Source organism: Cyclopterus lumpus, chromosome 8 (assembly GCF_009769545.1).
Source record: "Cyclopterus lumpus isolate fCycLum1 chromosome 8, fCycLum1.pri, whole genome shotgun sequence".
Taxonomy (NCBI): domain Eukaryota; kingdom Metazoa; phylum Chordata; class Actinopteri; order Perciformes; family Cyclopteridae; genus Cyclopterus; species Cyclopterus lumpus.
Window position 1 is genome coordinate 13,132,895 of NC_046973.1, and position 71,664 is coordinate 13,204,558.

Genomic DNA, 71,664 nt, shown 5'->3' on the forward strand with positions numbered 1-71,664 from the left:
TGGATAAAAGTGTAAGTCGCTTTGGATAAAGGTGTCAGCTAAATGATATGTCATTCAATTTGCCTTTGGAGATGTCCAACTTCCTGTTGGGGACCCCGAACAGAACATGAAGTGAGTTGACCTTCAGAAAGCCACATATCCACTCTCAAGGACGGCACGTGGTTCAGGAGCCGAGAGCTCGCCTGGCGTCTTGTATTTTTTTCCCCATGACACCTTGCTGTAAACATGAGCCTCCTCCTTTCAATCCGCCTCGGGTCGTGTACTGCACAAGGCCCACCGCCACGCCTCCCGTGTGTGACCTACAGACTGACTTTGAAGGCTCCACTGAGTTCATCACCTGCAAGCAGTCACCTCCAGTAACAGACATTTCTATGTTCAAATCCCCAATTGCTGCAAGCCAAAATGCACTTGATGATGGGAGAGCAGATTTATGTTGCTGGTGTCTCTTTCAAAGCAACAAATAAGGGTGTGTGTGTGTGTGTGTGTGTGTGTGTGTGTGTGTGTGTGTGTGTGTGTGTGCGCATGCGTTTTACGATGAAGACCCTCCATATTTCAATCGTCTTTATGGGCTGGCATGTCGACCTTGCCACAGCCATGCAGCCATGTTGGACTGAACATGTTACATGTGCGGGGCCCCTCCCCCACACACCTTCTACATGCCTTTAGCTCCGTCCAACCTTTATGGATCTTCCTTTTTAGTGTGTTGCTCTCCGCCCAGGCTTCCTTGCAATTCTTTTTTCTTCTTCTTTTTTGTTATCTTCTTTCCCTCTACCTCCCCTCCCCCACTGTCTTTCTGCCTTCATGTTTACGATGCCCTGAACCCATACATGTACACTCGACTGTTAAATAAGAGTTACGGCGCACACACACATCCACACACACCCCTTTTTCCTCCAGTGAGATCACAGGCTACAGAGCAGTTGCAGCACACTGAAGCCCCCCCTTTTATTCTCCTGCACACGCTCAAGACACTTTTTGAGCTGTCCATCTCAGGACCAAGACGTCCCATCTGCAGATAGGTAGGTAGGCAACTAATGGGTTTGTTTCATGAATTCAGTCAATCTCATGTGCCGTGTTTCTCAAACAGGAAGCCACTCATGTTGCTCAAAGTACATGATGTTCCCTCTTGCCTCTGTCTCCCATGGACTCTCATGGAGGTGTTGAATGAGCTTCCCATTGAAGTACTTCCTTTATGCTTCAAAGAGACTTACTTCAGAGAAACTTCTTTCCAGAATCATTTGGAGTTCATGTTATTTGATAAATAGTCTGGCGCCGGCCAATATTTCATATTTACACTTTTGTTCCAACTTTATTGAGTGCTAATATGTGCCTGCGTTAAATGTGTATGCATTAAAGAGCAGTATTCTGCATGGGGAATAGTTTGTTTTTGTTCCAAGCAGAAAGCTAATTGGTTGACATTGTATGCTGATGTAATTAGGGCGCTGCGCACTTTTTTTTGTTCTTCTCTTTGTGGAATATGAATGAGTAGCTGGGTCTATTTTAGGAAAGTTGTGTGAGCGGGGGTTGACAAAAACGTATAAATAAAAGAAGAAGTGTCTGTTCTTCTTCTGTTTTTCAAAGAAGCCTGAGGCTCATCCGAGTGCATCCGCTCAGGACTACGTATCCCAGAAGGCATTGGTGCCTTTAAATTAGCATAGGTTTCAGGGCAGGTGTGTGTAGCGGGCGCGAACCTCGAACAGCCGTCGGAAAAATAGTGAAGTAAACTGAATTAAAGTCACTTTTCTGTGTTTTAAAAGAGGCGAGGGTGAATGTGGGCGCCGTCTGGAGGGTTGTAGAGTTAGAAATAAAGCTTTGGGACGGAGGTAATGTGCGTTCTCGTGCACGCTATGAGCTTCAGACCGCCCGTGCGGGTCGTTGCGTAACGTGATGTGACGTTACGCAAGCCCTCCGTCATAATGATGTCTTCGTCCCGTTAAAGGGGCAGTGCACACACACAACGCTTCAATCAGGCTTTGTTCACAACATAAGCCACAGAAACTGAAGCCAGGAACCGATTGAGGCCAATTCACTTGTACTGTAATAAAGCATTTAATTTAATTTTTGAAAATTAAATTTGCACGTGTCTTTTCATACAGTGTTGGTTATTGTTGTCAATTCTGCAATTAATATAGGACACATTTCAAAGTAAGTTTCTTAAAAACTGCTATTAGGCATTTGAAGACGATTTCTAATTAATAAATCATTAATGATTCTTATTGTTCTGCAACTATATCGGATCTCAAGTATAGTTGGAAGATTTGAAATGGAAAAGTAGAGTAAAAGGCCTGGTCCAAAACTTTGGAAGTCCTATGAAGTTCTGACTGGCCTTGGACAACCTTGAGTTTGTCCCCTACAAAGAACATGCGGCTCAATGTGGCCACACAGTGTCCTAAAAAACGCATCATGGCCCCTGTAAAAGACGCTTGTGAAAGAAAAATGCCCTTAAATGCTTTTATTCAGCACCCGAAACATTGCTTTGCTGCGTGACATTCCATGACCTTTTTAAAAGAAGCATGGCCGCCATATGTGCAGCTGCAGCAAGAAGATGCTGACAGCTCTTGCGCAAAACCTCCACTAGGTGGCACAACTCAATGGACCGATGTAATCATGTTGGGAGGACACACACTGTGCACATGTGGGCTGTGAATTTCTCTGCACTACTGCTGGTGAGAGTTGCAGCTCCGAGCGTTGAGCTCCTCCGTGCAGGCGCCTCAACCTTCCCTTTCTTTTTGTCCCTGATGTCCAATATTCTCCCTCATGCCCCCACCCCCACCACCCTGACCGCTGCATGTACACACGTGTGCTGGCCACTCACATGTTTATCTCCTCCCACCTCCTGCTGTGTGCCCTCCCCCTTCACAAACTCACTCTCAACTGTCTCTCTCTCTCTCTCTCTCTCTCTCTCTCTGTCTCTCGGTGGCTCTGGGTCCATAGGACAGGAACAGGACAGGACAAGCACCCTAGACACCAAGCAGCAGCAGCACCACCGCAGACATGTCGGACTCCGAGACCGCCGCCGCCCCCACCGAGGCCCCCGTCCCTGCTGCTTGTGCCCTTATCAAGGCTGACCTGGACAAATGGTAGGTGATGTTTGGGTTTTTTTGTGCACGTTGTGAGTGAATGTGTCTTTTTTAAATATTTTATTTTGTTTGAAATTTCGTGCATTCCTTCAGTCCTTCCATCACAACATCAAACCCTCGCTCAGGAAGCTTGTGCGCCTTCTGAGCGCTCCACAAGTTCTTCCGCTGCCTTCAAGGGTTCTTGAGGTGTCGGAGAAGCCCTGAGCAAAAAAAAAACACCGTCCAACTCGTCCAATGGCGATTTAAAAAAAAAATTTAATCGGAAGATCCCAGCACCCTACAAATGCGCCAAGCTAAAATGGAGTCTCTTCGGAGGACGTTGGGGGTTGGCACCAAAAGAGACCGAAGTCTTTCATGTAAATGTAACTGGTTCCGACATCCGACGTCGCTGCAGGGGGGCCAGCGTGTATGAGAACTCGGGGTACCCTACACAAGGGGAGAGTGATGAGGGGAATAATGATGTGTGCCAGCGGGATGCTCGATGCGTACGCATGGATGAAGGCCGGGAATCTGCTTGCGTCACCAGCCTCCCTCCCTCCAGAATGCCTTGCGTTGGTGCGTTGGTGCGTTGGTGCGTTGGTGCGTTGGTGCGTTGGTGCGTTGGTGCGTTGGTGCGTTGGTGCGTTGGTGCGTTGGTGCGTTGGTGCGTTGGTGCGTTGGTGCGTTGGTGCGTTGGTGCGTTGGTGCGTTGGTGCGTTGGTGTGTTGGTGCGGGGTCACGTAGTCAGGTCTTCAAGCTCTCACCAGCTGGATTATCATGAGGAGATAACTGCATTTGTTGACCACTTGAAGGCCAATTTGATATTGTAATTTTGGTTTTCTATTAATTGTCTTTGTGCAGAGTAAGCACATTTTGTGGCCCGCCTGTCAGGCCATGATAAGGTGACGGTGTGTGTGTGTGTGTGTGTGTGTGAGAAGCCTTTAGATAAAATGGCAGGTTTGGGTGGAGGAGGGAGGGCTGGTGGGGTAAGGCATATGGGTGGTTGGTAAATCATGTGTAACCCCCATTATTTTTTCTTCATAAAGTGTCAGAGGACACGTCAAGAACAATTGGGATTTACAGATAGTTTAATTTAATTTCTTTGACAGCTCTATGTTTAGGAGTTGTGAATATAAATGATCCATCATTGTTAAATTGTTTGGTCGGGGTAAAGGGGTGAGGGGGTGCTTTTACTGCAGCTTGTTAAAGGCCTATACTGGGAACTAGAGGCCAAGGTGTACAGTGTTTTTAAAGCACAGTAGAATTGATTCTTGCGCTGTGTGTCGTGGTTTCAGTTGATTAAGTGCACGTGGATCACTGCATGCCATTATCAGCGGAGCATGAACACATGACCTTTAAAGGCGGGAAGTCAGGTGGCTCCAGCACGATGTCAGTGGGGCGCTAAACTGTCAGTGTTGACCTGAGGGCCACATTGGCCCCTTACAGTTTACAACTGGATACTCGATGTTACTTGCTCTTGGATGTTTGTCCCTAGACATCTGCAGCAAATGCGTTTTTGTACGACCTTTGTGTCACACGCGCACAACCCTAGTCCGATATGTGAGGTAGACACGCTCTGTGGCATACACAGATTATGATGCTTACGCGTTCTGTTCAGCAAGATCACTTAAAAAAAACACTTCTGATTGTTTAATGCGAAGAAGCCAACGTTTGGCTATAAAACTAACGACTATTTCTTTAATATATTGGGACTAAATGAAGTGGGAAGTGTGCCTTCCCAGAAATCATCTAATGTCGTAGAACCAAACGTTCTCTTCAGCTTGTGTCCACCACAGAACATTCTTTTAGCCATCGACTGTCAAAACAAACAAAAACATTTACTTTGAGACACAATGTGACATTGATTAAAAATGGTGGACATGGCGGTCACTGTGAAAGTAACCCGTCGAGAACAGTTTTTATTGGGTTTAAGAATCATTTATTTTGGGAAGGTGAATTTGAAATGCTAAGCTCCCCTTGGCTTCTGTGTAATAAAAACCAGAACCCCTCCGTATTTATAGACTCCACGGATGGACCTGTGTACGAATGAGACCGTACATGTGGGCCGCCATGACATGTTGCCTTCCATAGCTCATGTGACCCCTTTGACCCGACACCTGCTTCTTTTAACCAGCTCAGCCCAAGAAGCCCCACATTCACACTCGGCCAGAGACAACGTGGAGGCGGCCATCTTGGCTTCGGGCCCCATGTTTTTGCCATGAGCATCTCTTTATGCTCACTCTATAAGTCTGATTTGATCACTTTTTCACAGTTTCAGGACAAGGTGGTTTAATGTGGTTTGCGTGGGAGGATTTTTTATGACCCTTGTGGTTCTGACCTTGTCAAGGTCACACTAGCAAAGTCGCAAAGAGCCACAGCACATGTGAGACAAGAACGCATGGCATGCCTTTTAAAATGTGTGTTGAACAGTACCTATTTTAATTTCACATCAGTCATTTGTTGAACAATTTGAATGCCTTTAATTGAAGTTTGAGTTCAATTCTTTATTTTGTGCACAAGAGTTGAAACATTTCCGCCGATCAGTACATTACTTCTTATTCAGTTATTGGAGCAGGAAGTAAGGATACAAGATGTTATTTATTTTACTAATATTTACCAAGAACAGTACTTTGCAAACTCCTTCAGCTAACATGTGGGTTAATGGTAAGTCTGTGTACTTTGAGGCCCCAGGCTCTTTCATAAGAGTGGAATGTATAGCCCCTCCCCCTCCTCCTGTGACCTCCACACACACACAAACTACACTCCCGTCCCTGTCATTGACTGCCTGCAGACATCTGTGCAGAAATGCACGTGCATTCTTGCCAGTGGAAACCGTGCTGGAAGTTCTCGTTTTGGAATTCAGTGACTCGGCTGAAATACGAGTATTGCTCTGAAGTTGTGCGCTCTTGTCATCAAGAGAGGGTCTCCTTACAGATTACACATGTTCCTAGTTGTATTAATAACTGTGAGAGTCTCCCGTCTAACTTGACATGGGGTGGTGCAATCCTGGGCCATATACCGCCATAAAGTACAAGGACACTGCAAGAAGATAAGAGATTCCAGAGCAGAAAACGTGTTAATTTTATTAAAAGTGCAAAAAAAGCCTTTGTGCTCTTACATCTTATTCAAAGCCACTTGAACTCTAATACTCTAATGCATGGCCTAAGTCCCCACTTAAGATACGGGGACGTTACATGTAGATATGTCAAGTTAAAACAGGCAGAAAATGCCAAATACTGGTTTCTGTTGGTGGCCTCAGGGCCCCTTCAAAGCTCTCGATGTAAGTGTAAGATGTAAGTCTGATATAAGGATGTTACAAACAGAACACGCATAAAAGATCAAATATTGGTCTCTATGTCAGGAGGTTACATCTAGTGTTTAGCATAAAGTGACCCCCGCCGCCGGCTGTAGTCTACTTTACATACTCCAGGAGATTGTTTCCTGCCCCTGTATTAGCAGACACCGTTTGGGTAAACAGTGGTTTGTATCATGGACCCGAGCTTCTGGATTTATTAGGCTCTGGGCCTTGAATGTAATGGGGAACCCACGAGAGGCTCAAACCGGAGCCGGTTGTCATCTCTACTGCTGCCTGAGGCGTTGAATCTCATTTCAATCGGAGGGGTCATGAGATTGTTAACCGAACAGAAGAAAAAAATCTATGTCTGCTACACAGTATTATGTCACGCAACCGGTGACGGCGGGTCACGAGTAGAAATTGCTTTGTTTTTAGGGGTCACGACCCCACAAAGGTTTAGGAAACGCTGTCCCGAGATGGGGGTGGTTTTTTTTTTATTGATCCTTGTGGGCTACCCCACTACATTTAGCATTAATCGCACAATCCCGTGACTAATATTTGGCCTCTGCATCCTCTTTGACTGCTTGCACCTGCTCGCCGATCTATTATGCGTGTGCGTCCCGGAGGACGGGCTGCAGACAGATCAGTCTAAATAATTTAGCCCCCGTTTCCTGATCATGTCCAAGGCGGGAAGATGGCGTGGCTCCTCCTGAGCCGGGCTCAGGATGTGGCGAGATGCTCGTTAGAGTGACGTTCGGTTTTGGATTACAAATCATGCCGGTGATCCGCCAGGGATGTAGATGAGTACTTCTGACGGGACGTTAGCTTTGTTCGCTATAATGTGCGGTATTCAGGCCACCGGTCGCCATGACAACCCTGCGCCCTATGACATCGTGACGGGACCTCGCTCAGAGTCGTGTTTCCTCTAGGGAGATTGCGTGATTGCAGCGGCGGTGGTGGTGATGTCATCGGCTGTATCTACCACCCCCCCACATTTTCCGTGTTGCGTGATGAAGTCATGCAGACTTTCTTGAGGCGTCTTTGGCGTGGCCACCACTCTGTGGAAATTATTCCCTGCGTCCACCTCAGTGCAGTCGGCTCCTATCAGGACGGAGGTGGAGAAGCACACACGTGTATGTGGTGGTGGAGCGACGCTGCTGAGGCAGGATTATCGACAACACTCCCTCTGGGTTGGACTCTCTGCCAATCAGAAGCACTCATTGACTCCGGCCTAGCGCACGCGCGACGACACACCACCAGAAATGCACACTTGCATCGACACAAACTCGATGGCTCTCATCTTCACATACACACACACACACACACACACACACATTGCTCCATCCCTCCTGGCAAAGTAAAAAGTGCTGAGTGATAATCTGCGGCCGCCAGCTGTGTGTTACATCACCAACAGGCACCCGGCCGCCATACAAAGAGATAAAGCAGCAGAGATGACTCTAAGCTGCTGTATTAAAATGGCTTTGGCTCTTTAATGTGATGGTGTTTCCACAGTTTTTACCGTAGATTTGCAGTGATTCTGAATTTGGAAATCAGCACCTTATTAATACAGTTATCAGTGAGGCTGATGATGAAATAGACTTATATGCGCGCACGGTTTGAATCCCCTCAGCACGTGTGTGTAACTATGTGAGTCCTGCACGGACTCCGTCACTAACAATGAAAATGACTACATGGTATTTACTGAATATGTATACACTGAATGGCTGTTGCTCACCATGTAAAAAGACCAACCTTGTCCTTTAAATGAGTAGACAAAAACGTTTTTAAAGTTTTTATGGTAAGCAGTGGCTGCTTTAATTAGAATTTGGACGGATGGACGGTGTTTAGGAGATGAGGATTGCTGCCCCAGGTTGAGAAGGGATTGGAGGAAAAGCAGAACAGAGAGATATTCAGACGTCATGAAGGGATGGGAGGAGCCAAAGGATGGCTTTATTCATGTATCGTGAAACATGGCCCCCCTCCCTCCGCTTGCCTCCTGCTGGCCCACCCTCTTACATCCGTGTCTTGTCATCTCTGCATGATCACCCAACCTCCCTCCCTCCCTCCCTCTCTTCCACCCTTTCTGGTGTCCCATCAAACAGATGGGCTCACCCTCATGTCTCTCTGTACCCCTCCCTCACTTTCCCTCCCTCCCTTCTGCTTCATCACCCTAATGCACTGTGGCACTGTCTGCTGCTGTGTTTGCTCCAGTGGGAGCCTGAAATATCCTGTTTGCCCGCATTCTGTGTCTCTCTCTCTCTTTCTCTCTCTCTCTCTCTCACTTTCATCCCCTTTTTTGTCTTCTTTCTTTTTTTTCTCTTTGTCAACCATAAGCATTTCAAATTCATAGAACAGGGTTAAGGTCGTCATTGTGGGAACATTTCACGGATGTCCTTCATTTTGGTACTTAAAGTGGTATCTTTAAAACATTTTATTTATTGTTGTTAAAACCATCAAAACCTGTTCGCACATGAGCCGCCCAGCTTCTCTGACAACAGAATTAGTTGGACCGGGACTTAGTTGAGTCCACTACCGCAGACTAAAGCCTGCTGCCATTCCTAATTCTGTTTCCCAGTTCACTTGCCATCTGTGCGAGAAGGTGACATTGAAATGCAACCATGTATTGTGCAATGTATTTAAATGTGGGTCATCTTGACTCATCTAACGACGGTTAATCTGTCTTGCAGTGTGGCAGAGAAGGGAGCAGAGGGCTGCAAAGATCTGATGGAGGCCTTTGCTGCTTGTGTGAAGAGTGCAGCTGAGGGGACGTCATGAGGAGTCGCCATCCAACCTCGAATGTAAGGATGAGACGCGATCTGCTTATTCATTCGACAACGAGCAATTCAGGTTGGGGGTTAATATCCAAATGGGCTCGCTGGCAGCAGGGAATTGTCAACAAAGTGCATATTTTGCAGAGTAACAGACCTTTTTCATGGCACACACTTTGACATGTCACGGTAGGAAGAAGCCCAGGTGGGAATGATACAATGAATGACGGCTGGATTCAATGTAGCGGCTTCAGTTTCACGCCGACTCAATATTTAGGGACACGTTAAAGTGTCTACAGGGGAGGATGCCCATTCTTAAAGGGTTAGAAAAGTAGCAGTAGCAGCAAAATGATCCAGGAAGAAAATGTGTTGAAATTCTTTTCCACTACTTTTGCTTAACATTTCCAAAAAATATTATTCTGCTATTCAAATTATAACAGATACTTTTTCTGTCAATCTACCAATCGGTTAATGTAATTTCTCAACCCAGATAATGTTTTTCAGGCCTAAAAGTGCAATTTCCCTCATTCCCTTCTTACTCTATGCCATCTCTCTTCCAGGTCCACTGCACTGAGTCCTCCAGGTTCCCAGCATTCCCTTCTGCACAACAGCACTGGATTGAATGATGACGATGATGAAGATGAATAAAATGATCATGGGATGATAAAAGTGTTGATTTGGGCTGAATTTGGGATGTTTTGGCAGTAACCCTCTGTCCCCTCCCCCCCTCCTGTTATAGGCGTATCTGGTGTCCCTCAGTCTTACCGACATTCCCCTTCTCCCTATGCGGCTGACATGCAGTACATTGACTTGTAGACAATTCCAGAGAGCTGAGCTGTAATGTTTATTGTCGACTTGAGATGAATACTTATAAATGGAAATAAAAATATCTGGTATAAAAAACAGATTGTGATTGTTGGCCTCTTTTGTTTCACCATTTACCGGTTGGATGTATCTTTGTGGATGTATCCTTGGAATATGAACTTTGCCTTGCATGTGTGAAGTATTTTAATATTTAAGAGTATGGATATATTTTATTCCTACAGAAAATAGAGTGAATGAAAACGTACACTACTAAGTTACACTACATCACTGGGGCTGGGAATCAGAAGATTGGTGAAATCAAACTTAAAGAAGCTGTTACAAAACATTCTACCTACCGCGATGACATTTATGCTTCAAACATCCAAAATGTGTTCAGTTGAGAAGATGATCTAGCTGAATGTATCACAAACTATGCCACAGAGCTATTTGCATCATGTTGCACTGTTAATTTCCGGGTTTTGCCAACAAAAATACCTACTCTCTGTAGTTCTTTTTCCACATTCATTATCATATGTTTAAAGTCATAATGATCATTTTAGAGGGAGTGGCTTTAAAAGGTGACGTTTCATTTGTGTGTCCACCAACCAAAAAAGATTCTAATTGACTTCCCATTGGCATTGTTTTCGTGATGCCGACACACTATTAAAACATTTCGCGCAGACGCTTTAGTGCTAGCTAACTTACTTTTGTCATAAAACCACACTACCTAGTCACGTTATGTCAATCGTCCATAAACCGTACAGCTAACTGCTGTAGCGTCACTGTAAACTCTTAAAAACAATAGCGAGACTCCAGCTATTGGTTTTAAGAGTTTTAACCTTATTGGAGGTACTGAACCCTGCCAGCTTCATCAGTGCATTCACTGAACCCTTCGTAACTGCACAAAATAAAATAGGATTTCTTCAAAACATATATATATATTTTATTAGTGCACAAAATGAACCATGCATCAGTTGCACACAAAATCACTGTGTTCAAAGAACAAAACCAACAAAACATGAATTTCACACAAAAACATAACTGCAAATCATTGTGACTTTTGCTGTTGCCTTTCAGATACAAGTTCCTTGGCAAGTGCCACTCATTTTTGCAACAAAGTCTTTTCCTTTTCTTATTTTTCATGTCGATCATCCTCGAAAAGGATTGCTCGCAAAGATACGTTGTAACAGCAATAAGAGGGTATGGTACGATTTGGTGACACCAAAACGTTGAGAGTGTTGTTGTTCTGAAGAGTTGCTGTTGAAGCTCTGCTGAAGTTCAATGATCTCGTCGAGGTATTCATTGTTGACATCTGCTGTCGCAATACTAAACGTGAACGGCTGTCTCACCCATGCTGGATATGACTCTCTGGTGGGGAAGTATCCGTCGAGAGACTTTGCAAGCTCATCTAAGTGCATGGCAATTGCTTGCTTCAGCTCCTCAGGTACATAAATGTCTCCAATTCCAGACACGTCTTTGATCTTACTTACACAGTCATCCAGCAGGGGAAAGTTTGTGAAGTTATCATTCTCTGTTCGTCGTTTCCATAAAGGTAGCTTTTTTTTAAACGCCTTCAGGTTTTTTTCCGGTCCGATGATGTTGACTCCACCGCCCTGCATCTGTCGATTGAGATGATTGAGAGCATCGAATATATCGGCCTTGTACGCCAAAATAAGAATGAACTCGCAATCTGCTTGACAATGTTGGTACTCTGGCAAAAACAGGGTTAATTCCACACGCATGGCAAAAACCCGATTCAGCACCTTTCCCCCGGGATAACCACCGAAGGTTAGAATGGTACAGAAGTACCTCGGATTCCGAGCCCATTTCCTTACACAGCTCTTTGAAGATGCGATGCTTCATAGCACTATTTTGCACTTAGTTCACACATTCAACTACAATTTTTCATACTTCTGCCAGTTTTGGAGGCAAGGTTTTTGTTGCCAACACATGCCTATGACAGTGCGTAACAATGATGTGTGGTGCATCGGATTTCACCAGCGCTCCAAAAACCAGAGTGTCGTCCCAGCATGGCTGGAGCTCCGTCCGAACAAACTGCAGAAACCATATTCCACGAATGATAGTTGTCTCTGAAGAAATCATCCACGAGTTTCTTCACATCGACTGCCTTGGTTGTTGTTGTAAGAGGCTTACAAAATACAAATTCTTCCTTTATCATGTCGTCTTTCATATAGCGCACAAATACAACAAGCTGGCTCTCTTCACCTTGAATTCAGCGAGCGTTGTGTTCTTGTATTTCCCATTTCCATGCAGCTTTAGGAAGTGTTCCTTTAGTTTTGCCGGTGCTAGACTAGTATTGCTAAACTTGGCATTGCTAATCATGCATTGAGGATGCTGACTCCCATCACGTTCCTTTATACACGTGAATCCATATTGTACGTATTCATCCAACCACTTTTATTTTTTGCTCAACATAGTTAGTATGAAGGGATTGAAAGATTAAAAGAAAATCACAAATGACGTAAAATCACAACAACCAGTGAGAAACGGGCTATATTGTGTGTGTCTTGACCCCTGTTTGTGTCTTGACCCCTGTGTGTGTCTTGATCCCTGTGTGTGTCTTGACCCCTGTGTGTGTCTTGACCCCTGTGTGTGTCTTGACCCCTGCCAAACCCTTGAGAGTGGCTCAATGAACCCAGATTAAGAACCACTGAGCTAGAGCATTTTAGCCTCAAAGCTAACGCTAAAAGGTCAACTAGCTAGCTAACACTAAGAAGTCTAAATCTCTGTTGTGCTGAACTTGATTTAATGTCTCCTTTCTCATAATGTCAAACCAAACTAAAAGCTCTAGGAAGCTAACCTTGCGAGCAAAGTAGCCCAACTCTGTCTTGCAGAGTTTTAATAGAGTGCAGTTCAGCAGATTTATTTGGATCCCCTATAGTTTAGAACTTACTGTTGTATATCTACACATGTTTTGTTACTCCAGTGCCGTTTAATTTTAGCCATGACTATTTTTTAAGGGTCAGTAAATATATGTTTGAGTAAACTTTTATTTTTTATATTTCGGGCATTGATGAGTCTTCCTCCCACGTTTAAATGTAAATGATGCAGCTAAGTTTTGTGTAGTAATCAGTATAGGTTACCATCATTCATCATACTTTAGCACTTTTACAAATAATAATAATAAAATAGTTCATGCACATTGCACATCAGTCAGTTGTAATTTGGGGAATAAAAGGAAACTTTAAATTCGATTCTCAGGCCAGCCCCACACACACACACACGCACGCACGCGCAAACACACACACACACACACACACACACACACACAAAGATAGACTCATAAACAGACATCAATACTTATCAGCTGTCTGTTTGGCTGTCCTGTTCCAGCCCCAAAGGGTAAATTCGAACTCCTTTTGCATTTTACACCCACACATTCCCAGATTAGCCTGCCCTCTGCTTTCAGTCAGAGGTGTGTGTGTGGATTTAAAAGCTACTATATGTGCATGTTTGTAAAATCATGCATCTTGTAGTGTGAAAAAGCCTTGTGACTGTCACTAAAAAAAAGTTTATCCGAGGAGTGTTTATTACATGATAACTGTCCAATTTCAATAACTCCCATCAGTGTCCATCCATATCTCATATAAAAATCTATAGTTTCAGTTCTGATTTCTCTCAGTTTTTTAAAACAACCGATTGAGCCCCACCTACACCACTCGTTGGGTATTTTCGTATTGTCACACGATAAATTTGTAATGACAATGTAACAACATATGCACAGTATGAAAGCTCATAAGGCAGTCCAGGTGTGCACATCGGTTGCAACTCTTTGAATGTAGCGTACACAGCATTATATATGACCTGTGTAAACAGGCTCGCTACGGTTCCAGGAATGTTCCCCATGTATCATCATGTGAAAGAGCAAACCATATCCTACATCCCAAAACACACACACACGCACCCGCACACACTACTTGTGGGCATACTTTGACTCAGAACAATTACATTTAAATCAAACAGAAACGGTAACATCAATCATTAATTTGCACACGGAGGGACACTTTGCCCAACACTCTACTCGGCAGCACATGTTGCAGTTACATGAACACGGTGACACTGTGCACTGCCTGCCCTGAACATCAGATATGCCTGGGGGGAGATTCCACTGAAGGGGGAGGAGAGACGGTATTTGCTGATTCTGCAGTGAAGAGGGTGAAGGGCTAAGGGGATAAAACCCTGATGATTATAAATGGAAAGGGAAAGAAATTGTGATCAAACTGTGATCAAACATGTTTGTTTTTTCATCATTATATGTGGGATAATAGAATATTTAAAAAGTCCCATTTTTTCATGTCAAAACAAAGATTACTATTACCAGTAGTACTGGAGAGTAATACTGATTAAGTTAAAGTAGTAATAACACAATTTGATACTTGATACTGTTTGAGGTGGAGCTAGTTTTAACTACTTTATCATATTTGTACTTTCCACGATTATTGGTAAATAGGTGTGCCACCATCTACCCAACAAAAATGGTTGCCAATGGCAGCAAACAAAGAAGGACTGAATCCATACCAAGACAGATGAAAGGGAGACTCTTGTGACTACAATGTTGTGTGTTGGCCATTCATAACTAGAATGAACCCATTTAATCCCACGTTTCACACCTTCTGGTGCTTATGTCATAGTGAAAAAATGATAGCTAATAAAATAGCACAACACCACCATCGTGTGGTCAACAAATGCACTTACATGGGCGGCCACCACTTTACTGGTTTCTTTTTTTGGCATGATATTGTTACCTGCATGCTTATGAGTTCATTCTGTAAGAATATAAATCCTTCCCAGTGATATTTCATTAATACTTAAAGAAGCATTTGTGGTGGTAGTTTTGTATGTTCATCAAATACTGAAGAAAAACTATATTTACCGTGACACGAAACAATGTTTATGTCTCATAACTTGTTCACGTGCAAAACCATCTACTACACAGAAATAAACTTGCAGGCGCATATTTAAACATGGCACCGTTAGATAATCTGAGCCACATCATCCTGACCGCATCAAGAGATTAAGATTAAAAGGGATAAAGATTTGGGAGCCAGCGTCATACAGATATCACAATGAGGAAACCTTAATCACAGCACGCAGTGACCCAGAACCTTGTGGTTTTGTAAGTGCACGTCATGAACCGTCCCGGGGGTTGTAGTGGCTGTTCATCACCTAATTGTTTTCTAATATGTATTTTCATTAAATGTTATTGAAACAGAAGGACGCACATATAAAAGCAACGCATGCCACATTAAATCACGAGTAAGCCAGGGGTTGGAACCTTATTTCATTATGGCTACGAGGGCCACTAGCTCAGGCGTTGCTATGTTGAGAGCCATTATGAGGCAATAGAAATGCTTTCAATCTTATATTAAGGACCTTTAAACTTGTTTTCTAACCAAAATATCATGCAAAATACCTATTGACTTCTCAAGTCCTGGTTTTGCCAGCCCAAAAGTTGTTTAATTTTGCAATAGAATATAAAGCGAAAGCTGCATTTTTTTTTATAGCTATGCATTACTGATTAATCACACAAAACCGTGGCCATACGAAATAATTGTGTTCATATTATCTTATTTTAATGCATCGCAACATATTGTCATTGTTTGTTTGTGTTTTTCCTAACACGTTCTGGAAAGGTGTACCATCTGCTTGAGTCCATCACAGTTTTAGCGATGCTCCGTTAGCTGCTAGCTGTCTCATCTGTACCCATGTTGAGAGCCGTTAAGAGTCAACCGATATGCTTCTGAATTTCGCATTTCGCTCCTTGAAGTGATGTTGCGACACTGATACAAATATAATACTCATTGTTTGCACCTGAAGTAGCTGAGACTTCCTACTCATTAAATTGAGTTAAATAAAACAAATCTAATAAAAGTGTGAATTTCCTATGTTTTGTCGTGGTTGATATTATTTCTTATATTCCTCCATGTATCTGTGTTGCTGCCTTGGACCATGTGCTCCTTGGTTGGTGTAGCCCGGTATTCTTCTGCACTTGCAGCCAATCACATATGTGGGACTTTAGCCGTAAAGGGTGGGGGCGAGAGAGGGAGGGGGAAGCGGAACCCGGATGTGATGCCGACCGATGAGGAGAAGGGCGCTAGAGAGAGGGAGGAGGAGTGTGAGAGGTGGGGTGGGGGGAATTAAAAAAAAAAGAGAAAGAGAAGCGGGGGTATTACCGGCAGCAGCGGAGTGGAAGAAGAAGAGGCCATCCCGTGGATGAGGGACACTCCTGTTGGGTGCGGGCAACTTTTCATCAATTGAAAGATTATTTTTTTTTCTGCAAGGCGAATTTCTTTTTCTGTCCTGTTTTTTTTTTCTTCTTGTTATTATTTTTTCTTTTACCATTCCAAATTACTCTCATTTGTGCGGGAGGCAACAGCCAAGGCGCCGGCTGCGGGGAGGAGATGCGGTGATATCATGAGCACAGCCGGCCAGCGGGGAGAGACAAGAGAGACGGAGGGAAAGAGAGAAGGAGGGAGGGAGGATGAGGGAGGGAGGGGAGTCGGCTACCAGCACCAGGCCAGCTGAGGATGCTTGTTGTTTCTAGAAGCAGGATTAATCACAGGGCCGAGCGCTGATCCTCCGTCGGCACACCGAGCGCACCTCTCCTCTCCGCCGCGGCCGTCCCGACCGAGGTCGCTTTTCTTTTCTCCGCCCCGTCTCGCCCGGTCTGGCCCCGCGGCTGTTTGCCTTTCCTTTTTTTGTTTTGTTAATGCTCTCCCCCCCTCTCTCTTTCTCTCCCCCCCTCTCTCTTTCTCTCCCTCCCTCTCTCTTTCTCTCCCTCTCTTCCTCTATTTCCTGATGCAGGGCCGGGGAGGGGTGAGCCAAAGTGTGCACCGGATATTGGAAAACCCATTCTTCTTGCTGATGCTGTTGTGATAATAGATTATTATCTGGACGACGCGCGGGCACCTGCACGAGGAAAGGCTCCAGTCTCCTGACCGAGCGAGGCCCGGCGTGAGAAGGGGAAAAAGATAGAGGAGAGAGAAGAGAGAAGAGGAGGAGGGGGATGTACGAGCCTGGGAAGGATGATGAAAACATTTTTCGGACGGTAGCAGCAGCGAGGAGGAGGAGGGGGGTAGGTGTGTGGGGGGGGGGGGGGGTCCCTGATATCGATCAGAGAATGGATTCAATCAGGGGCATTCTGACTCGGGATATTTGAGACCCTGCTCTTACAGGAATCAATCCGTGGATGATGCACAGCCTGAATGAGATCTCTCTTTTCGGCTCCACTTTTAGCCAGCTGCACAAGCTACACACCAATTAGCTTTAAACTACTGTTATTTATAGCAAAGAAGAGGTGGGAGGGGGGGTTCTGTGGGACTATACCTCCAACCCATCATCACCGGTCAAACCTCACGCGTCCTTCTGGTCGTTTTTTTTCTTCTTCTTCTTTCCACTCTGAATAATGTTGCTTTAAGAAGAAGAAAAAGAGCCCGGGAAATACTTTATTCTAGGCCTGCACTGAGGTGGTGGAAACCGGGCCGGCTCTCTCTTCCAGCAGCTGGCCGCATGACAAACAAGTGCATGGGAGTAGCCTGCAGGGCCCGGCGTTAGAATCACGACCGGTCCTCCGCGCCTCTCTGCCGCCGCCTGGGATGTGCGTGACGGCGTTACGCACAGGAGCAGGAGCGACCGCCGTCTTCATCCGCCTCACCGCAGGCGTGTAGAGTTTCACCTCGGGGAAAAGGATGAGCAGCAAGGAGCTGACGGTGGGCCCGTCCAACCAGTACGTGGGGCCCTACCGGCTGGAGAAGACCCTCGGGAAGGGACAGACAGGTATGGGGCCCCCTCAGGTGGCGACATGGGCGAACAGCTGATTCCAGCATTCTCAATCACTGCTTTAATCCTCAGCCTCTTTTATTCTGCTACAATCTCCTAAAGGATCTAAAATGAAAATGTATCACATGATGTATTCTTTTTTTTAAGTACATGACAAAATTCTAATCTGTCTTTTTTGTGAGCCGAGTTTGGCCTATATGTTTGTGACAATGTCAGTACAGCTATTTTGAATTATTTATGACATGCCTCCCTTCCTGTTTTCACACTGCATGATGATTTGAGATATCAAAGAGACCTCTCTCTCTCTCTCTCTCTCTCCCCCTGTGTCTCTTTGTGTCCCTTAGGGCTGGTGAAGTTGGGCGTCCACTGCATTACCGGACAGAAGGTGGCCATCAAGATTGTCAACAGGGAGAAACTCTCTGAATCGGTTCTAATGAAGGTACGCCGTGCCCGTGTTTGACCTCGTATCCGTCCCCACCACGACTGTCTCGTATGTGGCCACAAGGTTCCAAATCGTGGCAGCTATAGCTCTCTCCGGCCTGCGGAAATAGCAACATCTTTTATATTTTAGTCAAGAAAAGCCCTGTCTGCGTTTTGCAATGTGGAGCCGCCTAGTGTGTGGGCACGCTTCTGTGCACCGAACAATAGAGATGATTCCATTCGGCTAATTAAGCCCTCTGATGAAAGCTATATACTGAAAGAAAGTAAAACAAATAAATGAAAAGGATGTTCCACATCGGAACATTGCTATATTGGCCGACGACTAGTTTCTCATTTTTAAAGGTTGCACCTGGGAAAACTTGGGGCCAGAGAAAGCTGCGTCGTCGTATTGTTTTAGTATTTTTTTTTTTACCTTTATCTAGCCAGGATGATCCTGTTTACAAGGCGGCCACTTCAAAACACAAATGACAGCTACAAAACAGCAAAAAGCAACATGACATCATGGAAAGAGTTTCAAATGGAAGAGGCGACAGACTTAAAATGAACCCGCACATCGCAGCGACGAAAGAATTGCCTTTCGGTGTCGGGACAAGTACATTTGGTGCTCAAATGATCCTTAATCCTGTTTTTATAATCCTGAACGCTTTTAAAATAATCTAGTTGAAAATGTTTCATGTAGCTCACACCAAGATGCGGTTGGGGGGGGGGGGGGGGGGAGCAATTTCACCAGAAACGGTGGGGCCTCAAGGAATGGAGGTTGCATGTTTGTGTTTTTGTTTCTTTCGTTAGAAACTTTTTTATACCACCTTTGTCCCCTGGAAATGCCACCGATCACCAGTCGTCTGGTTTATAGCATCTCGCTCGTCTTGTATTGCTCTGGAAAGCTGCCCATTGACTACTCGGGGGTGCTAACTGCCAGTAACCGCATTACTGGGTCAGCTAAAGCATGTTTAACTACAAGTAGCGTTTTTCCTGTCGGCACTCTGCAGATGTGTCTTCTAGCCTTCTGCTCTCAGGGTACAACGCGACACAGAGCCAAACGCAACGAGTTTTTCTGTCAGCTGTTCCCCACTTCTCATCCTCTATTTCATAACTCAGTGTCCACTTTATTAGGCATGGTCTCACAGGGATATAAAAACAAATATAGATACGCTTGAGTATCGCGATGTTTCGTTATACTGCATTGATTCTCAAAAACACTGTCAATTCCATCCTTTATCATTTATAATGTAAATCGACTTATTTTTCTTACTCAGTTTTGAACGCGTATGGCATATGGTGTGTTATTTTTTTCCTAGAATGTTATGTTCAATTTTCCTAGAATTAGTCGGAACCACAATATATCGCAATATATTGAATCGTAAACCCTGTATCGTATCACTAATGCAATCCAATGCAACTGTGCACTCACACAGTCGACTTTTATAAAGTGTCTATATTTTCCTGTCATAGAGGTTAATTCAATTATTTCATTCATAGTTAAACCACCTCCCAGAGTTGAACATATCATGAGCTTTGTTCATGGATGGGCTGTTGTATTATTAATATTAATAATAATAATACTTCAAATTTATATAGCGCTTTTCTAGACACTCTCGCTTTACGCTTTACATAGGGCATACACAAACAGAACAAAACTAAATAGAAAGACAAGGAGCAAGGGTACCTAATAAAGTGGCCGCTAAATATATTTATCTATTACAGCAGAACAATCTATTTCTTTTTAATCAAATACATATCTGCGATTGCCACCCAAATGCAACAAATAAAAAACGATTAATTTTAAAGGATAGTTTTGGATATAAGTCCATTTCGATGCAACGCTCACATGACCTTGTGTAGGTTTATGGGTTATTTTGGTCACTGCGGCCACGGTAACACTTGTCCTCTAAATGCGACTTTTGTCATCTGATCGCGACAGGACACCTTAACCGTCAAGTCTGTACACTCGTTGCTTCAAAATAAAGCTCTTGACTAACAAAGTAGCGGGGAACTTTAATCATGAAGAATTCGTTGGAAACGAAACGTCTTTATCACTGAATTAGCGGAGCTTTAGATACACACACATCTGCTGATACTGCAAGGAGAAAGAAAGCTGCACAACATAACAGGGGACTTTTATTGCGTAAATAACTAAGTCACAAAATGTCATCTGTTAAAGTTGATATGGCTGAGTATCGTTAGCAAATGCCTATTTAGAGGATTTTGCTCTTTAGCCGCTAAATGCTGCACCGTGTTCACTAGCTCGTCGCTAACTGTGTCTGCTGTCTGGTGCAGAGCAGGTAGTTTACAGCAGGTTTTACGGTTTCTTTTTGCCGAAAACAGCCGGCTGGTGCCGTATATGTGAGCTATTTGGTTAATTTTTCATGTTGAGATATTAATTAATGCAGATTTGACTATTGCAGGTCTGAGCTAGCTTAAAGTACAGGCCTGAAAAAATCTTTGTTCCTCCTTTTTTTTCTTTCATTTATCCTTCAAACTTATAAAAAACACACTTCATCATTGTAAATTATTTGCTTTTTCTGCTCGCTGTCTACAACTTAAACAAACTCGTTTATGCCTTTAAATGAGCACTAAACAGTTGGGCAATAACATTTAATACTGCCTCCCTCTGCTCCACATTTGACCTAACTCTGCCTTTATACTTGCTTCTTCCCTCTCTCTCTGTCTTCCATCCTATATACCTTCCTGACATTTCAATCTCTATTCTTTTTTAACCTCCCTCCTCTTCTCTCCTTCCCTCCCTCTTAACCTTTCTTCACACGTCTCCCTTCTCCGCGTCCATCCAGGTGGAGAGAGAAATAGCTATTCTTAAACTAATAGAGCACCCTCACGTTCTGAAGCTGCATGACGTCTATGAGAATAACAAATACCTGTGAGTATCTCTTTATCTTTCTCCTTTCCGCTGACTCTCTTTGTTTTCTTTTTTCAAATTCTTTTTGTTTGATTTCCCCTCTGGACCTGCGCCAGAGAAGTACACAACCTTGAGTCTGAAAGGGAAAATAGATTATGTAAGATTAAACTAAGATGAATAAACGCATGACATGGGAGATCTAGAGGGTTCTGGGTGTGTGTTTGAGGTTTGTATGTGTAAAGGTAGCATCCATGGCTTGTGAGCATGAATTCTTAGACGTTCCCCTGCCCTCACCTGTTTTCAATGTCTTTGCCTCTCCGACCTCTTGCCCCCTCAGGTACCTGGTTTTGGAGCACGTGTCCGGCGGAGAGTTATTCGACTACCTGGTGAAGAAGGGCAGGCTGACCCCCAAAGAGGCCAGGAAGTTCTTCAGACAAATCATCTCTGCCCTCGACTTCTGCCACAGTCACTCCATATGGTCTGTGAGAGGCTGCTGACCTCAAGGCCTGCCCTTTTTGTCATTGTTGTGTCATTTACAGTTTTGTCTCTCGACCTTTTTCGCCACCAATTTGTCGGTGTTGAGTTAAAGTCTGTTCCCCCATCGATTTGTGTTTCCCCTCACCCTAGCAGTCGTTTTCCACGATGCTTAACTCAAACCTTATCCTAACCCCAACCAGTTATCTTTGCGAGTACCATAACCAAACATAAGACCTAACTCCCACTGGGCAAAGGGGCACTATGGGTTGTTAATTTGAATGGGAAACACTATTCGAAGGCACAACACACTTGGACACAAGATGGGCTGTGGTAGTATGAAGTACCACGGGGTGCCGAACAGCTGTCATTGCATGTCATACCCCTCCCTCTTCCCTTGTTTCCTGTCTGCCTCTTCACTGTCAACTGTCCAATAAATGTCAAACAATATACATGTACATATGTTTTAATGGTGGAAGACCGTAAACGTCTTGATCAGGTCACAAAGCATACTATGGATTATATATCAAAGTTGGGATCACACCTCTGTGTTCGTGAGGTGGTCATGTGACCTTACGACACTAGTGGGGTTGTTTGAGGTACTCATCCATAGTCAGTATGTAACCTTCGGTAGATATTGGTCGGCACGCCCCACCAGTTTCGAGAAGTGAAGCGATTTGCTGCTGTGGAATGGGATGCAGCAGCAAAATGTATTTGAACAAGAATCAATATCAGTTTAAGTGTACGCTATGTTTAGAATATTATCACCAGTTTACCTTCCTGTGAGACAGCAACTCAGTCTATGTTTCCGACATGGAACTTAAGCCCTTATCTTTGCTCTCGTGCAAAGCCGCCAGACACCAGTGAAGAAAACTATAATTTTACCCTGCAGAATACAGGAGTTGCTGGTCTCGGATCAGTTAGTTTGTCAGTGTTATTGTGTTATTGTGTGAATCCGAACTAAGCCTTTAAAACACCAAAGTCACACAATGACACAAACTAGCTAGCTAACCGCCCAAGGTAGCTTTAGACCAGCAACCTCTAGTGTTCTGCCAGTTAAAGTGAATGTTTTTGCAGTGGAGTCTGGTAGTTGTACAAGAGAGCATAAACGTATATGATTGCTTCAGTTACCCATGGAAAAGAGCTGCCTCACTGTAAGGTAAACCTATAAAAATATTCTAAATCCAACCCGTTTTGCTGCTACATTGCTTTGCTTCCCTGCCGGTACTCCTGTCTGTTTCTCCAAACCACCTGCTTTATGTATATACTGTATATATATATATATAATACACTGACTATGGAGAAGTCAAAACCTCCTGTTGTTTGTTGAACTGTTGAACTGTGCATTGCATCATCCACATGAGCATTCATGTGTGTGTTTGCCTTGTGAAGTGAACTTCAGATTTTGGTATAGATATTTACATATCATGTGAAAGTCTACCAAGTGTACACACATGGTTAGCTGTAGCTTCTGTTTATGGTCTGGAAAAATACTTTCATTGAAGGTGTGTGTGTGTGTGTGTCCAGTCACAGAGACCTGAAGCCAGAGAATCTTCTCCTGGATGAGAAGAATAACATCAGGATAGCAGACTTCGGCATGGCCTCGCTACAAGTTGGGGACAGTCTATTGGAAACCAGTTGTGGGTGAGTACTTGGTTAGATCGATGGGCTAAAATTAGCTTGAATTTAAATGTGTGCACAAGACTGTATATAGGAAGTATCATTTCAAGCCTTGAGTTAGCCCTTTTTGACCGTCGCCATCTTGTTATTTTGGAACCAGAAGTGACACCAGAGGGTGGAGCTAAGTACAACCAAACGCAGAATTTATTCATCAACCAAAATGCCACAATTAGCTTTCATGAACTGAAAACACACAGTGAAAGAGTTCAACTCCCAGAGCAAACAACGCTGTGGTTGCGACCTGTCAATCCAAAAGTAGCCCCGCCCTAAAGCATCCCCTGCTTTATGGTCTATTTGACTCTAAATGGGACCATAATTTACTAAATGAACATCATGCTGTATTGAAGAAGACATGAAACTAGTGATTGAGACCAAACATTCATGTTTATGAAATGTACTGAGGTAATAAATCAAGTGGGAATTAGGCCCCCTGATGGCCATCAGAAAGAATGCAATTCTAAGGCTCTTCCACATTGGCTCCACTTTTCAGTTGTTCGTCTGCCTATTTAATAACATATAACTTCTGGTATTGTAAATTAACCACAAATATGATCATGTAAACTTGGTGTGCAGACAATTAGGAGAATCCACTAATTGCTCTGCTGTGTGTCTTTTTACATAATTGATGGCTTTGTTTATTAAAAGTGTAAGCGTTTTTAAAAACTGCGTGCCCATCAGGAGCAACGTGGATTAAACACATAAAATTAGTAAGGGATCGTAGCTTACGCCTGAATTCACCTATTCAGACTATTCATTGAATAAAAAAGAAAAGGGGCTCTCAGTTTCAAATCAGCACCTGCGTTCTTTGTCTGGGTGCATGGTTGCGTCTGGTTAAATCATTTAATAATAGCCTCTTCTTTCTTTACAGATCCCCACATTATGCTTGCCCAGAGGTCATAAGGGTTAGTTACTTCCCTCTCAGTGTGTTAATGTGTGCGTGTGTGTGCGCGTGTTCGCGCATGTGTGTGCGTGCGTGTGTGTGCGCGTGTGTGTGTGCATGCATGTCTAACGCTTTCCTGTCCTTGCATTTGTGGTTTAGGGAGAGAAGTATGACGGTCGCAGAGCCGATGTCTGGAGCTGTGGAGTCATCCTCTTTGCTCTTCTTGTCGTAAGAAGATCCTTTTATTCTTTTCTTTCTTTCAAGTATTCAGTTGCTCTTTCTCTCTGCCTTTTGATTCCTTAAGTCATAGAGAACAATAATACCTCATACACAGTCTTCTCTGAAGCCAGACTGTCATGTCAGCGTATCAGCCTTAAATCTTAAAGGTACCCTGTGGAGATTTTTAACAACTATGAATGAGCTGGTCACCATTTTGTTTATATCTTGCAGCATCCTACTAGCAAGGTAGTGGGATGAACGAGTGTGTGGGTGACGCGACTTTTCCACTGAATGACAGTTGGTTGCAGTAACCTGCCAAGGAATACAGCAATGCGCCAGCAAATAGCAGGAAGAAATAGACAAGGATGGATAAAAGAAAAACGTTACATATGCATACAATATATATATTTTATTGTGAGAAACATAACACAAAGAGGTTTTGTCTGCAAGAACACTCCGCAGGGTGTCTTACAAAGAATGGTTCGACAAAGGTGACAAAATCCGCCTACGATCACCTCTGAAGCTCATAAATTCACACGTTATATCTTGTTTGTTTAATCCATAAATGTAATACATAACGATAAACAAACGAGATAAAACTAATTATTGAGCTTTAGATGTGCTGGTATGCAGATTTTTTTTTTAGGACAAGGCAGGCTTTTAGACTTTATGCTAAGCTAAGCTTAACGGCTGCTTGTGGTAGCAAAACTATTAGTATTTTTTAACTATTTCTTTAACTATGCTAAAGGTGTCACATGTTATGGTGCCACTTCCAAAAATGAGTGCTTCAACACCTAAACTATTGCCTCTCTTTGTATCTCTTTCATCCAATGTCCTCGTCTTTTTTGTCTCTCTCCATCTTCTCCCATCCCCTTCCCAGGGTGCCTTGCCCTTCGACCATGATAACCTGCGGCAGCTTCTAGAAAAAGTGAAGAGCGGGGTATTCCACATGCCCCACTTTATACCTCCTGACTGTCAAGCTTTGCTTAAAGGAATGATAGAAGTCAACCCTGACAAGAGACTCACGGTGAGCAGGGAGGGACCATGGGGCTTATACAGGGAGAGGACAAAGTATATATATATATATATATATATATATATATATATATATATATATATATATATATATATATACAGTTTATACTAATTAAGTGGCATTTAAAACTTAAAGAACCTGGCTTTCTTTCTATGGGGCTTGGTGCAAATGTGGGCTATTATCTATTGTGTTGTTTTATGTAATGCATTTATTGTCATGTATTTTTTTATTTTGTCTATCTGCCCAGGGACAACCGATGCAAATTAGCTTTGAGTTAACTTTTGTGCAATTAGTTGTTTACTGTGTGCTGTCCCTCCAAAAATAAACAATAAAAGAAAGAAAGAAAGGTACCGGATCACAGGTCAAACTGAGGATCGCGTACAAATTTAAGCCCTGTCCGGAAGAGTAAAATGTCAGCCATAGACAGTGTTTTCAACCAGGTCATGAAACTAACGTTAGCTTAATCAGCCCGCTAGCTACAGCTGATAAAATCTGCCGGGGGGGAGCTGGCTCTACAGATGGCAAAATAGTTATTCCTAGAATGGAGTAGTCCTTTTGTTGAACAAATTAATAAGCATTTACAGTGCTAAATCAGCCACTGCTCTAATTCTGAACTGCATATGAATGGTGAAGCGTCCGCAAAGATGGAAGGCAGCGGGCGAAAGCAAGCGGTCACATTGCAACACAGCAGCTTCCACAGCACATGAAGCATGAACCGGACATTTAGGAGCGAGGAAGGAAAGAAAAAGACCCGGCCCCAGGCTTTGCTTCGAGATGTGACAGGAATCGGTGCTGACGTCGGACCTTAGAGCGGGATGAGGAAGGAGATGAGGAAGGTGGAAAGAAAAGAGCAGAGGAATGGGCCTTGGGTATTGCTTAAAGGCACGAGTGGGGTCAGCCATCACAGGGAGGGCATTTTTATTTATTTCTGTCTTCAAAGGCAAGTCGGCAGTTCCTTTGGAGACGAGACTCATGGAAACTGGGATGCAGGAAGGAAGAGAGGCATAAATATATGCATGTATGTACAAAATGCGAATGAATGGATGGATCAAGAGGTTGTAGAGGAGGATGGAGGCACTGAGGGTGAAAGGAGGGCAAGGACCTCTCCTCATTTCCACCTAAATGCCAGCTTTGCCTCCTGAAAGCAAAGCTTGAAAGGAGACTGGCAGATAGAGGGGAGAGGCTGAGTGAATAAGTGAATGAGCGAGTGAATGGACAGCTGGAAGAAAATTCCACTGCGCTCAGGTTTAAAAATGGAAGTTGGGATAAAGCCGGCGTGTGGAGTGGAGAGGAATCTATGCTCCAGAGGGCGAGAGGTGGAGACAACTGTGATAATGTGGTTTGCAGGGACTGCTGACAGAGCGAAAGCCTGGTCATTTAGTCATTCAGCTACAAAAGAGCAGATTTAACCAAAGCTGTGGCTTCGTCTGACGAGCTGTTGATTAATGAAGCCTGAAACCAGGTCAGACTGTCTCTCTCTCTCTCTCTCTCTCTTTCTCTCTCTCTCTGTGTCTGTCTGCTAGTTGCCTCCATGGAAACCACCCAACACAGAAGGAGACATATTTCAATCCTGCTCAAAAGTATATCTGCAGCTAGCAACCTGAACGTTAGGAGCCCACACTTCCTGCTGCCTTTTTCAACGTATTCATATCAGTTAGGAAACGGGAAGTGTCTCCTCTGTACTGCACACAGTTCTTTATGAGCTTGTTAAGGAATGCAAAGCTCTCACTGCATACAGCTGCTTGCTGGTTTCCTCTCGGCATACAGTGTTCACAGCAGGCCGACTTTGTACACACTTGCAGAACTGCAGCTGCTCCATTACTCCAACCGAAGAGGTACTGTGAAGTATTGATGCGATGGCTCTCACTGTATGCAGGCATGACGTATTTTTGTAGGCCAACCACGGAAGTTAGCATCGCCCTGGTTCCCTTCGAAAAAGAACTTGGGTTATTGGATGGGTTTTTGCATTATTATTTAATGTCTTAGGACAAAATGATGAAATCTCTAAAGCTTGTGTTAACCACAGACATTATTTCAGGCATCTCACCAAAAGCCCATTGACTTTGAGACGAGGAAACCAGAGTTGTGCAAAAATGCGTATTTATTTTCGGGTTTTATGACTCCTTCCTGTTTTACCTTCAGCAGGACTGGACTGAAGGGCCATAAACGCAGAAACAAGAGCCTCCAGCCATGCTAGCGGCCCAGGGCTGTACCTGAACTTAATGCTAACATGTTATGTTTATCATTTTCATCATGAGGTTGATAGGAGTGTCTTTAGTTTTGCACATATTTGTTCATAAACCGAAGTTTTAGACAAAATTAACTTACAAAATTAAATACTTAAAGTTTAAAAAAATGATGAAGAATTAAGGTATTAAATTGGTATGACTATCTGCACCAAATTCCATCGATGCATTCAATATTTGTTGAGCTATTTCAGTCTAGCCCAGCAATCCATAAAAGCCATGGCTAAAGATTGTGTCGAACTAAATCAGGGTGCATGGTTCATGAGGCTCATTCCTGAAAAACATGGACTACTTTCTGACCATCACTGCACAACAAAGCAGCTAAATTAACTTTTTTACACGCATCCCAGTGTTCAGTTGGACAGCAGATGCATCACCTTTGTTGATGTATGATTGTAGTGTTAAATTAGATGTAAAAGCGAGAAACTATGTTATGATCAATGTTATGATAATGCTGTGTTTTGTTTTTTCTGTTTTTTTATTACAGCTAGAAGCAATACAAAAACACCCCTGGTACCAGTAAGTACCACATTAACTTTCTTACCTGTTTCTCTTCTACATTCCCTTCTTCACCAAAGTCACTATCGTTGGTACTAAAGTAATATAGCGGCACTTGGCTAACACACAGCATACCTCAAACCATACTGTCCATAGAGTGAAGCTTCTAAGACGTCTGTTTGTTTGTGGCATACTAGCATTATATTTTTCACTATAATCAGTTATATATACTGACTTTTTTCCCATCAGGGGTGGCCGTAATGAGCCTTGCCCAGAGCAGCCGCCGCCTCGCCGCGTGTGTGTGAAGAGGATCCTGTCCTTAACAGACCTGGACCCTGATGTCCTGGATAGCATGTCCTCCTTGGGGTGCTTCAGAGACCGGGTCAAACTCACACAGGACCTTACAAGTGAGGAGTGAGTAAATATAACCCATCAAACATTTCCACTTTGAATGGATGACAATACATCATTGTGCACCAGTGTTGAGATGTATATATGTTGGAATTTCAGACAGGAAGAAAATTAATAAAATAGTTTTATAAATCTGCTTTTATTATCCGCTGGTATATTAATGTTTTATATGAATACATGAAAGAATGAAAGAATGTAAAACATAAACCTGTTTTCACTGCACCTGATCCCAATGCAATCATTAGACAAGTAGAACAAATACGTCAAATCTCAAAGTGGCCAACATTTGCTGGTAAGCTTCCAACTCTAGAAATAACACAACTTGGTCACTGGCCCCATATGGCCGTAGTTATGGCGGGAGTAAAGGAGGAAGTGAGGTTACGAAGTGTAAAGAGCAACATTGTCTGCAAAAGGAGAAGGCCTGGGTGGATGGTTCACGTGACTTTCATCCAGGAAACTGCGGTTTGTGTCGAGTGAGAAACCAAAAGTCAACCTTGGCTTGTTACAAGTGATGTAACATCACTCCTTTGCATACGTAAGGTAGCCTTGGCTCCGTCGCAAGCGTAGGGCCACTGACCAAGCTGCGTCATTGACGAGTTCGGAGTGAGAATGTGTCGTATGCATGCTGAAAACAACATGCATAATTGTGTGTATTTACTTTAATTTCTATCAAACAATGTATCTCTCTCTCTCTCTCTTTCTTTTATTGTCTTTTTTCTCCTATTGTGGCCAGTCAATTACTTACATCATTAATCTGCCTGGCTTGGCAGGAACAAGAGCAACAATGCCAACAAGGGCTCTTTTAGCTCTCTGTCCACCCGTCTGTTGTGTCCCTCTTCTCTGATGAGGTCTCTCACTACAACAGCAGACGCAGAAGAGCTTTAGCATCTTTAAGCTCATTGTTTTGTTTCGTTCCAGCCGGTAACTTTACTGTTTTGACTGAGTCTCCCAGCTCTCAACATAACCTTTAGCAACCACATCAGGGGTGTTTAGGGTTAGCAACTGATATTTTGCTTTATGAGCTCGTGGGTGAATAGCCAGCTAAACAAGACAACTATGTTTGAGCTAATGAAAAGCTGAATCATCGTCCGACGACAGCCGATGGGTTACAAGACAAATGCATTCCACCTCTTTTTCTCTCCACATGGACTCTTTATCAACCAAAGCCTGCTCAAATGTGACTAGTCAATACAACTCGGACTGCAGACAGAAACCAGAACGCTTAGTGATTCTGCATTCATAGGCAGATATCTGTTTATAGAGATTACTTATGATATGACCTGACCATCCCATTTACAACCTTTTTCGTTGCCATTATTCACCTGACACTGACAAGACTTTGAAAAGACTGTCTTTGTTGTATTCTCCGATTTCGTCAGCAAAAAGCTTTCTGTGTGTCCTTTCTGACCTTCCGTTTCTCTGTCTTGTTCTGCAGGGAGAACCAGGAGAAGATGATCTACTACCTCCTGTTGGACAGGAAGGAGCGATACCCCAGCTGTGAAGATGAGGATCTGCCCACCAGAAATGACCTTGGTGAGAACCCTTGCTCCTTCACCTTTTTAACGGCTGCTGCAAAAACAACAAGACAAACACCTGATTGTGAAAGCTACTTTTCCCCTGGAAGTGTGCTTTTACCATTGAACATTTTACCAAAATGTCCTTTTTTTAACTCATATTTTTGTCCTACAAGACCCACCCAGAAAGCGGGTGGACTCGCCCATGCTGACGCGTCATGGTCGCTGTCGTCCAGAAAGGAAGAGTCTGGAGGTCCTCAGTGTCACAGACCAGGGGTCTCCCACCCCACCTCGCAGGGCCCTGGATACTAATGCACACAGCCAGAGGTCAGAACCAGCACTGACGTATCATGACATTATTTTCTAACCGATGGTAATAGTTGACAGCCAAGTTAATATTGTTATTAGAAGTGGGACTGATGCTTAATAACAAGCTCAACCTCAGAGCAGATTAGAATCATGCACTACAGAATTTATTGTCATTGCTGCACCTGAAAGCCCCATTCGCCTCAATGACTTTTGTTGTTTGTTGCTGTCTTCAAAGGTCTCGCTCAGTCAGTGGAGCGTCCACAGGTCTGTCCTCCAGTCCTCTCAGCAGCCCCAGGGTAAGAACTTCACTCTACTCTATTCGACTCTTCAACTGTGTTGTGTTCACTGCCACTGACCGAGCGGCCTTCAAACAGAAGTTGTCCAGAGACAACAGAGTTCAGCATTCTTTGAATTTTTTAGACTCAAAAAGCAAATTAAGTTTACGCTTTAATCAAGTGTGCTTATGTCACACCCATTATGTCCATGGGTGAGACTCCCTAATAGACCATTTGTAATCTCCTATAAGCCTACAATGATCCTGGCTTGCTCTGTGAAATGTTCCGTTGTGCTATACATCACATAATCTGACTAAATGATTACACTCATGAGAGTTGGGGATTGGCACTGAAAGCTGCATTAATGTGCACAGTTTTTCTCATTTTCTAATGTCTGGCAAATATCTTTACGCAAAGGGAACCCAGTATGTTTTAATGATTATTTGCACATCATATATATTATTGCTTTTGTTTACATGCAGTTAAAGGAACAGATTAACATTTTGGCAATTTAGCTTTTTTTGGCCAAGATTTAGATGATGTATGTTCAGTGGAAATGAAGTTACCATCAGCAGTTGGTTAGCTTAGCTCAGCACAGGCTATTCCCAGCTTCACTCCGTCCAAAGGTTTAAAAACCAGCACCTCTCATATACTGACATAGTGCATGTCACTATAATAATTAACAACAGTTTCTCGTAATATGACCACGGAAAACAGTTCAATGTCCGTTCTACTCCTATTTTTATGGACTGCGCATATAGTAAAGACCACACTGAGCCACACTGTCACACTGGGTGACATGTTCCTTTATTGCGAAGAACATGTGCGCTGTGGTTTATTTTAAATCTATCCCACATTCATCGTTCTGTTGCTGGCAAAAAAATAAATAGGTCAAATCATAATCAATGTGTATTCATCCGCAGCTGAAAATAATCCCCAATAAATCCAATATTTCTTATTGTTTGAGTAATATTTGATGAAAACTAAGGTGCCTTGAAACTCAACATATGGGACCAGTAGGCTTGGAGTTAAGTTTGGTCTTTTCTTTGTAATGTGCTGTGTCTTTCTAGACTTTTTCCTTTTGAACATGCAGTACATGGTGAAAATATATGTATTATGAGCAGCTCCAATGTAGAAATATCAGTCAGGACCATCAACAACACAAAAACAAATTTCCTGTGATGCTGTTTTTTGTTCTCTGCTAACTTTTGCTCAGACTGTCGCTGCTATCTATGCCAGCCTTTTCCATCACACTGTCATATGCTCAGTCATTCACATTCCCATTTCATAGAAACACCATGCAGCCTCATACAAATGTCCGTGTGCACATGCTGACACGGACAGAAAAAAAACTCTGATCGAAGCTTGTTGAAGAATCGTTCCCATGAACCATAATTCATGATCATTGCTTTCTCTCATCTGTCCGTCCCTCTTTCCCTCCTTCTCCCCATCTCTTTCTCTGTCTGCCCATCAGAGCCCGGTCTTCACTTTCAGCCAATCAGAAGTTGCCTCCGCTTCCTCCTCCAAAGAACCCAAACCAGGAAGTGCCACCACGTCTCGGCCCGCCCGTCCACCACCCGACCCAAAAACACAGACCCTGCCCACAAAGGGCCAAGCTGACCGGCCCCACCTCCACTCCATGAAGTCCCTCCCCCTCCAGACCCCACGCTCCCCTTCCCCGTCCCCCTCACCACTCCTCTCCCCCATCCCACGCTTCTTCAACTTCCCCTCTCCATCCGTCTTCAAGTCCAAGAACGTCCATTCGTCCTCTAACTCCTCTGCCACCCCTCCCCCTGTGTCGCAGGTCACACCGCAGGGCTCGCCGCTGCCCACCCCGCTGGGCACGCCCGTGCACCAAATCCACCACCCTTCCTCCACCACCCCTCCCTCCTCCTCCTCCTCTTCCTCTTCTTCCAGGGCGGACGGAGCTGGCGGGGCCTCGCTGTCGCTGACGCCGCCCTCCAGCCCGGGCGGCAGCGGCAGTCTGGCCGCCTCGAGCTCTGCCCACTGGAGAACGAGGCTCAACTCGTTCAAGAACAACCTCCTGGGCTCGCCGCGCTTCCATCGGCGCAAACTGCAAGGTGAGTGGAGAGTGCACAACTCTCTCCCCAAACTCATCCGGGACTGCACTGATCTTTCCATATTCAAACCCACCTGTTCAGAACTGCTTTTAATGTGTGATTGTTTGCTCCATGTTCTTATTATTTTTATTTATTAGGGTCCGAGCAACTGAGAAAGTCCCTATTTGTTTTACCTGTAATTTTATCTTCTTATTTTTGTAGCTTTTAGGATGTTATAATTATGTTATGTAAAGTGTCTTTGAGTATCACGAAAAGCACTATATAAATGAAATGCATTATTATTATTATTAGTGGATGACGATGGTGGGAATCCTCGCCACTGATTGGTTGAGCTAAAACGTCCCCAAAAAAACGAAGCAGTTTTGCATCTGAATGAACAGTTTAAACAATCAGAGTTAGTTAATCTACTCACATCCAAGATAGAATCTATTATTACTAAGAAACGGCAACGTGCCCCAGCTTGTAGCCTGCAGCTGTGTTGATTAATGTCTCTGTGATAATCTCTAATTAGGGCAATTAGATCAGGGCCTGTCATCAAGATTCACTGCCCTTTTGCTTTTTTCTTCCTCTCTCTCTCTCTCTCTTACTCTCTCTGTCTGTTTTCCTTTTTTTAGTCCCCACATCAGAGGACATGTCCAGTTTGACGCCAGAGTCCAGTCCAGAGTAAGTCCCCACAAGCCTCGGTGTGTTTTTCCGCAGCCCAGTGCAATACAACATCACATCGGTTTGTTGGTTGACAAACCACAAGGTCCATTTAGTAGCGTTTAGAGCATCAATGCACAGCAGAGATTTATTTTTCAATTACCGTTTTCCAAAGTGGAGGAAGAACTTGTTTAATTTTCAGACTAATAGCAGTATATCCCATCTCTGCACATATTGTGTATCTACCTCACAATATATGCAATCTTTTCTTCCCGTAAAACTAAATATGAAGTATGTTTACATAAGCTATTACCAACCAGATTGAACCAATAGCATCATGAGTGTGTTTAAAGGCACAGTATCTGAATTTGGTCTGTTTGCATTTCTACGCGGACTGAGCATCTTGATACGTTCACAGCGCATGCACTCGCTTTACAATCAATAAAAAAAGATGTCTCACTCTCGTCAATATGGGACCTTTCTAATCATCTCGGGCGTTATACAAACTTAATTTATCGGCCCTGTATGTGTCGTTGATCTAAACACAAACGTGGCTGCAGCAGACGGTTCATGTTGTATTTCTTCCTGTTACTATTGTTTGTATTTTGTCTCTATAACATTGATGGAGAATAGCATTCGATCACTGGGAAGAAAAGAAATCAGCGTTAACCTATTGGAATTATTTAGTCACAATTCTATGCTCCCCTTTGAGTTGAGGGGGCATTCTCGCCGCTGCTCTGCTTTTTATCCTGTCAAATTTAAAATGTAGTAAATTCCTTGACTGAACACAGTGTCAGTCTTTTATGGGCCAGTTAAAAATAACACACCCAACCCAAATAAACCGTGTCATTGGAACGAATCGGTCACACGTCAAACACTTGTTCACTTGCAGGCTGGCGAAGAAGTCCTGGTTCGGTAACTTCATCAGCCTGGAGAAAGAGGAGCAGATCTTCGTCATGATTCAGGACAAGCCGCTCAGCTCCATCAAGGCGGACATCGTCCACGCCTTTCTCTCGGTGAGCACGGGCTGGAGCTCAAATAAGCCTTGGCGACAACATTTAAGGGCAGAGACTGTATAGTGACTCGTTTCCACTGAGCATTCACCCTTTTCTTGTGCCTCCCCCAGATCCCGTCCCTCAGCCACAGTGTGGTGTCTCAGAACAGTTTCCGAGCAGAGTACAAGTCCTCCGGCGGCCCCTCTGTCTTCCAGAAGCCTGTCAAGTTCAATGTATTGTTACATATTTAATTTTTTTACCACTGAGGTTTGTGTGTCAGATTCTAGTCAACGCCTCAGTGGAGAGTTTCAATGTAAGCGTCATACAATGGTTTACTATTTATATTACAATACAATCTGAAGCTATCAAGCATCAACCAAAAAAAGATATATAATAATAATAATAATAATAACAATAATAATATATATATGATAGCGATATATATATGATAGCGATATATATATATATATATATATATATATATATATATATATATATATATCGCTATATATATATATATATAAGTATATTATTGTTATTATTATTATATATCTTTGTTTGGCTGAAGCTGCTTGATAGCTTCAGATTGTATTGTAATATAAATAGTAAACCATTGTATGACGCTTACATCATACATATATATATATATATATATATATATATATATATATATATATCGCTATCATACATATATATCACTATCATATATATATATCATATATATCACTAGCGGATGAAACTATCAAAAGCGCCTTTTGCGCTCTGCTCATAAAATAATTAGCATATATCAGAAACTAGAAGATATAACTTCTGGGGTGTTAAGAGAATACTTTGTATGCTTTGGTCTGTGTGTGGGTGCGCGTCATGAGCTCATGGACGCATGCTCCTTCTCCCCTGCAGGTGGACATCGCTTTCTCCGAGGGAGAGAGAGAGCGAGAGAGGGAGCGAGTGGAGAGGGAGGGAAGACGAGAGATGGGCATCTACAGCGTCACCTTCACCCTAATAACAGGTAGGAGGGATTGTCTGCGTGGAGCACAGGCAAGAAGAGAGCGACACAATAGCTGGAGGTGTAATTGTGACCGTAGTCCCATGATACCTTGCAGACTTTTGGTTATTCTGGTGAGAAACCGGTTATTCCCCCGAGAAGCAAGAGACAACATGTCTTTGTTGAGTTGGCAGCTTGTTTCCGCTGCCCACAAAGTGGCCAAAGAAATATAGTTATTGGAGGTTTGAAAAGACCAATTTGCGGCAGTTGCAGCACCTTTTTCGATAAAAGGTTTGATAGACCATTTGTGCACGACCAACTACCTAGATCCTATTGCCCCGGAACAGCTTCTGTCTGAAGTAAAACATTTGTATGGCCCAGGGGTCAGCAACCTTTCCTATTCAAAGATCCATTTGGCCATATTTTCCACCAAATAAAATGTGTCCGGAGCCGCAAAAGCTATTTGATATCACAGCTTATAAAGTGTTATATATATTTTAGTGAAAGCAAATGAATACGTCCACGCAGAATTAAACTCTCTATTTTTCTCTGTGACTTTTATTTATTTTATTTATCCATTGACAGTTTAACGAAGGCGGGGCTCTGCATATCATGATGAGCCACCTGCAGGGAAAGACGCTTGACAGCGACGTAATAGGATGTGACATTTTAGTTAAACAAATATTACATTTTTTAATTTTCAGTGACACAGTAATAGCTCAAACTCAAAGATAAGAGGTGTTCCCTTTGAATGAGTGTCCACTGGGTAAAACATACATATATATATATATATATATATATATATATATATATATATATATATATATATATATATTCTTTTTTTGTCAAAGCCTCAGGGAGCCGCAACAGAGGGGCTAAAGAGCCGCATGTGGCTGCGGAGCCGCGGGTTGCCGACCCCTGGTATAGCCCAAAGACACTGTGAGCTACTCTACTGGGTTTGAATTTGAGTTCCCTCTGGTAAACAGTTACTCAGTGTACTACAAATCTCTCAGGGCTTTTATTGTGAAAGGTAAAGGTTGGAAGGAATAATAAAGTGTGTCGCCTCAGTTCAGACTACGGCGCCTCTATGTTGTTGTTCAATGTAGTATACGTTTTTTTAAATGTAAATACGTCTGTTCCGCACAGTGCAAAAGCTACGAAAAATTTACTTTGCTCCAAAAAACTAAATGGCATCGCCTTTTTGCCGCCTAATACTCATGTTCTGTCTGAAACAACAACAAACATCCCCTATTGTGCTGAGGCCTTTGAATTATAGACTCTGATCTGCAAAATTCCCTCTCATCTCAGTTTGAGTGTTTATTTTCAAATTGGCCTTTTGACGATTGTCACCGTTTTAGACCTTCAAAATAAATGAATAAAGAATGCTCTCCCAAACAGGTCCCAGTCGCAGATTCAAGAGAGTGGTGGAAACAATTCAGGCTCAGCTCCTGAGTACTCATGATCAGCCTTCTGTGCAGGCACTGGCTGGTAAGAAGTACACAAACACACACACGCACAAACACAAACGACATGTACCCGCAGTTTAGTTGTTTGTTTCACGTCCTCTCTCCCTGGCTTTTCTTTACCCCTGGCCCCTCAGACGAGAAGAACGGGCAGCTCTCCCGCCAGCCCAGCACGCCTTCGCGTCAGAACTCTCGGCGCTCCGAGAGCGGTTCCGAGCGGGAGCGGGGAGAGAAGGAGCGTGCGGCGGACGCCGGGGGCGGGAGCGTCGGCGGGAACGGGGGCACCTTGCAGAGGCGGGGCTCGGGGAAGGACAAGACCAGACTCCTCTCGTCGTCCAACGGGACGCAGTCCCATCCCTGATAAGGAATGTCGTGTGGAAGAGAGGCGAGGGTCATCTGCCTGGCCTTTTTCCTCTTCCCTCCCTCAATCCTTCCCACATTCTTTCCTTCCCTATTTCCTTACCTCCTGCCTTGCTTCCTACCATTATTCCAAAGCTAAGGGACGGAGGATGGGGAAAGTTCTTCCTTGAAGCTGATCCGCGGGGGATACGATGGAGAATTCCCCACAAACGACAGATATTTTGCAGAAATGCGTACTTATGGGGGTGGCGGAGGCCGGTTGAGCTGATCTCAAATCAGCCTTCAAAGGGCAGCTCCACCTCGGAAGGGGGGAGGGCAGGCCCGAAGACAGGGTGCCCCACCTGACCAGAGAAATGCAGGAAAAAGTGCTCACAGGCAGGGGAACACGTCGTCCACTCGTTTCAACAAATCAAGAAAGCACAACACCTTCCCATCAACCAACACAGGACTCAAAAAACAACAGGAAACCTCCACTAGGTAGTAATGGCACAGGGAGACACTGGCCAATGACAGGGCCCCTTGAGCCATTCTCTTCTATCATTTTCTGACCAGGCAACAATCACGTGGATCGTCACCTCAACACTTGTCGAGTCACATGACCAGGAAATCCCCACTCCCATCTTCTCCCCACTCTCAAGCTGAAGGCAAGTGTGTGCTCTCAAAGCAAAGCAACGAAATGAGGACAACCTTTCGAGAACGCGTCACAGGAGGGGTCTTGATTTAGACTTGATTGTTGAAATGGCTTTTTTTCTTCCTGTTTGCTAATTAGCAAACATAATGCTGTAACACCTCAACAATCAAGGCGCCTTGAGAGCAGCGAAGGGAACGACCTGACGCGAGACAGACAGTGCAGCTTTTCCCCCCCCGAGTGTTCGAGAGGCATAAACCCCCACAAGTTATTTCCGAATTACACAGATAAAGCTATGATACCGTGTTGCCTTTAATGGAGGAGAGAAAGTGGATAGCTAGTTAGATTTAGCCCCATTTTGAGGACACTAGTCACACCACAGGTAGAATGTCTCTTGAGGGAAACGTCCCACCGGAGGAGGGGGAGCTGAACAGATAGATTGAGACTAGCAACAGGTATCCATTTGGTAGCAGAGGAAGGACAAAAGAAAATAAGAAGAAAAAAATGTATTGCATCTTAAGCTAACATAGAGATGGCAATGAAAAAAAAAACAAAAAAACTCTTCAAGTCCATGAAATGACAGTAATTGAAGGTGGAATTAGAGTAAAGCTGGTCAAACAGGACATACAAGCTTTTTAGACCCACATTTAGGGAACTAAAGACCCTCTGATGCTCCTTTAGGTTTGACAATGGACGCAGGAGGACGCAGGAGGACGCAGGGCGACGCCTAAGCCCCACCCTGAAGTTACTGTCTCCCTCTCTGAAGGGAGAGAGGCGGGTGGAGTTGAACAAATGATGTCCTTTTTCACAAGTGGGAAAAGTCGATCGCAAAGAAAGACAAAAGGACTCTGGCGTGTCTGTTGTCAAAAACAGTGCACAAATACTGCCTGGAGGGTTGGGAGGGGGGATGGGTGGGGGTGGGGGGGTTGGAGGAAAAAAGAAGCCACACTTAAAGAATGAAATCTGTCTTGTTTTATTTATTTTTTATTTCCATACCTTCCTTTTTTTCTATTCTGCTCCTGTCTTTCTCTGTCTCTTGTGTGTGTTTGCCACCAGCAAAGTAGAGGGCGGCGCCAACCATGTGAATGTTAAAAAAACAACTCTTTTTTGAAATTATTCCAAAAGTGTAAACATATTTTTTTTATATATTTATTGAAAATTTATTTATTTATTTATTTGCCATGTATTTGTTGAAAGTGTGATTTATTTATTTTCATGAATGGACAAAAAAGCAGGAGATGGGTTAGGGAAGGGACATGTCACTTTCAAGATGTCTGAACCAGTTTCCCCTGAGAAAAAAACTGAAAAGTAACTGCTCTCTTTTTTCTTTAACTTTCTGAAAAATGTGATGCTGCAAAAGTACCTTCCAGCTTAACATTGTGTCTTTACCTGCTTTTGTTTTCTTCATTTAGTAGCCTATTGTTGGCTGTGATAGCTGTTCACATTTCTATGACACTAAACAAATATTACACACACACACACACACAGAGTTAGAGATAAGCTCCATGTGGAGGATTTTTTAGTGTTTAGAAAATAGGCTCCAACCACCGGATATGTCTCAGTATTGAGTTATTCACTCCTTCAGGCTTTTGTCAAGTTAATTATTTCGTTCCGCCACACCTAATGCTGCGTTCACACCAAAACGCTTGAGTTTACTCGCCCGGCTATTTGTGGTTTATTCGCTTCATTCGCACCGGTGAGGGGGCTTGGCTTATCTCTGTGGAAACAGTTGTCATTTCCGCCATCCACCATGGAAGGAATAACCACTATTTCTGCTTTATACTTGTTGGGGAAATCCCGAATATCTAACGCCCTCGTGTTTGCGTTCATAACATCACCCGTAGGCACACACAGCTCGGTGAATTTCCCCGACTACATCTGGATAACTGCCCCTTACTGACGTTGTGCCGTTGGTGAATCAAACTGACGTCAGTGATGACAGGCTGAGCGTCTCAATGCTGATTGGCTTTCGCAACTCAGCGTCGGGAAAATCTTTCGCTTCGCGCCGCCCGCTGAAAATTTGCTTTATTCGCATCCATTTGCGTCTGTGTATTGACTTTGCATGGAATCTACTCGCGAATAAAATTCGCAACGCTTTTTGGCGTGAACGCAGCATAAGGAGCTCTATGCTACGGAATTTGTCACAAAAATGTTATCAAAGACGCCTGTGTTTGCGCATACTTTGGATGGCGATGCCGGAGCAGAGCGGACATTCCCATTCAAATCAATGTGGCAGGAGGATCAGAACAAAAACAAGCAGCAATACTAGCTTAACTTAATGTATCATCCTTGCGCTCTTGCACTCAGCGTTTGAAAGCGCATTTCTATCGCCTGTTGAGGGACAACTTTGTTTGCCGTATTTTTCCTGTAATGAGTGTAGCGTCAAAGCATGGTGAAATTAACAACTTAGTTGCAGGAGCTAACTAGCGGACAGCTGGCTTGGTAGCTAGTTTGCTAACTGCACTGCGCTTTAATGCTATACTGGTTGCAGAAAATGAGCCAAACTGTGGGCTGGTGGCTCTAACAAAGCTGTGTCCGCTCTCTTCCCAGTGAGCTGCAACCACATTTTACGGTCACACCAAGCCCACTAACTTCAATCGCCATTTTCTTTTGAACCAGTCAAGTGACCACAGAAAACAACTCAATGTCCATTCTTCTCCTGTTCAATTTCTGTGGAAATATCGCTATTCGTGATCCACCAACTTTTCCATCTCAACACAATCATCAGGTCAAAATACAGACATGTCCAATACTTTGTTTTTTTAACGAAATACCTGCGAAACTGACATTCCCCTCCAGCCTCAGCTGTACTTTGGGTTCACTGGTAACTAGCTAACGTTAGCATACTGGCAAGTAAAACTAAGGCAAACATGATACCTGCTAAGCATCCGTTAGCATTTAGCTCAGTACAGCCTCACATCATGGCTGTTGATTTAGGCTTGTTCTGAATGATAGATAACTCTGCAAGCAGTAATGGTGACTCCAAACACAAAAGTATTTTATTGTCATATTTATTACCTGTGAAACACTGTGTTTATTCATGCTAACTAACACTTCACTGAAACCATTCCACATCCCTTATTGACTCTCAATAGTCTCCCCACACTGAACCAAAACTGCGGGAAAACTGGAAAATGTGGCCATAATCCCCTTCCGTAGACAAGTGCATATAGTAGCCTTGGTTTTTGGAATACTTTTAGAAATCTTTCGGGAAAACTATTGGCTTTTGCGGTTACGCTGGTTTAACAGTATATTTTAATGTGACCCACCCCCACCTACTCTCATGTCATCAGAGGCTTTCTTTTACCATCCTGGTGGTCAAAGTGAGCCCCTTCCATCGGCGAGGTCACGCGCATGTGAAAGGTCAAAGGGACAGGGAGGGTATAGTTACACACATACATGAAAGAGAGTGTTATGTCATAGTCTTTCTCTTCTTCTTTTTTATACATAAGGGGCAGAGTCAAGTTCACTATTACACCCACTTTTATGAAGAGAGAAGCTCGTTAAAGAATAAGAATGGGAAGAGGAAAGAAAGAAAGCTTGCGGCAGGTTTTGCTCCTCTTCGAGCAAACTTTGCATCAAAAGCCATAAAAAAAAACAACGGGATCCTTGGCACATTTGCTTGTGAAACTCTCCTATTAACAGAAATGTCCCCCCCCCCTCCCTCATTCCTCCTCACTATACATTTTGTACACCACCCCATTCCTCCTCTTTGTATTTTTTGACTTCTGCTCCACGCCCATTCCTGTCCCAACTGCACATATCTCACCCCCTTATATAATCGTCCCCTCCCCTTGTATACATTTTATACGCAGCGTATACTTCAACGCAGATGCTGTATACATTTGTATACACTCTATGCCTGTCTCTGTCTCCATTGTATGCCATCCATATCTATGTATACTATATTTTATCGACACTGTAGTCACCATACGACTCTTCCTCTCATCATTATTGCCCATTCTTCTTCTGCAGATAGAATTGTACTACTATAATCTCTTGTCTCCCGCCCATATTCCCCTCCACCCCTGCCTCTCCCTCCCCCCCCATCTTGTGTATCTCCACTCCACGCGGCGGAAGGAAGAATTTGTGACGTCAGGAAAGAAATTGAGGGCGGTGCGTGGGGGAGGGCTGGTCGAGAAAACAGCTAACATGACAAATGATGATGACGACAACGACGAAGAGAAATGTTTGTAGTATAATTACAAAAAAGGAAAAGTGCACTATTATGACAATGATTATTATTGCCTGTGAGAAATACTGACCAATAAACAACAATGGAAATATGTGCGGGTGTTTGAGTTCTGCTGTGCACTCATGAAGTGACTTTTATATTCCTGAGAAGGCTACACGAGGGTCTTTGTGAAGTAACTTTCTTCATCAGAGGTTGTATGCACAGGGCGTAAATGTAGGAAGTTGCACCAACAATGTGTTCAGTAAAAAAACAGGGTCAAAAACTGTATATGATATGTTCTTATATTAGTTTTGTGATAAACAAATGGATAATCATAAATAAAGACATTAAATATTATATACTTGAAAAAGCAAACCTATCTCCATAATAGGTTTGTAATTTCTTTAGGGGGGGGGGGGGAACCGTCAATGGCAATAACAAATGAATATGCTTATCAACATATACCATAAACTATAAATAGACTATAAAATATGGTACATGTTTTATATTCGTTGGTATTGTATATACAGATATGCAATGATGCTTGCGGGGTAATATGTATGTTGACACTGTGTGTGTCAAGTCTCTATTGGATCTTGTGAGGAGACGACACCTTCACGACTGGTAACCATGCGCCATGGGCCCGTCATAGCAGTGTGCGCCCTTCCTGGGCTGGACCAGTCCAGACTATGGACTGGGCCACTATTCATGGTCATCGGGCAGTAATATATGAACAAGAAATGCATGCATAAAGTTCTGAGTTAATGTGCATCATGACATCATAATGATATGATGATGTGTGGTTTATTTTAATTTCACGATTGTATTAAGGTGTCTCTCTAGTGTGTCCAACAAGTAGGTCAGTGAGGGAAACGGGGATGGGGTGTGGTCCCGCTGTGCTTTGTGTCAGTTACATCTTTACATTTATTCTATACATCATTGTGTGGGTGCTGAAAAGACCCCTGTTTGGAACAGCGACAGGAATACATTAAAAATGCAAAAGACGCGTTTCAACCCTGATATCCGTAAACAGAGGACAGGAGCGGCACGACGAAAACCTGACGACGGGGGTTGAACAGTTGTAACGCGGCCAAATCGGCGTGTTCCTCTTTTTTCTTTTTTAAAACAGTGCGTGTCACAAATGGGCGGGTCTCCATTGCTGTCGCCTCCTGAAGACAGTTTTGTAAAAAATGAAGAGCTCTCACTCTGACAGTAACTGAGAGTGTCCAATAGGTGTTTTCGTATATCGAAAGGTGGGAAAGCAAAGCTCGTTGGAAGAAACTGTATTTTGTATTACATACATCATGGCGCTAATACATTCATCCCAAAAAAACATTTAGATTGTTGTGCGTCAAAAGTTAACGCCTATGTTTAAACTACGACAGATCATACGCGTGATTCATCTCACTTGCTCAAACTATCTTTGTTTCCCCTTGTTGCTGAGAGAGGAGCTAGCTTTCACTGGTACGCTCGGCTCGAGAAGAAGGGAGCGGTACTGATTCAACCTCCTCGGCGACTAAACTCTTCGAAAGGACACTTCAGGTACATTTCAATCGTATTTAATCGTCTTTTCCGATCCGGCACGCCCATTTCTTCTCATTTTTTATGTATTCCTGTTGCTCCCTTCGAGTTTTTTGTGCCTCGCGCGGTGTGGGAGATGTTGCCGTGCCTGAATGGACCATTGTGCGCTTTAAAAAAAACAAAAAAACCAGTGTACACCACTACTCTGTGCGTTTACAGAAGTATTTGCACGTGTGTAGAGTTTCTGTCTGTTATTTAAACAAAGAAATACATTTAAAGTATCTGTTGGAGTTTCTTTCCGCCCATACACGGGCAGCATGCCGATGTGGTGATGGAGAGCTGCGTGGCCGCGTCGTACAGAATGTTTCCATAAAGGAAACTGGTTCAGACTGCGCCACCATCATACCAGTCCGAGCTACTGGCGTACACATGGTGCTAGCCAGAGGTTAGGGCTCTTGTATCGTTATCTAGGGTTAATAAGGGTCAAACAAATTACTCAAAAACAGACCTACTTAAACAAACAAGAATCTTTAAAGGGGCCGAAGTTGTCGTCAAGCTGTCGTTGATAGTGAATATTTCACTGTAGCGTTGCGTGCGCGCGTTACCACCCTCGTGCCTGTGTTAATTGATTGATGCATGCTTAAATATACAGGCTTTTCCGCTCCCGCAGGTAAGACCTGTTGGTCTTCTCTGTCTTCCTCCACTTTACCTGCGCTGCAGAACAGCCGAGGGACTCTTTTCTTTAACATCCAGTAGAACTGAATTATTTTCGCTTTTGTTTTGACACATGCAGTTATTCTTTTCTCGTGACCTTTTTGTGACACTCAATGTGTGCAGCATGCACCAACATGTATTATAATGTTAAAAACGTCTCTAAAGATTTTGGAAATACCTTGAAAGTATAGTTGTTAAATGGCATTCTGGGTTTTTCGGGAATTTCTGGAAAAGTAATGCCATTGGGTTTATTTCTTCGCTTCCTTAATGTACAAGTTGAGGTTAGAAGTATAGTTTAGGGGTTTCAAAAATCTTTTTGTGTGGTCCACATAAAGGTAACGTTTTGGCCTTTAGGGTCCGGACTGGAATCATCTAGGATGGTTTCCTGCGCCCAACTGTTGGTTAGGTTTCTAACCACAGTAACTAACATTAGCAGTCCACTTGACAGGGCTCTCTCTCTCTCAATTAACAATGTTCAACTTCAATTTGGTTAATTGGCATGATAAATAAATACATATGTGTTGCCAAAGCTTAGGGCACAAAAAACCCACAAAGGAAATAAAGAATAGTCTTTCTCTCTTTCATTCATTAACACACAGTCACACAACTGTTGTGAGAAATAGCTGTGGGAAGTGCGAAATATGCAGCAATCATGTTGCCCTGCTCTAAAGAGAGCGAGAAGGCGGGGGAAGAGATGACAGAGGTCTGCTGAATACGCACACACACACACACACACACACACAAACACACACACCCTTAAGAGAGAATATATGTTAACCTTATTTGTATGAGAATGCTTAAATGTAACTGCATAATTGCTGTCATCACCCACCGTATGCTCTGCAACAGCGGTGCACAGCATTACACAAGACCAACAAATAAGGCAATATACATATATATATATATATATATATATATATATATATATATATATATATATATACACACAGTTATATTTATTTATATATATATATATATATATATATATATATTTAATACAATTCTAATTTGTATATTCATGTTCTGTGTGTAGTGTAAAGGGGCATTACATTTCATTGACTTTGGTGAATCCAAACTAACCCTGAAAACACCAAAGTCAAACATTGGCACAATACACACTAACAGGAGTCTGGCCGCTCTGAATAGAGAATAGATACCGACTTCAGATCCTATTCGACGAATGAAAAATTTCTAAATATAGCATACACATAAACTGATACTGTTTTTTTTCTCTAAACTGGGGGCGTGCCGACTGACATCTACTGTAGGTAATACATTTACTCTGAATAAGTACCTCATTCAAGTTACCCAACAGACGCCTGATCTTTTCTTTTTTTGACGATGAATTTGATGTCATTCTCTTATATTGCACCCGGGTCTATGAGAGCCATTAACAATCAGCTGGAATTTCAAATATCCACAGCAGCATCTCGGCATTGCCACACCTTTTAAAGGTTGATTTAAAAGTAAATGTAGTTGTCTGTGTATAGATAGATTCCCTTTTCCGTGTCCTTGTATCGTGCAAGCTGGCTCAGTAGAACACTTAAACAAAGCTAGCAAAGGCTTCAATGGCCTTTGAAATGTTTTTAATGTTTCCCTTTTGTAGCGAAATGTTTGCTCATGTAATCACAATCTGATGAGCTGGACGTATATTACACTGACATAGTGCGGCGCTTATACGTTGCTCTATTCTGACTGCATGTAGCCCTGCGTTTCCTTAGTAGAACAGTTTAAATATGCTTTATTTGATATGCTAAATTAGCCCACAAAGCCACAAAGAGGAATGACTTCCCATTAGCTTGACTAAGCACAGTGTCGTCACTTCCCTAATCCTAATGTCAGAGTCTGCTTCACTTGCACAGTAAAAGTGCAGGAACTGAAGCAGCGATATCTGGACACACCTGATATTTCACGGCTACACCCTAAATATTTTTGTGTATGTGTGTCTTATCAGTAGGTTTCAAATTACCCCCCAAAAAACATATGGTTGAAGTTGTACATCATTTACATTTAAACCTGCTGTACAACACACCAAAATGTGAGCAGCTTCGACTGTGTGTTCTCGGTGCTGCAGCCGGATTGAGTGGCACAACAACATTCCACTGATGCGTTAAATTACTCACGTGTGTCGTACAGGAGAGACCAGCTCTTATGGACCGGTTATAAAGCGCTTATTAAATCCTGTTTATAGTCAAGTCAATGCCACAGTCCCAGAAAAAAATTGACCGTCTGCAAATGATTCATCACTACTTAAAGTTACTACAAGGAACTTTCATTTTGTGTCTCCGAACACCAAAGTCCCTTTTTTAGAAAACCTCAAATTTTTACTGTACATATGAGGGTCATATAGAGGTGTTGGCATTAAATTGAGACCGTTTCATAACCGGAAACAAAAGGTCCTCACAGTAACCTTTTTAATACAAGAAGTGATATTAGCGTTTACGGTTTTGTTACATCTCGTGTTTCCATAGCGATGGCGGAGGCCCACCAGGCGGTGGCGTTCCAGTTCACCATAACGCCAGAGGGGATCGACCTGCAGCTGTCCTATCAGGCCCTGAACCAGATCTACCTGTCCGGAGTGCGATCCTGGAAGAAACGATTCAGCCGTCTGAGGGTGAGGAGGAGGAGGATGGCGTGTGCGTGTGTGTGTGTGTGTGTCTAGTCGGGGAAATTCATAGAGCTGTGTGTGCCTATGGGTGATGTTATGAACCCAAACACGAGGGTTTGATGTTCTGACGTTTGTGGGATGTCCACAACAAGTATAAAGGAGAAATAGTGGTCAAATTATAACTGTTTCCACGGAGTAAAGCCACGGAGATAAGCCACACCCACTCTCCGAGCTTATCTGTGTGTGTGTGTGTGCTTGTATTTGATAAATTTATCTTCATTTTGTCAAACCTTGCATCTACGGTTGCACGGTGTACCGATACTAAAAAGGTACCCGTACGTTCAAACCGATACCGTTTTGCATATTTTTAGTATCGATACTTTATTAAAATAGCGCACTCACTGCTCCGCTCCCTATCATGCTGCCCAGCGCGTTGACTGCAAGGGGGCGGGGCTGCCCAGCGCTCACTCACAGGGAGACAACATGGCGTCAAGTGCCGGAGCATTTGCCGACCGTCCTTGGCTTTTTGTAAAAAAAGATGCCAGAAGTGAAATCTAGAAGTACTTTGGCTACATTGCAGACAGTGTTTCAAAGCCACTCAGAACAAGGAGCAACACGTCAAACATGGCAAAGCACCTTTCAGACAGACACCCCAAACTTTTCATCTAGGATGGTTTCCTGCGCCCAACTGTTGGTTAGGTTTCTAACCACAGTAACTAACATTAGCAGTCCACTTGACAGGGCTCTCTCTCTCTCTCAATTAAAAATGTTCAACTTCAATTTGCTTAATTAGGCTGGTGGAGCCTAAGGGTGGATCTTGAGCTAATTCTTTAAGAATATCTAATATTTTTTTAAATTTTTAGTCAAGGAAAAATAATTATTCCATGAATAAAGATAAAATATGAACTCTACAATTGCTCATACTTATGGAAGGAACTATGTAGTCATCTGGTCAGATACAAACAAAAGGCCTACATAGCCGTGTATAATCAATGCTATGATGGCACCATGTAGTTTTCATTAATATCTTGCTGTAGGCTAATACTAATATAAATGCCATTTGTTAAGTGTTCAAAAAGCTGGGCAGGAACAAGCTGGTAAAAAGGGAACCATACAGATGTTTTATTTATTACTATTATAGATAAATATACCAGTATCGTATCATATTTGTGGTATCGTATCGAATTCTGGTATCGTATCGTAAGTATCGGGTATCGTGATATTTATGGCAGGTATCGTATCGAAGTTATAATTTTGGTATTGTGACAACCCTAGTCCAATTTTAGTTATTTTATTTTTTTAATATCGTTAATTTGATTTGATGTTTGAGCTGAGCCAGTCAGTACAGCGAGGGGAGGTGTGGGTTATAGACGTAGTCATGGTGCCCAGACATGATGGGACAAGCCGTCTTTTTTGTCGTCATGGGATGCTGGATACAAAAACACATTGTTCTATTTTTAGGTATTTAGGCTCAGACACAATAGTGTTTGTAAACAGAAGATTTAAGCTATCATAAATGTATTTATTTAAACATTTGGAGAGTACTTTAAGACCCTTACCATTTGAAATCTTTTGAAAGCCTCAATTCAGTTTTATTTACGTTGTCAAAAATCCTCAAATTGTCACAGAGGATGTTACAGTCTGTACAACATAGGACACTTTGCGTTTTATGCAATTTGTGTCCAAAAGCAGAAGGCCTCATTACAGGCTGTAAATTCCCATCAGTGCAGGTTAGGAGGAAAGCGCCCTTCCTAACATGCAATGACATGAAGTTCTGCCCCTCCTGGGGTGGCAGAGATGTGGCTGTTAATGAGTGCGCGTGCGGTTGTGTGTCGCTGTGTTTAAAAACAAGTTTTCTCTCTTTTTAATCCTGTCTGTGCTCGCTAGTGAATGTTGTGAGGCCAGACATTGTGTCAACCCACAAAAATGAATTTTCTCTCGGCAAGATTTTGTTTACAAAGATGCTAAACGTGGCTTTGTTACCTTTCAGGGGAATGTACACACACTGTATTCGATGAAATGGCACGGCCGTTCAAACAGCTTGGGTTTGATGAATTAAATATGTGCCGTCGTCATACATTTTGGGGAAAAAACTTTTAAAGCTACACGAGAGGAAATGTAAAGTTTGCTTAGTCTTAACCGGATAATCCTTGAGTTGTTTCTAACCTCTGTGCTCAGCGGTGTTAAAGAGTGCCTTTTTGTTTCTTCTTCTGTGGTAACAGAACAGCGTGATCAAGGGAGTGTACCCTGCCAGCCCTTCCTCCTGGCTCTTTGTCGTCATAGCAATCCTGGCCACCATGTACATGCGCTCGGATCCCAGCATGGGGCTCATCAAGATGATCCAGCAACACCTGCCACTAAGGTACGCATGGACACTGGGACCTCTGCCTTTTTAAAGGGATAGTTTTGTTTTGTTCTAATCTGGGCTGTATGAGGTACTTAATCGTGGTATTTTAGCCACCTCATAAAATCAATATCGTAAGTGTTCGCTATTTTTAGAATATCTTGAAAATATTCTAAATATAGCATACACATAAACTGATATTGTGTTTTTTCTCTAAACTGGGGGCGTGCCATCTGACATCTACTGTAGGTAATACATTTACTCTGAATTCATTCAAGTTACCCAACATATACTTTCTTTTAAGATGGAGGAGACGGCTGATCTTTTCTCTTTTGACGATGAATTTAATGTCATTCTCTCATATTGCACGCGGGTCTATGAGAGCCATTCACAATCAGCTGGAATTTCAAATATCCACGGCAGCATCTCGGCATTGCCACATGGTAGCTTTTAAAGGTTGATTTAAAAGTAAACGTAGTTGTCTGTGTATAGATAGAAATTACGACTTTTAGGTTCTCATACATTGTACACATGCATTTTGCGAAGTTTACATTCTCAAAACAGTTTTTTTACATCGGCATCTCGGACGTTCACATTCTGCATGACGGATGCAGAAATAGAAGTAACGCTCGAACGTTCCCTCTATCGCATCGCACGCTCATTTTCCATAGCTATCAGCACATCGCTGCTGGGACCGTAGTCTAAGTAAATGCCTCAGAAATCCAGTATTGGTTGGGCTCCGTTTTAAAAGTGATGAAAGCAACAGCTCCACTTTCAAAATTCCACTCTGTCAGATTCTAGCAGCAGGAAGGCCCGGCATCGGCTGGTCCAAACAAACTCAGACACGCATGAAACACTCTGTTGCAGAGAGGGTGTGGTACCTGCACTTGAACTCTCCCCTACTTCTCCACTAGACTACCCACTAATTGTGTGCTACAGGTACCTACAACACCATCGACACACACACACAGGGAAGAGGCGCATAAACAACACACTATGTGGCTTTTAACAGCTCCAGTTTAAATGCCGAACTCGGCGATATTTCTAAATCAATATGTTATTTTGTTTTCGAATACACACCGTTTATCACTGTCAAAGAAGATGTTGTTTTTAGAGTTTTTATTTTATATCTGATGTTTTGTGTGCTGTGATTCAGGGCTTGTTTTTCTGTCCGTTGGCAAGAAGCTCTGTTTTGGCTACACTTACATTAGATTCTACTATATAATATATACAGTTTATAAACATAGCATTTAATTGTATGGATCCATTGTCTCTGATGTTTGAACCAGTAATGGCCAGATATTGATGGATCCCTAACTTTAATGAGAAACCCGTGGGTTTATTACATTCTAAATATTTTTTTTCCCTTATACCAGATATTATTCCACTCATGTTGTGTTTTCTTTTTCCTACTTTATGTGAATAAAATGATCTTCCTTGACGAGCCAGCAGATGTTGCTGTTGCAGCAAAGTCTTTCCTTGTGTTTCCTCACATGCACGAGAGATGTGACATGAGGGGTGTGCTCATTGAAATAGAACTCATCCATATTTCTTTTTCTTTCTTTTTTTTGCTCGTGAAAGACTTAATAACTTGAATGAATTAGCATTGACTCCTGTCCACACATCTATAATTGGTCTAGATCTCATCGCTGCCTGCAGGGTGAATAATCTGCAGTAATAGTGCACAGGTTTGGACAGATCACATTACTGTCCGTGGTATTTAAAATCTGTTTTACAGTAGGCACATAATATATATTTATACTGTATCGTGAATTACTAAAACGTATGACATACGTTTTTATTCTTGGGTTTTTGTTCTTCTAATAAGAAACTGACATGTTTTTTTTGTGTTTGGTGCTTGTTTTGCTCTTTCAGCTCCAGGTAATATTTAAAATAAATGCAGACCACATAGCCAGTACTTGTTCTCTGCTCCTGTTCCAGCCTCCACGTCTCGCTCAGCACCCAGGGTCAGACCATGCTGTCGGCGCTGGTCTTCAGCACCCTGCTGTGGCTCTCCCTCATCTTGGCGCTCAGGTTCTGCCTCAAACTGCTCCTCTCCTACCACCAGTGGATGTTCGAGCAGCACGGCCGGGTTTCCAACACCACCAAAGTCTGGGTGGTAAGCCACGCCTCTTCTTGGTTATCACACAGATCTATAGTGGTTGTTGTAATGGCATGAGCAGGATGCTTTACATATATATATATATATATATATATATATATATATATATATATATATATATATATATATGACATATAATCATCTTATATTCTTACTTAAAAATCCCAGTAAAATATTTTGGAATTGTGTTGGGAATTTAAAACTTCCTCCCCATATTTACCTCACTCAAACTTTCCTAATGACCCTTTTACAGGGGAGAACATTGTTCAAGAAGTCCATCTTAATCGTAACACCAATAAAGCATATGCTCACTACCTTCTGTACTCTAGGATGCCATGTATTAAAAAACCTTTCAACCTAAATACTTCAGACCTGTTTCAAAGCAATAAAGTGAACCACATTTCAGTTTGAGTCATGTTAAGATGAGATAATCCTTTTAATCCTTTAAATTTAAATCCTTTAAGTTTAAACTTAACTAAACTTACAGCATGTAAAGGCCACATTCAAAGTAATTGATCTAAAATGCTTTAAAGAAAAGAACAGCAAGACCTTTGAACTTACCAGTCTAAAGCTGACTGTGAGGAGGTTAGTCAGATAAAGAATAATTAACTTATTGCTGGGTGAAACAATCCTATCAGAGTTTCTATTTGCCCAAAGCTAACATTGGTGGGGCTGATGTTTGTTTTTGCTAATGTCTGTCAGATGTTGAAGTGTCTCTTGAATCCTCACAACCCTCCTGTCTCTCACAGACTCTGCTGAGGTTGCTTTCGAGCAGAAAGCCTCTGCTGTACAGCTATCAAACCTCGCTGCCTCATTTGCCAGTTCCTCCCATCAAAGACACAGTGAGCCGGGTGAGTGAACACACCTGTAGACACACACACAGGAAACAGTATCTCTGTGTGTGTGTGTGTGTGTGTGTGTGTGTGTAATAAAGAAAAAAGAAACACAGAACCAAATTTAGACTCTTTTTCTCTCTCTCTCTCTCTCTCTCTCTCTCTCTCTCTCTCTCTCTCTCTCTCTCTCTCTCTCTCTCAGTATCTGAAATCGGCGCGCCCTCTGTTGACCGATCCAGAGTTTAAACGCATGACTGAACTGGCCGACCGGTTTGAGTCCAACCTGGGAAACCGCCTGCAACGCTACCTGAAACTCAAAGCGCTGTGGGCCACCAACTATGTGAGTGTAACGATAAGTCGAATGATCAATAAGTCGATCGATACCAGAGCAATCCTGCAAAATATCACGTTTTCATTTAACGTTGTTCATCAAATTTTTTCTGAGGATCCCCGCTCACGGTTCGTCTCCACAGATTTAATTCAGTCTGAACCTTCACATTGTGAAATAAAGTTTTACTGATTTTATTTATTTGTACAATATGCGATTAGGACATCGGCATTGTTTCTGATAATATCGTTGCTAATGGACGACGAACACAATGATGTGTTCAGGCTCTGTTCGGTGAAAATTATTATTAGGGCAGGTAAATCATAACATTAATCACGTAAAATATAGTTTTGGTGAGAGACTTGAATAAATCCAGTTGTTTTCACAGCAACAAAAATAGATATTAGAGATGAACTATGACCTGTTTACACTAAGCCATAAGCAGCTTATAATAAATCATTAAAACTACTAATGGCAAGATTTGTTTTAAATCAAAGAAAATACAATCTTTCATTTTCTATTCATTTGAATTGTGTGATGAATGAAAAAAACCCATGAATGACTTTAACTAAAGGATAACATTTAGAATTTTGGATGGTTTACAGACACAGGGGTTGATTATTATTTTTGGGACAGTGGCAGAAAAAGTTTGGATCCTTGTAGACCAGCTGCTATAATCAATCAACAAAGGGGTCTGTATCTAAATGGATAAATGGACCTGTACTTGTAGAACACTCAAAACGCTTTAACACTGATGGCCGTAGCTAAGGTCCCACCTGCCCATCAGCAGTAGCTAACATGTATACAACATTCAAACAAAGGAGCAATGTGGGGTTAAGTGTTTTGCCCAAGGACACATCAACATGGGCTATCGGGGATCGAACTGCCGATCCTCTGATTGAAGGACGACCCTGCTCTCCACAGAGCCACAGTCGCCCGTCTATCTGCCAGTATGGATCATCAATGATCTGCAATTAGTGTCGGAGGCAAAAAACACATGGGCGGGGATCTCTAAGACGTTATATGTGCTCCCTTTTTTCTTCTGCGCTGATTCGATCCAAACCGTGAACTTTAAGATTGCGCCACTAGTTGCCGTACTTGTTCAGTGATATCAGATAATAAACTGAAGTCTCTCTTGAGGTATTCTAGCGCAAACTCCAACTGCAAAACAAAAAACAACGTTTGGACGGTGAAAACGTGTTCACTGCTTTACTGAATTTGTTATCGAAGCTCTCTCCAAAGTCACCAGACTTGTTTTTGACTGGATACGTACTTCACATAACCCTTTGAATTAAGAAAAGCTATTTAATTATTTTAACATGTGCACAAAAACAGGGATTTAAATACACAGGGCTTTGTACTGTCAGCTTCTCTTTACTGCAACGTCTTTAAGGCTAGAGGCTCCTCCTCAGGTTCGAATGCCTGCATTAGTGTAAACATTGAGCATATTGAAATGTTTAGCTCATTCCTGCATCTAATTGTTTCCTTCCTCTTTTTCAACTTGCACGCTATGAAATTCATGACTATACCAAACTGAATGCAACATCACTAAAAAGATAACGATGATAATGATCCACAAAGTGCTTCACAATTTGGGAATATTGACATAGAGGGAACAGGGAAATATTAATAAACACTGCAGCAAATGTCTCCATTCTCTTCTACTCTTTTCTACATTGGCAATGGTGAGTTCAAAGCCTTTTGAGACAAACACTCAAAGTATTTACCAAATAAAACCAATGACTTTTAGCCTTTTCCCATAAAAAGAAATGGCCATCTTGTCTGCTCTGCTGGTGACTGATATTCAACAGAGCGTTCTGGAAAGCTTTTATAATTTCTATGTTTAACACAAAGTATAAAGGGAGTGATTATTTTGGTTTTCGTCCTGTTTTTATGAAAAACTTTTAATTTCCTGTGGTTCCAGGTGAGCGACTGGTGGGAGGAATACATCTACTTGAGGGGCCGCGGTCCCATAATGGTCAACAGCAACTACTACGGCATGGTAACCAGCTGCCTTTTCCGAAATATTACAGCTTTGAGAAAATCACCCTTCCTTCATTTCTCCAACAGTGTAAATCTCTTTTGTTTTTATTTTAATTCTAACGTCCTGTGTGTGTGCTCTCCAGGACTTCCTGTATGTGACCCCAACCCCAATACAGGCGGCCAGGGCGGGCAACACCATCACTGCCCTGCTTCTTTATCGCCGCAAGGTCAACCGGGAGGAACTCAAACCGGTACGGCTGCGTTGTGTGTGTGTGTGTGTGTCTTTGTTTCATGTGGTGGATGACATGTTTGCAAGGAGTCTGGAATAAACCAATGTAGCCTTAACGCCTCTATTATCTTAGTAATCACTCTTGATATATGTGGTAAACACAAGAAGTTCATAAGGAGACATGTGGGATGTGGCACGATAAGTGCTGACTTTAAGTGGGTGGACCTAACTTTGTCTTGAGGCAATAGTTAAAAGTTCAGAGCAAGGAATATTGTAGACACAATGTGTGGGGAGGGCAGTTTCATAATAATCTGTCCCTTCACACACACACACACACACTTTCACAGAGCAAAGAGAAAATATTGCCATATGTATGATCTTATGTTGCTGCACAACTTCCCACTGTTGAGCATAAAGAAATGCATTAAAGTTGCAAAGCAGCTCCTTGCACTTTTGGGGGTATTGGCTGGACGCTGGCTCAAGCGGCGGAGAATGTCTGCGACCGTCCGACCACTTCCTGTATCCACTGTATGGCACTAGGCAACATCATGTAACTATTGTGTAAATCGGATGCTGTTTGTCACATAACACTGTTGCCAGTAGAGACATTTTTTTTAATACACAAATATGACACATCAGATGTCTATTTTCACCAAGCATGCAACATTTGGTTTATATATTTATTTATTAATTTAGCTATTCTTTTATTTATCCAATATTGAGCAAGAACGCTGCAGCTGCTTAAGGGGCTGCAATGTATTCCTTCCTTGTTTTTGCTGCTGACGGGCTCAGATTGTTATTGTTGGTGACTGACAACATTATGGAAAGGATCCTACAGACAAATACAACAATACATTTTTACCTTTTGTTTGATCCTGACTTTTCCTATTTTCCTGTCTAATCAAGTCTCGCATCACATCTCGTTTTACTTCTATGTGGTGTCCGGTCCATATTGTTGTCAGACAACTTATAATAACAATCTTAAAAAACAAAACAATTTGTATTCTGAACATGTGGCCTGCCATCATGCATGAAATAAACAATAACAATAGATGTGGGTTTCTCTATGTGTCAGAGTCGTGTTCCAGGAACGGTCATCCCTCTGTGTGCCGCTCAGTGTGAGAGGATGTTCAACACAACACGCACACCAGGAGTCGAGACTGGTAACACACACACCCGGACAGCTGCACACACTTTAATGCTACAGATGATTCCCACATCTTCACGTTTATTCAATGTGATCCTGCTGAAATCTCATCTCGCAACAAGCTGCATTAAATGATATTACTGTTCGAGCTGATGATGATGATATGATGAGTTAGAGGGATAACCCCACCTTTCCTCCACAGATGTGCTCCAGCACTGGCAGGACAGCGAGTTTGTGGCAGTGTACCACAAGGGCCGTTTTTTCCGCCTGTGGGTGTACACAGCGGGCCGGCTGCTGTCTCCCAGGGAGATCGAGCACCAGATCCAGAGGATCCTGGACGACCTCTCCCCCCCGCAACCCGGAGAGGAGAAATTGGGAGCGCTCACTGCCGGAGAAAGGTAGAAACATAAAGAATAAATGCCGTGGTATATACTGGAATGTATTTGTTGATCTTGCATGTAGTCGTGCTTTGTGTCTCTTCCTGTAGAACTTACCTTCATAATACCTTCATAACTCAGTTGCAATGGCTAAATGCATGGCTTACTCCTGGGTTGTTTACTGCTCTGGTATTTATGAAATCACAGATGAAAACTGGTTTATTTTCTATATATATATATAAATATATATATATTTTTTTGTCTGTGTTAATGGATTTGGCATCAAGCTTTTTTTAAATGTATTTTTATATATATATATATATATATATATATATATATATATATATATATATATATATATATATATATATATATATATATATATTCTTACATAATACAGACAATCTTATGGACAAAAATGTCCCCATTAAAACCCATTTAAATCACTGTTTCTGTTCTGACAGCCATTAAAGCATATCATAATATTCTATTATGGTATATATCAGACTTTCAATCAACAGCCCAGCTCTCAACATTTTTTATTGGCCATTTTATTCACCAGATTGATAAATAATTCCCCCCAGCGTTTAGTCCAGATACCGCATTCAAATGGTTAAAATTCTGAAAAGTAATGAATATTTAGCGTTCTAAACTGATTTAAATAAACTATCTTAACGTAGAAATATAATATAAATAATACGTAGCAAATTTATCGCAGTTTTAGAAGGGGGACATTTTTGTTACAATTGGGAGCAGTTTTTTTTTTTTTATCTCACTGCACAAAAAACTAAACTGTATAATAATGTTAATTACAATGTTATGGCAGTTTTTTTTTGTCCTCTGAGGACAGCAGAGTGACTTCTGGGGCTCTGCAGTGCCACAGAATTGGCCAAAGCAAATAGGATCTTGTCAATAGCTTCTAGTATTATAGACCCAAGTGTGTCTGATCACACTGTGGCCCCCAGAGCACACGCACCTCTCCAGTCCAATGTCTTTGGAGCGCTTTTGCAGTTTGTTGCACACAGTTGATGTTCCAATCCATGGTAATGTATATACATTTGATCTAGCCTTGAGAACAGAAGGCCAAAGGACAACATAGTTCTCCGGTAATTTACTGTTTCAGTAGACCTCCAGGAAGTTCGGATAAACACAGGAAAGCACTCTCAAGTCTATTTGGCCTCCTCTGTGACATGTCGGCATGTAGCAGACCTCGTTCAGCCGGCACTCCGTTTTTCAGCATTCGCATTAAAGCGACGTTGCAAACCCATGTCTACAGCTAGTTCTGCCTTACGTGGGTGGGTTTTTATTCCTCACTGTTGTAATTGTAAGGGTTTGTTTTTCCTTTCTGCCTTCAATTGGTGCCGGATCCCATCCTGCTGGTTTGAAGTTCAGCGTGTCCTCATGAGTGATGGGATGATCTATATTCATCTGATCTGTGACGCAGATAGTCGGAGTTGCCAACTGAGCATCCCATTTCAGTGGGATTGCTATTATATATGGAATTTATCTTGTTCCGGGAAATGCATCATTGCCAACTCTTTTAGAGAGACGCAAGCTGTTGTTTTTTTTTTTAAAGGGGGGTCAAATTAAATGTGTATATCTTCCTATTCATTCTCCTCCTCCTCCTCCTCCTCAGGGTTCCTTGGTTCCACACAAGGGAGCAACACTTTAGCTCCGGCATCAATAAGCGATCACTAGATTCCATCGAGAGGGCGGCCTTCTTCGTGACATTGGACGATGAAGAGCAAGGCATGAGTGGGGAGGACCCGGCGGGAAACTTGGACCGCTATGCCAAGTCCCTGCTGCACGGGAAATGTTACGATAGGTGAGTGAGGACACACAAGAAATAAATTAGACGGGCGTTGAGAACGCAACCACAGATACGTTATCTATAATAGTCATTTTCTCTGCCTTCGAATCCCCCAAATAACCCCTGATCAAGCTCTGGCAGCCTCCAACACTGTGAAACACGCTAAAAATATTGAGTTGGATCACTTTTGAAATGAGGCACATTTGAGAAAGGATATTTGGTAAACTGTTGGCGGCGCACATTCTCAAATCTTGTACCTACAAACTGTTGATTTTTTTCTCAATCTTAAGAGCCCATGAAACAAGTCGAAAGACAACACATAAGGGTGCAAAATTGTGGCAAAAATAACCACGTGGTCAGAATCATCCCAAAAGTAATGACACAAAGCCTTTTCCACTATAGTGGAGCCTACTTTGCCTCCCTTCCCCAATATTGGTAACATTTGTGAGCACTAGGGGAAGATTGTTGAATAGAATTCCCTTGTTTTAAAGTTTTTGTCAAAGAAATTCAACATTATTCAAAAACGAGGCCACAGTGAGTAAAATGTGAAACTGCTTTGGTTTCTGAGGGTTAAATCAGAGTCCATGTTAAAAATCATTGACGCCAACCTGTGCAAGGCCTCATCAATCTACTCTGCATATAGGAAGCACATTTTTACACATTTCTGAAACTCAGAACCCGAGATAGTATTTCCTCCCGTTTCCTCCCTATCTCCATGTCTCTGCTGTCGTCCCTCAGGTGGTTTGATAAGTCCTTCTCCATTGTCATCTACAAGAACGGGAAGAGCGGCCTGAATGCAGAGCACTCCTGGGCGGATGCACCGACGGTGGCTCACCTTTGGGAGGTGTGTGTGTGAAATTACAGGAGAACCAGAACCAGGACTGCACATGGGCATGACTGTCAGACCCTGCTGCTGGAACATTAGAGGGTTTCTAAAAGGGAATCTGGTGCTTAGAAACACAACTGTTTTTATTCCACTGAGGCAAACAAAACCAACACTAAATGAAAGTTCCTCTAGTAACTGAATGGGGAGGGTCATTTCAGTTGTCTTTTGTGTAAGTATGTTACATGTGTTAACATTGGCAATGTCTCTTCCCCTCTCCAGTACACCCTGGCCACCGATGCCTTCCAGCTGGGCTACACTGAGGACGGGCATTGCAAAGGCGACGTGGACCGCTCGCTACCTTCCCCCCAGAGGCTCGCCTGGGACATCCCCTCAGAGGTACGTACACACCCTGGGAGATATGTCTGAAGCATTTCTGCCCCAACACTGGTGTCCAGACAGACTGCCCGCCCCTGTGTGTGCCATGGCAACACATATTGTGCATAGTTCAGAACATGCCTGAATCCGTCCAGTCTTTTACTTGTGCCTGCCAGTACAATCACACTCAAATCCAGAGAACATGCAGGACTGCACACGTTTGTTGCGATCCGCTTGAGGACTGCACGCAGGATCGCCGTCTGTCAAGGCTCTCGCCTCCGACGTAGGTGGTGCTAACCGCCATGCTAGTTTTAAGGAATGAATTGACTACTGCAATCGTGAGGAGTGCCATTAAACCTAGTTTTCTGTTAAATTGGGTTAGCTAACACAAACAAGGGCAACCTGGCACCACCGTGGAGATGCTGGCATAATCAGTGGTTGGAAGTAACACCAATTATCATTAATTTAGTACAATATATTACTGTATTTGGTTAAACCGTCCAAAATGGGGGCTTTAACATTGTATGTTCATATACAAAGTAAATTATGAATGTATGCGTCTAATAGATTTATATTCCTGCTTATTCCGCTGACCAGCACTGAAATAACAGACAACTTACTCACAGTCGCTGCTGTCAGTAGGAAAAGCATAGGGCCATCTCAAAATATGAATCGTGGCTCCATTAAGCTCACAAATGCGAAAATGAAACACAAATGGAGTTCAATATCGCCTCACGAAATCTCACTGATACTAGACAAAAAGTGAGCATAACTGTCATGACCGAACAAAGACTAGAACCCAAATGCACAACTAAAAGCAAAGTAACAACAACAATCTCAGTTTTAATTAACTGGAAACAAACAAACAGAACATCTACATGAACAAAGTAACATAAAATCGTGACTGGTGAATTCCATGAAAATGGCTGGTTCTCTGGCACAAAAGACAAGACGAACTGACACAGGACAAAGGGAGACGCAGACAATATATACACAGGGTGAGGGCACAGGTGGAAACAATCAGGAGCGAGGCAGACAATCAGACTAGAGGAGAAACACACAGGGGAAGGAACAAGTTGCCTGAAACAAGAGGAGAGTTGACTTTCAAAATAAAAACAGGAAATCACGAGACAACATGGACACAAGACTGACTAACTTAACATGACAGTTTCCTGGACATGACACATAACTGTTTAATGAATTCTATTAATACTAAGTCTACAGCCGTGCTAGCGACTCTGAGGTTGTAGTTATAAACAGTGGTATTGTAAGCTTAATTTTACTACATTCCTGTTTACGTTCAGTTTTTTCATTTTGCAATTATTGGACTCCCGTCTACCACAAATATCGCGTGGCCATTCGCGGACACCGTAGTAGTGTTATAAAATAAGCTGCTAGCATAGAAATGGTCAGCAGTGATTTTTTTGCCAGGATAACGTTGCTAAATTCCTTAATTTTGTATCTTTTTTTAATCTGTGAAAAAGCTTTTCTATTTTTTTTTTTTTTACCAGCATAAATGTTTTTTTTTTTTTAACTATTGTTGTAATACTCACTTTGGCCACAAGTGCACCACTACCCATGTTGTAAATGGGATTAAAAGCGTTGATCTTTTCCTCATCTCTGATTTCTTTATGGGAACCGCCGCAGTCAGCAAAATAGTAACTAGCTTTGGAATCCAAAGCTTCAGTGGCGACGTGGAGGTTGTGTTGGAACTGTGATGCATCTGGTAAATCACGGCACATTAATTACTTTAATTTTGACCCGCTCATTTGGGCTGGAAAACCTTTCCTCTCGTGAAACAGCTGCGTCTCTTTCCAAAAGTCATGACCCGGTCACTTAATGTCAACGAAATAAGGTGGGTCTGAGTCTCTTAAGAGCATCCAGTCGGTCGTCCTCCTAACTGGAGTATGATGATGCTGGAGGTCTGCCACATAAGATGGCATCAGCCCGTTTTAAAACCAAGCAGTAGAAACTTTAAGATCCATCCTGAAAGGGGCGGGAAGCCAGCGGAGGGATGCCACAACAATGTTGTGTTGTGTGTAGGGCTGCAACAACGAATCGATAAAATCAATTAAAATCGATTATTAAGATAGTTGGCAACGAATTGCATTATCGATTCGTTGTATTTAAAACGCGGAGATGTTTGAGTATAAAAAAAAGAAGAAAAAGTTGAGTTGGGAGCAGAGCAACAAAAAAAAAGCCGGTAGAGCAAAGACCATCGGAGAGACCCGTAACGTTGTGCGAGAACTAACGGTTACTTCCCCGGTGGTGAACGGCTGTTTTTACGGGGACAAGCCACGCCCCCTTCCTGCCTGCCTGCATGCTGCTGCTGCTGCTCCGGCAGCGCTGGAAGCGGAAGTTATCGAGACGGAGTCGGTGAAATACCCCAAGCTGTGTGAGCCTACGGGTGATGTTATGAACACAAACACAAGGGTGTTAGATGTTCCAACGTTTATGGGATGTCCACAACAAGTATAAAGCAGAACTAGTGGTTATTTTTTCCGTGGTGAACGGCGGAAATAACTGTTTTTACCGAGACAAGCCACGCCCCCTTTTCCTGCGGTTTATAGACAAGTGCGTCTTATTTAGGAACAATTTCTTTTCTTTTTTTTTAATTAGCAGGTGCGGCCTATAGATAGGTGCGCTCTATAGTCCTGAATTCACGGTACCTGTCACCTGTGCATTTTCTGGCACAGTTCTGTTGATTTAAAGGGTTGAAAATTAATGCTTTTTTGTTTTTTTATCGAACAAATAATCGACAGATTAATCAATTATTAAAATAATCGTTAGTTGCAGCCCTAGTTGTGTGCGTCTCTAATGGGTGCCACTTTGTCTAATTCTTCTTTATTTAACAGAGTCGTAAATGATAAACCTGTAACTGTTAACTTGGAAAATCCATCTACTTTTCACCGCGCTGGGAGGATTTTACTGGCTAACCATTGTTGAATGATCTACATCCTCATGTGTGTGTTTAGAAGAAGGACATAAATATTTCCTTGTTTAGTCTGCAAAGCATGTTTTAATTTTTGAGGATAATTGGAAAGCTTTTTGTTTATTTTATTTTTACACTGCCCTACTTGTCTGCAGCTCAGTGAGAGTATTGTCTAATCTCTTGTGTAAATGTTTATCAATGATCTAATTTAAGAGAACAAACATCACTCTGTCATGGTGCCAAATGCGAGGTGGTTTCCGAAGGCAAAAGCACCATTGGTTGTCAGGGCAGCAGCGGTGTGAGATATTTTCAGTCTTCACTCTGCTGAGGGAAAAGGCGACCGGCAGCCCGGGCATACGGCTGCATTCATATTTAAAACCTCCACTGACGAAGTAAAAGGAAATGGCCAAGAGAAACCTTTTGTGATCGAGACATGCGTCAGCAAATTCAATATATAATGTATGACTGTGTGTTTGTCCCACCCGGTGTCCGAGTGGACTACAGGTGTGCCCCTTGATTGATGACAAATAATGCTGCAAGTAGCGTTTGAGTTTACTAGACATGACACTAAACACACAGAGTTCAAGTAGACGGTTATTGGAGCGGGTTTTGACGACCTGCCATAAAAGCAGACATCAGATACTTTGTGGCAGAGGTTTTCAAAGTCTTACACGGCGGGTGTGTTTTTTAACGAGATCCAGCATCTTCATTTTTCTATCAAAGTGCACCAGAACGATGCTTTTGACTTTGAAATATACCCCACCAGAGAGAGTGAATATTACTGTGCTCTTCCATGCCGTAATATATAGAGATTGCACCGTGTCCTTAGGTTAGTGATGGTTAAAGTTGTCTATTGTGTATGTATTAGGTTGTCTGGTACGTTTTTAAAAAGACCAAAGTTCATTATCATGTTTAATTTTTTTGCCCTCATCATCAATCATCATCATAGTCTATGAGCCATGATCATTTTTCATAGAAGCTGGTATACCAAGGCACCAGACCACCGTCCGAAAGTCAGTGTAAACCGTCAAAAATGATTGTATTCTTATTGAAATACTTGCTTTGATTGAACTTTTTATAGCTGTGAAAACTGCACTTAAGTTTCTCACCAAAAACAAAATATTATAATTCCCGATCGTGCAACTGAGTGGCTAGATTTACTCGTCCAAAGTGGTATTTTGCTTGCCTCAGGCAATCCTTATCCTTCTGTAATTGTTGACCAAAAAGAAGATGAAACTTCCTAATTTGGAAAATAGAAACTACAGAGAAGGCGAGTGGTCTCGTGCTCTGCTTAAAAGTCACTTAACACGCTCTCGTAGATTTCCACCATCGTTGCCTTCCACTGCCTGCCGGCGCAATGCGCCGACACCGTGACGACTTCAGTTTTGTGCCGAAAAATAACATGCAATTGAAGTGAAAGTTCAAACGATCACCTTGGTTCCATGCCCTGAGTCTAACTCTTCCCCCATCTGTCAGGTTCAGGCGCAGGCGTGCAGCTCCCTAGCCGTTGCCCAGGCGCTGGCGGATGACGTGGACTGCCACGTGTTTCCTTTCAGAGAGTTCGGAAAGGGACGCATCAAGAAGCTGCGCGTCAGCCCCGACGCATTCATACAGATTGGCTTACAGCTGGCATACTTCAGGGTGAGGCGCACACACTTTGTAGAGTAGAGGTGATGAATATTGTATGTTTTGTTTTGTTTTGTATGTGGTTGTTGAATATCGGTTCCCTGTCCGGTGCTAGATTGAGTTCTGCTATGAAAGCTCCATCTGTGTGAAATCCAATTGGAAAAAGCTCTCTTTTTTTTTTCTATCCAAAGCTCGATAACAAAAACCCTAAATGACATTATGTCAAGCAGTATGTATTAAAATGATAGCACATTTATACTTGTATTATTGTGTTTTTATTAACTTCTTTATTAACAGTCTTCCAATGTGTTTTAACAGTTTGCATCTTCTCCTCCTCTTCCCCAGGATCGCGGTGGTTTCTGTCTGACTTACGAGGCGTCGATGACTCGTCTGTTCAGGGAAGGCCGGACGGAGACGGTGCGATCCTGCTCCAACGAGAGCTGTGCCTTCGTCAGAGCCCTCGAAAGTGGAGAGGTACATTAAGTCTAACGTTATACTCTCTTTCAAGTCAAATACAAATTGAAAGCTCACATGCTGACCCCATTGTCTGTCACATATTGTCAGAGTAAAAAATACAGACCATTTCAGGTCACGTTCACACCTGCCATGTTTAGTCGGGTTGAACCGGGACCCTGGAGGGTTACCCTTTGGTGCGGTTTGTTTGGGTTGCTCTGAATGCCTTGAACTCTGTAACCGGTGTAGCAGGAAAGCATGGTGGAATTCACCAGCAAGCTGAACACTCTTAATGCTGCATTAACAGCTGGGACAAGCACATTGTTATCACAAGATAAGTGGCAACTTTTATCGACTTGTTTTCTGTACATTGTTAACCGGTGTAGCATGAATACTTACTAGCCAGTCCCTTAATGGAGTCACATTCTACAGCTGTTCGACGCACGTCACACGTCAAGGCCACTGTTTGACCAATGATCAAACAGCATTTCCACATTTCGTTTACAAAGTTTGGTCAATTTCAGTTTCGCCGGTCATAACGCAAACCGGATCAGTTGCGGTGTTGAAGTGATGTGTCATCCTCTCATTGGTTCGTTTTGGTGTGGACTTTTGGGATGTCAGTAAAATATGTGACTTGGTTTGACAGGCAGAGGACCAATGCAGGCGTCTCTTCAAACTGGCCTCCGAGAGGCATCAGAACCTCTATCGATTGGCCATGACTGGAGACGGAATTGACCGACATCTCTTCTGTCTGTACGTGGTGTCCAAATACCTGGGAGTAGAGTCGCCCTTCCTCAAAGAGGTATGCTACAATGTTACATCTCTATTTTAGTCTTTTCAGTTCAATTGACTTACACAGAATATGATCTGTGGTAGAAATTAACTGACCCTTTTTTTGGTCTTTTTTTTGTTTTCCCTGTTCCAGGTCTTGTCGGAGCCCTGGCGTCTCTCCACCAGTCAGACCCCAGTTCAACAGATGGAGCTGTTCGACCTGAAGAACCACCCCGACTTCATATCGCTGGGTGGTGGGTTCGGACCTGTGAGTGACACACACTTTCCTGTACATCGCATTGTCACAATCTGACCGCACACACACACAATGGTGTATTTGTACAGTGGCCGGTACGCTTATCTCACTATATCTCCGTGGACGTGTCAGGTTGCTGATGATGGTTATGGGGTTTCGTATATCATCGTGGGTGAGGACATGATCAACTTCCACGTGTCGTCCAAACACTCCTGCGGCGAGACTGTAAGTACACCCTCTGATGCGTTCATCAGGGTTTGAATCTGGTGTTAATTTCCTTTTTGTATATTTTCTTAACTTTTAATCACACAGGGATAAAGTTTGCTATTCCGTTATTTCTACAACTTTTTGGAAAAAAAAGCCTAACATCAGTGTCGACAATATCCAATTCAGCTGGGACGTCTCCAGACATCCAAAAACACCTGCTGTGTGCAATCTCTCACAAATGTCAAAGATCTTTCACAGATTATTATCTGTTTATTATTAATTGGAAACAAGACAGGGCTGCTAGGCTTTCCAGCTGTGTGGAGGTGTTGCGTCAGCATTCATTCATTCTTAAACCACAGAGCACATGACCAAGCAGAAGAAATGATGCAGTGCTTCGCTGTCTGTTTTCAGTTCCCTTTTCACAATCTCAATTTTCCTGTAAAATCGAGTGGCTGAATCAACCGGGCCAAAATGAGCTCATTGCAGATAGACATCTGTGTGTAAATATAGCCGTCGATAAGTTCAAAGAAATCTTCGCACAACAATGACAAACTAGGTATGAGATCATGGGAAAAAAACTGCGGGTCTTAAAATAGTTTGTCGAGTTTATTTTTACACCGTGATGACCGCAAGCGTTTAGGTTGGAGCGCAGACGCCAGGTGTCCGTTATGTGATACTGCTGGTGGGACGACCAACACAGTTCCATACCTCCTTTTCATTCCTATTTGGAGCCAATAAACACAGAGTATCCCTTTTTTCATTTTGTAATAACTTTGATATGATGCAGTCAAACCAAACAATTTAAAAAAAAAACTTTCTGCAGATACATTATTTATATTTGAAACAAAATTTCACATCTGTGTCAGTAACGGCCTCACAAGCCCAGTCTTGGTACGGCTCTAAAACTTATATAACTGAACTGCCTTCCCTCAGTCCCCGGCGTCTCCCCCTCCTTCTCTCTACGTGGTTTCGTCCCACAATGTTTGGGCGTTCCTCCCCCTTTCCCAACCCTCGTTTTAATACGATATTTCCTGCATTTTTAGGACTCCCACAGGTTTGGAGCTCAGATAAGCAAAGCTCTCCAAGACATACTGACCCTCCTCGCCGCTGACGCCAAAACCTCGTCCTCCTCCTCCAAAGGCTCGACCCAGCCTCAGTCCAAGAAGCTCCTCTGAACGTGACCACGCACGGCATCTCAGCTGAGTGAAGAAACCACTAAGAACTCCGTATCTAGATTCTGTAATGTCAACAGCAACACCCGTTTTGTGAAAGCATTGTTCCGACTGACAAAAGTGAATTTGATTAGCGCTATTGGAGAGGGAGATCTCGGTCTAGTTTGAGAGGGCGGCTGCTCCTTCGTTAACACCTTTTATTTCGACCACAGCGTCGGCGTTAGGCCCACTCAAGCAGAGGAAGACGAGGCACACTGAAGACGCAAGGAGCCCCGTTTATGTCGGACGGACGGGGGATCTGTCGCAACATGCACACAGTGTTATGATTTGCGTTCTTCAAAAGCCTTTCTGCTTTAATGTGCACTAACAAAGACATTTATTTGGGTTATTGGGCATTAACGCACAGGCTTTAACATACAGACCATTTTGTAAATCTTTATGAGCTGTGTCTGTCGGAGGGATTAAAGTGAGGATGCGAGATTCTTCAAGTGTCTGCTCTCTCTCTCTGAGAATATAAAAGTTTATATAAGTGAGTTTTTTATTTTTTATTTTAAGGAAGAAGTGAGCAAAGCTTATCACAGAGGAAGGAAGTTATTAGGACCACAATAAGAAGAAGAGAAGGAAAGATAAATCTCCCTGACAAATGGTGGAAAGAAATTAAAACCTCAATCAAAGTGTCGGCACATGAAACGACACAATTCACAACAATTTGACGTCCGTGTCCCGTGCCATGGCTAGAAAACAGAAAAGCTTGAGAGAGGGGACAAGGAGGTGAAACGACTATAAGGAGCAATCTAAATGAAGGGAAAGGTTCTTACAGACCTCCAACCAAAAGAAGAATTTCTTTTTTTATTGTCATTTAATTTGACGAATTGAGCTAGAAGTTCACAAGCTAGAAAGAGTCCCAGTCTGATCCTTAGGGTCCAGTTCCAGGGTTACTTCTACCCATCACCTGATCTCATGGACCACAGCCTGAATCAATAGTTTCTTTAAAGATGAAAATACAATACAATACAATGTGAAAACACTCCTACACAGTCCTGCATTAAAAACATACTATTCGCAAATATACTTAAGGAAAGTAAAAGTATTCTTCATCCAGCTGAACGTTAACTTATATTATATGATATTGTATTGTCATAAATGATTGATCGAAATGTAAGCAGGCTTTGATGTTGTCGCTCGTGAAAAGAAAATACGAATCTAAAAAGTAACCGGTAACGATAGCTCTCAGATAATTGCTGTTGAGTAAAAAGTACAATATCTTCCTCTGAAATGTAGTTAAGCGGAAGTACACAGTAGCAGAAAATACTCAAGTAAAGTACCTCCAACCTGTACCTTTTTGTTAGTATCGTACTTTTCATTCTTCATCAGGTTCAACCGGTGGGGTATGCGCTCCCAAGAGCCGGGGGGACCCGTTTCAGTCGTTGCATCATGTTTGTTTTTATTGGATGTTCCATAAAAACAAGTTAAATTGACTAAATTGATACTGACTAGGTACAGTATTGGATGACAGCAACCGCATGAAAGTGATACAGATTTGATGATTCAGGACGTATTTTGACAGAGATCAGGTGATACATTATTATTCCATGTCGAGGAAGGAAGTACAAGTGACTTTTTCATTATCGTTTTGTGTTTTTTTTCCATAACATTTTGTCAGTTCGGTAGATTGATTTAATAAGGCGCAGATGTTTTATGTTGAATGATAACTGTATGGACATACACTTGACAGACACAGCTGCTGCTGTGTGAAATACTTATTTTATTTTTTACCAGTGAGGAGATCATTTTAAGTGTTTCAACCGTCACTTTCTGATGCTAATAATATCTCAACCCTTTTTAAAGCTTGTGGCGTTTAAGAAACAGGTGTGCCTGAAATCAAGTATTCATTCAGTAAAACAATTTCAATGCCATTTACTTTCTCTTTAAAATAAAATGTCCAACATGTGTAACATGTATTATTACCGTGTGTGTGTGTGTGTGTGTGTGTGTGTGTGTGTGTGTGTGTGTGTGTGTGTGTGTGTGTGTGTGTGTGTGTGTGTGTGTGTGTGTGTGTGTGTGTGTGTGTGTGTGTGTGTGTGTGTGTGTGTGTGTGTGTGTGTGTGTGTGTGTGTGTGTGTGTGTGTGTGTGTGTGTGTGTGTGTGTGTGTGTGTGTGTGTGTGTGTGTGTGTGTGTGTGTGTGTGTGTGTGTGTGTGTGTGTGTGTGTGTGAGAGAAGAAGTACTTCAGGCAGGCAGTTTGTCTGTTAGGTACTGATGTATCTCATGTGCACTGACACAGCGGATATATTTAGCGCTCTTGAAGTTACCAAACTTCACAATGAACTCATGGGAAACATGAGAAATGACTTGAGAAAGATTGGCTTAAAAAACGGCATTGACCTATTGACCGTAATGTTTTTTTTAACGGATTGTCCTCTTTAATATTTGTAATAACATCAGACCACAGTGGCTTCTGTTTCTCAGGCGGCTCATTTCCCAAACTGTTCGCTCTGATCCATCCCGAGTGAAGACAACTTCAGTAACAACGCCTCTACCTCTCATCTCGCGTTGGCTTGGCAGAAACCATTTCAACTAGATGTTCACGATTAGCTGGTGGCCATTATGAAATACAGAATTTCTTTTATTTAGAAAAAAAAAAAGTTTTTTTTAATCCTTTTTTTCCAATCACAAACAAAAAGAGGTAGAAAGGTTTTTGAAACCTCTTTAAATACCACATTCTTCTCCCGCCTTCCATACATAAACGGTATATTTGTGTAGATCTAGAGGGAACAACCACAAAGAGCCCCCTGGTTTTCTTGTCATGTTTACGTTTGCTCTTAAACACGACAGATGTGACACAGATGTAAGTGAAGTGCTCCGCCTGCAGAACACAATGCCTGTGAACCCCTCTGCCTCAGTCTACACCACTGTGCCACATTTATTATGATTATGAAGTCATATATGATGGATTAAGAGATGCCGTTCAGGTTGGACAATGAGCCTCTTGCAGAAAGAAAAAAGAAAAGCAGTGTCAGTTCTCCGGTTGGCGGCGACTTGTTTGGTTTTGGGAAACATTCGTTATTCTTTGTGTCTTTGTAATCTGTTACTGCTGGGTTTTTTCAGTCTTGGTTAATAGTGATGCTTCAGCATTTCTTGATAAAAATGTGTGGGTATCGTACGTCTAATGTTTTTTTTCTTCCTGAATATATATATATATATATATATATATATATATATATATATATACTTCAAATGTGCTTATTATTTCTGTGTTTTCTGTCAGTGGTTTCCACGCCAAGACTTATTTAAATGTCAACTGATGGAGGCCACTGAAAGTCGGTGATGGTTATGTGAAATAAAATACTTACTGACCCCAGAGTGCATTGGCTTTTGTTGCGTTCTTTCAGCGAGTTCATTTCTTAATTTTCCAACTATGGAGCAGAAACGGGGATCATGGCTCACTGCTCAAAATGTCAGCTGAAACATGTCTTCTTCTTTTAAATGCAATGCGTTACCGCTTCAGATGGATTTTTAAAAAAAAGACCAGTCGAGCAGAATGCAGCTGCTCGACTGGTCTTCAACCTCCCGAAATTTATCCACACTACTCCGCTCCTCTGCGACCTTCACTGGTTACCGGTGGCCAGCCGCATCCGCTTCAAAACATTAGTACTTGCGTACCGTGCTGCGAACAGATCGGGTCCAGTCTACATCCAGGACATGGTCAAACCGTACACCCCACCTCGTTCACTTCGCTCGGCTTCTGCCAATCTGCTTGTAGCTCCGTCACTTCGAGCTAAACACTCAACAAAATCACGACTGTTTGCTGTGCTGGCTCCTCATTGGTGGAACGAGCTCCCCATTGACATCAGGACAGCAGAAAGTCTCTACATCTTCCGTCGCAAACTAAAAACACATCTTTTTCGACTATACCTTGAATAGGGAAGGTAGAGCCGTAGTAGCACTCTAGTAGCACTTAAATGTCCCTTACCGATAGCACTTTGCTGTTTAGCACTTTAGTAGCACTTAAATGGCACTTACGGATAGTACTCTGTAGTTTAACGTTATTGAAGAAATTGTACTTGCTTGATTCTTGTTGTTCTGAGTTTGGACTCATGGTTTAATGCACTTATTGTAAGTCGCTTTGGATAAAAGCGTCAGCTAAATGACATGTAATGTAATGTAAAAATGTAAGTTCTCACCGATGAAAAACCTTCTGACCTGAGTCCATCAGGTATGGAAGTCCATCTCTCTGACATAGTTAAAAGGAAAATGTTGAAATATATATATTTTTTTAAACGTCAAAAGTATCCCATGCTTTTGAATCATCAAAAATGTCACTTTTCACATCTTGATTTATTTTCTTGCTGATAATTTTCACTTTTCAATTTCAAATGTAACGATAAGATCCCCTTAATCTCCTTTTTCTTGCACTTTAAAAACAGAATAAATATTTTGCAAATTTGAAAGTGGGTTTCAGAAAGCACCCAGCAAAGAAAAGAGGAACCCTTTAAGGGGGAAAGAAAACAGGAAGAAGCTTAGAGAGAGAGCAACACAGGAAGGAAGAGTCTCCCAGGATGGACAGAAGTGCAAGAGACGTGAACAAAATGAACATAAGTAATACAATTATAACACAGACAATGCATATGATATACTGTACATAATTCCTATATATAAAGAGTGGCGAGCAGAATAATGATGGGGAAAAAATACGTCTACTTTGTTTTATTTACCTGGTAAATCTGGTGGGGACATAAATACAACATTATTACCAAGAGGCTATTTGTCATCTGTAGTCTCTGGACACAGATGTTACAAAGTCAACCCAAAAAACATACCCGGTTTGATCCCCGCTCTCCTCATAGTTGAAGTGTCCTTGAGCAAGACCCTGAACCCCCAGTTGCTCCCCGGGCGCTTCACTCCTAACGCAGAGAAGAATTTCACCACTGTGGGATCAATAAAAGTGTACATTATTATACATTTATATTATAGTACTTAACGCATTAAAGGTGGCAGTATATTAGTGTGACTAATAATACTCTCTTTATAGGTGAGGTGCGTCCATTGATCTGACCATTACGCATCGTTGGGGAGGGCTGCGTCTTCTTCGTAAAGTGTGTGTGTGTGTGTGTGTGTGTGTGTGTGTGTGTGTGTGTGT

General features: G+C 42.5%; 2 protein-coding genes and 1 long non-coding RNA gene across 6 annotated transcripts; all 3 read left to right on the plus strand.

Moving 5' to 3' along the window:
• The first annotated feature begins 918 nt into the window (after positions 1-918).
• On the plus strand, positions 919-10,029 carry LOC117734454. Of its 3 annotated transcripts, none has more exons than XR_004609806.1 (4): positions 919-1,019; positions 2,935-3,080; positions 9,042-9,152; positions 9,683-10,029. It is a non-coding gene; the product is annotated as an uncharacterized LOC117734454 (long non-coding RNA). The 3 variants fall into 3 exon arrangements; XR_004609807.1 differs by lacking the exon at positions 919-1,019 and adding an exon at positions 1,703-1,719; XR_004609805.1 differs by lacking the exon at positions 919-1,019 and having other exon boundaries at positions 2,889-3,080.
• A 7,036-nt stretch (positions 10,030-17,065) lies between these two features.
• On the plus strand, positions 17,066-38,599 carry si:dkey-16p21.7 (serine/threonine-protein kinase BRSK1). Of its 2 annotated transcripts, XM_034540454.1 has the most exons (20): positions 17,066-17,723; positions 18,071-18,165; positions 20,957-21,042; positions 21,359-21,499; positions 23,023-23,139; positions 24,044-24,077; positions 24,215-24,283; positions 25,155-25,301; positions 28,044-28,075; positions 28,304-28,468; positions 29,901-29,998; positions 30,156-30,306; positions 30,524-30,584; positions 32,038-32,644; positions 33,259-33,307; positions 34,179-34,302; positions 34,413-34,514; positions 35,182-35,290; positions 36,665-36,754; positions 36,867-38,599. In XM_034540454.1, the coding sequence occupies exons 1-20, from the start codon at positions 17,636-17,638 to the stop codon at positions 37,088-37,090; spliced, it is 2,589 nt and encodes an 862-aa protein (XP_034396345.1). In that variant the 5' UTR covers positions 17,066-17,635; the 3' UTR covers positions 37,091-38,599. The 2 variants fall into 2 exon arrangements, with proteins under 2 accessions (XP_034396345.1, XP_034396346.1); XM_034540455.1 differs by lacking the exons at positions 17,066-17,723; positions 20,957-21,042 and having other exon boundaries at positions 18,069-18,165; positions 36,858-38,599.
• Positions 38,600-43,331: 4,732 nt separating this feature from the next.
• Positions 43,332-68,484, plus strand: cpt1cb (carnitine palmitoyltransferase 1Cb). The gene is made up of 19 exons (XM_034538499.1): positions 43,332-43,433; positions 46,598-46,740; positions 48,957-49,096; positions 51,020-51,197; positions 51,950-52,051; positions 52,236-52,373; positions 54,286-54,363; positions 54,488-54,595; positions 55,649-55,736; positions 55,923-56,118; positions 57,734-57,922; positions 58,646-58,751; positions 59,013-59,129; positions 63,517-63,681; positions 64,012-64,140; positions 64,766-64,921; positions 65,045-65,158; positions 65,279-65,371; positions 66,397-68,484. The coding sequence occupies exons 2-19, from the start codon at positions 46,600-46,602 to the stop codon at positions 66,526-66,528; spliced, it is 2,370 nt and encodes a 789-aa protein (XP_034394390.1). The 5' UTR covers positions 43,332-43,433; positions 46,598-46,599; the 3' UTR covers positions 66,529-68,484.
• Positions 68,485-71,664: the final 3,180 nt, after the last annotated feature.

Bases quoted from the DNA above. Each gene is read 5' to 3' on its own strand.
- si:dkey-16p21.7 (XM_034540454.1), top strand. From the start codon at position 17,636: ATGAGCAGCAAGGAGCTGACGGTGGGCCCGTCCAACCAGTACGTGGGG. The intron at 18,166-20,956 runs GTACGCCGTGCC...GCGTCCATCCAG, and splicing joins CTGAATCGGTTCTAATGAAG to GTGGAGAGAGAAATAGCTAT. The intron at 34,515-35,181 runs GTATTGTTACAT...TCTCCCCTGCAG, and splicing joins AGAAGCCTGTCAAGTTCAAT to GTGGACATCGCTTTCTCCGA.
- cpt1cb (XM_034538499.1), top strand. From the start codon at position 46,600: ATGGCGGAGGCCCACCAGGCGGTGGCGTTCCAGTTCACCATAACGCCA. The intron at 52,052-52,235 runs GTGAGTGAACAC...TCTCTCTCTCAG, and splicing joins TCAAAGACACAGTGAGCCGG to TATCTGAAATCGGCGCGCCC. The intron at 54,364-54,487 runs GTAACCAGCTGC...TGTGCTCTCCAG, and splicing joins ACAGCAACTACTACGGCATG to GACTTCCTGTATGTGACCCC.